Genomic DNA, 72,089 nt, shown 5'->3' on the forward strand with positions numbered 1-72,089 from the left:
TTTTTGATACACACCTAACAATGAACTAATACACATCTACAACTAAATTACTATATATTTTACCGAATTTAGTTTCACCAATACAGAGTATACAACTAATTGATACACACCTAGTAAAATATTCATCCAATATCCCAATACACATCTTTAGATAAAGCGATACACAGTTTTCAAAATATTGCATTCATCAGTACACAACACATCAGCAAATGATACATACTAGACAGTTTATTAATACATACTAGAAGCTTTTTGATATATACCTAGTAACGATCTAATACGTACCTACAGATAAATTAATACATAGTTAACTAAATTTAGTATTCACTAATACACAGTATATAGTTAGTTGATATACACCTAGCAAAATATTCATCCAACGTCCCAATACACACCTCTAGGTGAAATGATACCCAGTTTTCGTAAACGTTTAGATGCAAAGATTTTAGAAAAGAAGAGAAATTTGGAAAAGAAGAAAGAATCTCGAAGTGTGTATTAGGTCATTGTTGGATGTGTATCAAAAAAGCTTACAGTATGTATCAATAAACTATCTAGTGTGTATCATTTGCTCATATACTGTGTGCTGATAAATGCTATATTTTGAAAATAATGCATCACTTTATCTAGAGGTATATATTATGATTAGGGTTGTCAAAATAGGCTTGGCCCACATGGCCGGCCTAGCCCAGCTCTGTAAATGAGGTGGGCTGGGTTGCTATATTAGTAGCCCAAATAATAATCAGGCTTTTTGGCCTGACCCACATCGTCGTTGTCATAGGCCCACAGGATGACCACCTCCATCGGTTCCTCTCTCTTTCGCTTCCCAACTCTACAAATCCCCCCTCCTCATCGCTGGCGCCATCGCCTTCGGCCTCCTAGTCCGATCACGATACGCCCCCTCCTCCCTTCCGCTGATGAACGCCCCCACCCCTATCCAACCTCCGGGCGATCCCCCTCCTCCTCGACGCCGATGCCACCACCTCCAAGTCAGATCCGATCACAGTAAGTCAGATCCAATCATAAGAGGTACGCCGTATGCCCCCTCCTCCCTTCCGCCCATTGATCACCACATCCTCTGATCTCATCTCAATCTCATGCCCCCTCCAAGCTCCAGGCTCTCCAATCCGGCCGCAGCATTCACAACGACGCACTGACGCCAGATCTCTACCTCCCCTCGAGCTCTCTCGGTCTCTCTCCACTCTCCAGGATCGAGGCTCTCTCTCCTTCTCAAGCTCTCTCGGTCTCTCTCTAGGCTCCAAAGTCCAAATTTAATCAGCCATATGCTGTCTCATTTTTTTTTGTGGACCTAGCCCGGCCCGGCCTATCAAATTTTAGGCCTTTATGGGCTAGATCGGGCCGGCCAATTTTGATAGGTCTAATTGTGATGTTGGAGGAATATTTTGCTAGATGTATATCAACTAGTCATATATTATGTACTGGTAAATATTAAGTTCAATAAACTATATATCAATTTAGCTGCAAGTGTATATTGGATCATTACTGGATGTATATCCAAAAAGCTTACAGTATGTATCATCTAGTTATATATTTAATATCATATGGTCATATAGTATATATTGTTAAATACTGAAAATGAGAAAGAAAGAAAATACTTTAATCACGGGACTAATAACTCCATCAATAGAAAAAATTTTTAATTTTTAAATTTATACTTTAAAATTAGTATTAAAAGATACATGACATATTATGAAGTTCACCAATATGATCTTTTATAGTGCCTGCCCCATATGATTTTTGTTTAGTTTTGTAAGCTCGCCATTGACGTTTTCATATTCAGTTGGAGCAAAACGCACTAGAAGACCATTATAAAATCCATCCCAACTTTAGATTGCTGCCCTCCCATCAAGAAAACACCACCTCTATGCAAGGACAATATTGATCTCCAATGCAAGGATTATATTCATCTCCATGAAAACCATCACTTTGATTATTGGAGTTGGAGTTAACTGGATGAATATCATGATCATCACCATCATCATAATCATGATGACCAGGACAATTTATGTTGTTAATCGACCACATTACTGAACCAATTTGGCTATCATTTGCACTGACACTGATTGTTGCAATTTGTTACAAGAGAGCTCCAATTAACTTGGTCACATATTCTCTCAACGCAGCAATTTACCGACCAGTTGAACCAATTCGCACAATTGATTATCACATTCAGACGAATCCCCAGAAGCCATAGCATTACATTTTAGATTAGGAACGCCAAGTTCCCCCTTTTGCTTGCTCGTCAAGGTGATGCATAGGACCAGTTCTCTAACACCAAGGTGATAGGAACCAGACCTTTTTTTTTTTCTTTGGCCAAAGATAGGAACCAGTTTTCATCAATGATATTTTTACCTTAAAAATAGAAAAAAATAGAAGAAATATGACATGATGGATTTTGCATTTTATGTTCCTTTACTCCATATGGTGCTCCCATTATCAACCTGAAGAAACTTCTACATTATGAACCTAACTAGCTCAATAATCAGCCCGTAACCACAAATAAACCATAATCTAAACTGAGAAGCATTATTACGTCAATTATTACATCAACCCAAGTCATCAAAGTACAGTCACTAACTATAGTCATATACTTGCAATCCATTTCTACCGCATTATTTACAATCTACAAATCCTTATTCGATATATGACCTCATAAGGCTTCACGTTCGGAGCAGTTTGTTTCACTTTTTGCTACCATGGGAGGCCAAATCTGCTGCAACCTTGGCAGCTTTTGTGAGAGCATCAGAAATTAGTAGAGCTCCAGCAGAGAAATAGCTACTGCTGACAACAGAGTTCGCAACACTTCCAGCTGCTCTCCCGGTTGCAGACACAACTGTCTTGGTGGTCTCTGATACATGATACGTCTCATCCACTGATCGAACAGCATCAACACCAGCATTAATCTTATCTGTCAGTCCAATTCTCTTGCTCAAATCAGCAACCTTGGCTGCAGCAGTGGCTGAGACTTGATAGGATTCATCCAAAGCTTTGGCTTTGATCAAGGCATCTTTGCTTAGTGTATATCCCTTTGCCAGCATGGTTTTGACAACATCTTGTGCCATTGTCATGGCTTCCCTTGGAGTTGTGGTGCCATGGTTGGCGGGTGCAGCCTGTTCAGGTTAATAGCAGAAGATGTCAGAAATTTGTTGTGGTAATTCGATAAATGTGCAATGAAATCAAGTTCCTGCAGGAGGATTTGCAGAAGAGTTAACAAGAGAACGCTTGTTATTTCATCCAGTAATACAATGCAAGCATGCAAGAAAAACTGTCGGTCTGTCCAAATAAGAAAAGCCTTGTGATGTCATTTTAAGCTGCAAAAACTATTCAATCCTACAACCCAAGCATCTGTTATATGACTATAACTACCAACAAAATGTAACAATCATGCAAAAGAAACATAAAATCAGTGCTACAGGCGAAACTACAACAGAATGCACATGACATTGGCATGGTCTGATCAAAACTAGACAGCATGCACAATCTGACATAAAAGAAGAGTCACAAACACCATTAACAATTATTAGCCTTTTGGAAATGGGTAAATCATTTTCCTTCTTAAAGTATTTTTTGGACAATTCTTTCTCGAATAATATAAAGGGTAAATTAATTTGATAAAGAATATAACAAAGGGCTTCCTTATATAACCTAAGGTAAAGCTGGTAAAGCTAGTAAAGCAATCTCAACAATCCACATATACCTCGAAGCAAATAGGACCTTTGATGTGCATATAAGAATCACGTTTAAGAAAACTAATCAAGGTACCTTCAAATAACCAACCAATAGTCACCCACTAATATCTAAATTTTCAGATAAAACACCAGTTAAGTGGTCAGATTTAAGTTTTAGACAAAATCATTTATCTGTTTGCAACTTTTCTAGGTTCAAAACTGGTAATCTTGTCTTTATCTGAATCTTCATTTGAGTCTTTTAAGATATTTAATTCCATTCGGATTGATTTTGCTATTTCTAGACTCTAGACACTATAGGGTTGTCATTCAAAATTGGGATTGAGATATTTTATATGCGCTCAAGATAAGTCGTATATGTGCTTACACGAGAAGGTATATCAAAATAGGTGTTCTCACCTCTGTTATACCCATTGTCACTTCCCTGGTTTATATAGTTCAATTTCTGAAAGATAAAACCATCCCAGGCCTGTGTGACGACTTAGCTATCTCAGTCACGTTGAGGAAACCCTGATTATTTGTTTCCTCAACTATCTTATAATATGAATGGGAATATATTTAACCATCTCTTTGGCTCTCCAGTTACCGGCCAAGTGCAGAAGTTCATTAAGATAAGTTGGGTATCCAGAATGGTCCTACTGACAACATAGCTTTTGGTCGGACTGGAGGTTAGGATGGTTCACAGTGAAAGCTGTAGCACGCTGGTTCATTTGGAATCATAGAAACCAAAGGCTTTTTGATAGTGATTTAAGTCCTATTTTATTTTCTTGAAATGACAGGCCACAGCTTCTTCTATTCTATTGTCCTTCATTCCTTCAGCTTGTGGACTAACCTTTGTTCAATAAGATCAATTGATAGTCACAGAAGCATTTCCACTAAACTCTCTGATTTGTTTCTGTACCTGTGTTGTATCACCCTCTCTATTGTTTCTCCCACCTCTCTGTACATGTAACTCTCTTGTAACCAAGGACTCAAGTCTCAACAGGATATCCTTCCGGACACCATGATGGTTAACATCCTGAGTCTTGGGACAAGACCATCTTGCTATTATCTCAGCACCCCGATTGACATGTCTCGGGACATCCCTATCCCAAATGTTAGGATAGGGTCAGACAGTGGTGTATCCTATTCCATGAGAAAACCAAGACAGCCCCATCCCAAAAGATTTAAGACCATGCTTGTAACCATTTACTCCTAATAAAGTTTTGGGGGAAGTCTCCTAATTCCTTCACATTCCATCAAAAAAAAGTCCTATGTTGCATATTATCAAAGACAATGATTTTCTTTAAGGATAGGAGCAGTTTGTGCTCTTCAGCTATGGGTGCTAAGATCTCCCCTCTCTACCCTTGCTTAATGGCATGTAAGAGTTTCCTTCTCTCACTTTCGTCTCCTTTCGATCTTTCATTTTTCTTCTCTTCCTTTATCTTATGTGCATCTTCGCTTTCATTTCCTTAATGAAAGTGATTAGATTGTTGCCTACTCTTTCTCTCTCAAAAAAAGCAAAAAATTGTAAGTAGCAATCATCAGATAGCATGGTAATGATGATTACAAGGAACAGAGACACAATTTAAATCAAAAGTGAGAGGCACCTAGTGATGCAGTAATCATAGCAAAAATTACTTGGAGGAGGATCCATGCAAGAAGGGAAAGAATTGTTAGCATAGAAAATTGATTGGAGCATCATGCACAAGAGTCACAAAAGCTGTCATAATGTTCAATCTGCTGATCAAAATTGCTGTTATAGCCACATTCCGGAATCATTATTGAGAGCCTGACGATCTTGCCAATGACAGACTCCACCAAGACCAGCCTTTCAATTCCATTGTTTCAAGTGTCAACGGAAGCCCAGAAGTTGAAAGCACCATTTTAAAGAAATTTTTTCTTGATCTCATAGGCCAAACAAATCTGAGTTGCCTTAGAGTTTGAGTCATGTTCCACACAAAATTGTACCTTCTTATTTTGGTTTTTTTAAGCTGATTGAGTATTTTCCTATTTTTGGTCAATTTTAAAGGGTTTGTCTATATAAGGTTGCCCATGGTTGTGGACAAAATAGACTCTACTTCGAAAAATAAATAAGTAATATCTCCATGTAGTGATTTCTTCCACCTCTCCCTTCCATACTTGTGGTTCTTCCTTTTCTCTCAGTGCAGAGTCTCTGTCCAGATGCATCACTTTTCCAACAAGACCCAGGATCGATGCAAGGATTAAGAATCACTGTTATTACCTGATGTCTAAGACTCAGTATTTAGTCCTCTAAGGAACATTATATTCAAGCTTAGGCTAATTCACGTTTTGAACCATCAAAGAACTAAAGTAACAACATATAAAGATGCATACCGTGGACTGAGTATCATCTTCAAGCTTCCAGTAAGGCCTCTCCCAGAAATCACTAACTTCATCATCATGTCCCCAGCGTGCTATGCAAACACGTTGATCTACAATGGTAGCACCCTGAGAAAATCAAAAATGAATATTTTCCATTTTATGGAACAGAGCAATCACTGATTGAGCTGATAAAGCAACTGATTTTTATAAAGTTCATTGAATCAAATGAATTATTAAGAGATCAACAAGAAAAGACTATTCAGTTGGTGGGAAGGGCACATTCACAGGATTGGTGTGGAGAAACATGGAGAATCTGTCAAAAGTCCAGAAAGGATACAAAAAATTAAAAACTAAAAATAAAAACTATAAGACAGTGCCTGCAGAATTAACCACAGGGAGAGACAACATCAATGAACAATAGCAATAACACTACTGTTGAAAATAGACCATAGATAACAGTTTCAGTAAAGTAATGAACCAGTATTTCAAAGCTTTATGTATCATTGCAAACAACTCGTAAAATTTGTGAATTATCTGACATGGATGATGTAATTATTCAGAAACAGTAAGAGAAGCATACAACCAATGAAAAAATATTTAAAATCTTCAATAGTTCAGAGAAGATGGGAACTTTAGCCCAGATCCAAGGATCAAATGCAACATCTGAGCTAATGGAAAAAATCAAATACTTACGACAGTTGTAGGATCATAGAAGAATCAGGAAAGGAAACTTGAGTTTAAAACCTCACCTAAACTGACGTAAGAGCACACAGTCACAATGCCTAGTCATGTTAGAAACAAGAACCAGGTCATCCATAGAGTTCCACAAAGTGGTTGTGTACCACAATTAAACGAATCTGAGTCAAATGGATCATGAGTCACGAGACAAATCGATGATGGTGCTACTCTTTTGAGCAAAGATTATGGAGCTTCTGATATACAATATAACACTGCAGAAAAGTGGAAGAACAACCAAACCAAAAGGACTAGTACAAAAATGAACTAAATAGTAAATTGTTACATCATAATGACAAGCTTCCCATAGCTGGTGTTAGAAAAACTTACACTGAGCAATACGGCAGTTTCCAAGGAATGAGGATCCTTGAATGTTACATAAGCAGTGGAAGCATAATCTCCTGACCTGTTTACAGATGCATCAGATCAGGAACAACTTCAGATATGTTTCCATAAAGCTATTTAGTGCTTCTTAACAATGAAATTAGACCATGTAATAAGTCACACAAAGAAAAAAGGGAAACAGTTAGGAGTAGTACTAAAATTTCTCTCAGCAAAGAAAAGCACTGCTAAAATAATCTAAATAAAGATTATAAAAAAGACATTTTTGGAAGGCATGGAACAACTACTGCATGTCAGTGTATAATAAGCACCACACCTAGACAAGTAACACATGTATTTTAAACATTCTTGAGTAAAATATACAGATATTCCTAGAATCTTCTACTTTGGACTTGAAGCCTGCCTCCATTAAAAAATATAAAATTAACCCAATAAAAAATCATTAAAAATATAGATAATAAGCAGGTTTCCTATGTGAAGAAAAAATAACTACAATCTTTAATGAGTTCAGACTCTTGCATTATCACCTGATGATCTCAATGTGTTCAATTGCCCCGGAAAACGCAAAGAAATCATAAAGATCTTTTTCAGTTGCACTAGGGGACAGATTTGTAACTTCGACAGTATAGCCACTCATACTTGTGACCCTGCAACTCATAAACCACAGATAATTTATAATATTTTACCATATAAAATGCTGAAAATAAAAAAAATTAAAAAAAAAAAAAGAGAGAAAGGAATCAAGTTATCTAAAGTTAAAAGCTAATTGAAAGAACAGTAATTAATATGTGGAAAGACAAATTGTCAGTAGATCAGAACCTAAAGCCATTTAGATAATAGGAGGTCACAATGAAACTGCAAACAAGGGCTATTGAACAATCAGATGGAATAGATGGAGAAAAAAAAATCTGACAGTTAACTTTTGTTCATTACAAAAAAGAAAACATTAACAGAAATTCTGAAAGACCTTGTTAATTTCTCTTAAATAGAGAAACACAATGATTTGCATGTTCATGGCCAGAAAGGAATATTATACCATATTGACTCACTTGTTATTGTTTTTGGCATTACCAATCTAATCAGTCTCTACCAGATATTAGGAGGGTTCCATATGACATGTATAGTTTAACATCAGTTTGTATAATTGTCGACCACTTGATTTACTATCATATGTATCTCTGATTTTGGATATCATTACTCATACAAAACAAATCAGTTTGAACTAATATTTTCCTCTATCATTTGGAACCATACAATCTTCTTTTAATATAATTTCAAACAGAAGAGATGTCACTTGTAAACCCTAACAACCTTCACACCACATAACTTATGCATCGAAATGCACTTCACTGAGCATAATTCGGACTTACATACACCAAATTAGTTTTTGTTCAATTACCTGCCACCATGAATTCCAAAAGCACCCAATCATCACCCTTCTAAGAATAAGAAATAAACACCACACACTGCAGAAGGCAAATCAATAAAAAACCAAATAATTCCGCATAACCCGAAGAAAGAAATGCACCTCGCACATTTTTCCCATAAAACATGCACTCAAAAGTGCTTTAAGAAATCAATGATCACCCATTTCAATGTAGGAGATAAACAAATAAAATCTGTTAAAAAGATAAAATTAATACAAAAGCAAGCAACTTCCGATCATGTCATCTACTATTAGAATTCATATAGTAAAAATAAGCGGAACCACCAAGAAAGAATGAAATTTAGGAAATGAATTAGGGATTTTGTTGTACGCCTATTCCGGTTCCTATTCTGAGGGTATAAATTGGTGATATCTAACCAATAATCGAAGAAAAGCAGTATCAGAATCTTATTCTACAAAGAATCTAATGGTTTTAAAACGGCACCAACATGAACAACAGCAGACTTGAAGGGTTTAGAAAGGGGGCAAGATTGGTAGATAGCTTACCTCAGCTGGCTGGCTCTCACGGTTATCGAAAAGAGAGAGGGGCTTTTCTCTGGTAACGGCCGCTGGTTTTTATATCTTAGGAAATGACGTGGGAAAGTACAAAAATAACCTTCCACTTTGCCCCAAAAAGATAAGCAACCTAGAAGCTTCCCGCTTTGAATCTCTCTGCCGACTTTGGTCTAAAAGTAATTTTAGGGTTACAATATCCAGTGAGTCATCAAACATAATAACTATGATAGAAGGTGTAATGTTATTGTCAGAGTAATTTAAATCATCTAATTTATCAAAAAAAAAAAAAAAACTGTATAGATTTATAAATCTGTATCAATCCTCCATTCAATAAATTTTTTTTTTTAAGATCACGATATCGTGCACAAATGATATTAATGCAGACCTAGTATGCATCAAAGCCTATTATCTTGGTGAAGGTAAGATCCGACTTGATATAAATAAATTTAAATTTAAAATTTATTTTTTTGATAAATAGATCTAAAATATTTTTTTTAGATTAGTTACAGAATGCGTCTGACTTAAATTAAGTTAGAATCGTTCAGTTCCAACATTGCAAGAGCTTATTTTGAGATTTTGATGAGATGTAGGATGCAAATTTGAAATCCATGTTTGATTTATGCACCTTGATGTTATATTCATGTCCAAAGATAAAATTTATATTTTTTTTAATTATAATCCTGAATTTATAGAAGGGTCTAGCCATATTCCCCTTAAGTTCAAGATCTCGTATATTAATGCAGCGAAGATGGATTCCATCATCTGTTTGGCCAGTCAAGGATCCATTTATTTGTGAGTCCATGGGAGGATTTGTGGACCCTCCGGTTATTTCAAGAATTAAGAACGTTTATTATTTCTTTCCTGGGTAGCTGCAATAGATGTTATCTTTGTTGAGTCCAAATTTGTAATGTCTAAAATGTCATTTTGTAAAATATCATTTTGCTGTCTGGTTTTGCACAGATTAATTTGGATTTATCATCTCATCAGTCCACAAATTAGCGACCATGGGATGTTTTAGTTTTCTAAGGTCCCATGAGACCAACAAGATGGTTGGTCATACTTCCATTCCCTTCTGCAAATACATGTGCAAAAATAGATATTAAAAAATTATACTCCTTTTCATTGAGTTTTCTGAGCAGCCATCAATGATCGTTGTTGGAACTTTCTGTAAAAAGAGTAGATTTTCCTCTTCATCTCCATTTTATGTCTATTTCCTCAATAGGATATGTTATTCGCAAGAATGTAGAGATCTCTTGATTATTCAGGATTTTTCTATATACGGATATATATAGGAGTGGAATGGAGATCTTGTCCAGTTAGTAAGGCTAATAGATCCACTCATCACAAAATCCACTAATCGAATCAGGCCGACACTAATATTTGCTACATCACATGATTAAGATAGTAAGGACCAAAATATCCATACGATCATAGGTAATCATAGGTTCCTTAATTATTTATTCAGATGACAACTGAGCCGATATTTTATAATAAATCAGAATAAAGAATCGATCTATAATCAATAGGAACCATCTTATAAGAATTTCTAACACATATGAAAGTACGTATGTACCATTGCACAAGCAAACAAGCCTCTAAAATGAAAACATTATTTGCTTTTTTTTTTGAAATAACTAATAGTATACAATATTTTAGATTGATCCTGGTGCGGAAACGATCCCTAGAGGCCTTGTAAACAGTCTTAATTATGAGTGAAACTTTTATCCTCCAAATGCACCATAGGGATAAAAGTATATCATGTAATCTGCTGACTCAAGACATGTTGATGTCTCTAAGCATGAGATATAAACTAACAGGCCTCCACTATTTGCTAAGAAGAGTGGTGGATTAAATCTAGTTGCCAAGAGCCATTATTCCATCTATCTGCCATAGTGGTATCTTTACCCAAAGCAATTGCATTGTCATGAACAAGTCATTGAGAGTGAAATCACATAACCATTTATTACGCCAAAATTGGACCAACTCTTTCCATGAACCATCTCTGTCGTCAAACAACTTCCACCACCATTTACAAAACAATTCTCTTTTAAAGGATGAGATATCTAGCATTCCAAGGCCACCTTCCTCTCCTGTTCTACAAATCATAGTCAGTGGACAAGATGGAAAAATTTTAAGTGGTTTGTGCTTATAGTCTATTAATTGTCAAAATCTCTACAGACAAGGCCTTGTACTAGACTGAACCAGCTCAGTAATATTTTTCTTTTTCGTGGAGAAGTTATAATTGTTCTTCCCTTCTCTTTTATTTTCTTTTTTGATGCGGCATGTCAGACTGCTGCGTTATTTTTCAAGTGTTCATGCATGACTATTAATCTAGTACGTCCTTGGGATGTGTTAGGGTGTCTGTCGGATATCCAACAAATTTTCAAAGGATATTTTCCATTGATAAAGCGAAATATTTCCATGCATCTGATAAGATCAGTGAGTTGTCTTCCGTAGTGGAAATTTTGAAGTTGTTGGCTTGATTAATGAGATATTACTAACTGAGAAAATATTTGGTGCCATCAGCTATTTCTTAAATTCTAGAATTGTGAGAAAAATAGGCGTTATTTTTTTTTTTTTTTTTTTTTTTTTTTTGAGTATCCTACGAAATGTGAGCTGCTTGCCATTGTTTTGCCTTAAAAGGTATTTACATGCTAATAATCATATTTTTTTTCCCAAAGGAGTCTATTTCACTATATTGAATTATTTCAAAACAAATATCATTCATAAAGGAAGAAACAGTTCTATCTCGATCCCTCACTAATAGAACTTAATGACATGCTATTTTCTTCAAAAAAGGAAGGGAAAAAAAATATCAAAATGTTGTAATGCGTCGGTCAGAATATTTAATTGGTAGCTTGCTAGTTTTTTTGTAACCCTGATTTATCTTGCTACCTAATGGTCATTGAGAGATTGACCTAATCATTGACGATCACCACAAAGTCAGGTACATGTAATGCTGACTAATAAAGAGTTTCATTGATGCATAATAATAATAATAGTAGTAGTGATGATGATGATGGTAAGGTGTTTCTCTAAGAGCATCATGGATCAAAAGGAAGGCTTAATTCGCTCACAATTCCAATTTTTAAAATAGTGTGCTGGATGCTGCTACAATTTAAAAAGTGTTCTGTTGTGCACCGACTTTTAAACCATGAGATACTATGATCTAAATTATGCATGCATGTACTTGGGATGCTAAAGGAATCTCTATTATTTAGTTGGCAATGATAACCAAAACATGTCTAAACTGTTATCAAGGGATCCTTACGTCATTGTTGGGAGGGGACCCTGCAGTACAACTCTAACAGTCCATCCATGTTAAAAACCTCCACTTTTCTTAGAAAATTTGACACAGAGAAAACATATATTTATTGTTTCAATTTTAGAAATTCTAAGAACTGACTTATCCTACAAACGGGAAGTGCATCTGAGAGGAGAAAAAATAGTGGCAAGAGAGTGTAACATAATAACAAGCACCATGCTTCAAAAAAAAAAAAAAAACACATAATAACAAGCACTAGAGCAAAGATATCTGATCATCAAAGCTTGCTATTTAGGGCCTGTTTGGGATGACACTGCAGGATATGCCGGAGTGAGAGGGGATGTGGGATCCAAGGAAGGCTTCATGCCCGGCCCCACCTCTCATACTTGGATAATTTTTGACATGAGAAATAATAAATGGCCAATAAGAGAAAATTTGTCTCACTAATTATGTCTTTGATAGAACGTCATCTGATCACTCCACCTGCAAATATTAGACCTCTCAGAATAACGGAGCCAATTAATAAATCATTTCATACCAAGTATAAATACATCTTTACAAAAATGGTAGATATTAGTCACTTGATCAATCTGAGATTTTTCAGTTGGAGAGAAGGAATCTGCAACCGTGCTAGCAGCTGTTGGCCAAACATCAAAGAATTTAGAGATTTCATTGAAGAATTAAGGCCAACAGTCTTTTTTATTTCAAATTTAAGTTTAGGTGGAAGATAAAAACAAGAGATCAACCATAAGTGCTTGGATGACCATATCAAGTCATTAATCTACAAACAGAAGACTTCGAACAGTATTACCATAATTTGAACTAAACATTCCCTCATTGGATCTAGCTACAACCTAATGATCAGGAAAGAAAAAAAAAAAAAAGAGGAAAAAAAAAAAGGTGACCAACTAGGAGTGATGATTATTCAAGTACTACAAGAGTTCTATCACATAAGAAGACTTCTAATGATTGCAGCTTGATCGCTGGTTGTTTCGGTTGTGGCAAGTAATTCAGCAAGCCTTTCGCTTAAGTCATCCATTTCTTGATGCAAGCTCCTAATATAGTTGCATGTGTCTTGTAGGACCTTGGCTGCCGACTCCTGCACCAACAACAAACCCTAATTACCAGCTAAACCCTCTATATTACTCGAATTAAGATTCATGACATAGTTTTGCAGATCAACAGCCACACAATTATGACTACAAAGAATAGATGGCTCCAACTTACCCTCTCAGTGCTTCGACGGTGGGACTCAGGGAGTAAAGCCTGCAACTTGGAGACAAGATCGATAATCTGGTCATCTGTGATCCTTGAAGAGCTCGATCTCCTTGAACGAGATCTCCTAGTAGACATCTTATTCACTATGGAGTGTGTTTTTTGTTAACTGTAGGCTGTTTCCAAGTCTCAGGGATGAGAGAGAGTGAAACTAAAGGTATGGAAGAAGAGATAGAGGATAAAGATACATGGAGAAAGGTGGAATAAAAAGCAATGGAGTAACACAGGCACCAGTAGAGGCTTTGATGAGGAGGAAGAGGGGTCAATGCATGGGAGAAAAAAAAGGGGCTAGTGTTGCATTTAAATAGTCTCTTGAATGGACTTGGGAGGCGGGGGGATCACAGAGAGAGATAGAGAGAGAAAGAGACAGACCTCGGGATACGTGAACCGTGCGCTCCTGGGGTGGCCATGCTGGTGGTTAAAATTTTTAAGGGATGTGGAGGAGAAATGCTTGGTTTCTGAGTGGCCTCGTGGCAGTTTACAAACCCTAGGCCACGTTACATTGTCAACTAATACCAGAGGAGGGACTGGGGTTATCATCACCGCTTACCAAAATAAGAACTTTCATTATGATTTTAATGGTGATACAACCACATCTATAGTTACTACAGCGGGTTTTTCTAAGTGTTGCTGTTAATCTATTGATATGATAGCTAGTTCTACCAATAGCAAATTTTCGGCAACATAAGCCATAAAAAATTCCTACAGCTGAGATATATCGCAAAGTTTGATTAGGTCAAAAAAATATCTAATCTAGAAGAGAAAATTATTAAGTTTATGCTAAATATCAAATATAAGAAGTTTGTTTTGAATTTTATCCATGTTTATAGTTCATCATGTAGAACCAAAAAGTCTCATGTAATCTGGTTATTCACATACAATAGGTCTCAAATGCATCTACTTACCATACGTCACTTTTAATTTAACTCTCATTAATCTATTTCCTATCAAAGTCTCAAGTGGCCTCTTGGAAAAATCAGGACCGACAATATTTGTGTACATTATGTGATAAAGCTAAAAATTTTAGTGCAAATTTAGTTTGTGAATTCAAATTTGAAAATATTGTAGGACAAAATAATTACTTCTACTTGTAAGTTACTAATTTATTAGGCTACATTTAATAGGGAGAATAGGTAGGATGTTGTCCTCTCGAGTAGGCGGTTACCTTGCCAAACTCTCAAAAAGGATCATGAAATAGCATCTATTCAGATAAGTTCCAAAAATAGATTTATTCAGATAATTCTACTCTGTCAAAATAGTGGAATGAAATTATTTCACAGAGTAGGAGAACTTATCCCTCTAAATTACAATCTTATTCCTACTTCCTCTTTTAATACACTAGAACAGGAAAGAATAATTTGGTTTGTGATAAGATTCAAACAATCATAGAAACCGATGAACTGAGTTACTCCTCCATTTTATCCCTCAAATCAAACATTAAAAAAAATATATTTCATAAAATAGACGACCCAATCTACAGTGGAGAAGATAACCATCCAAAAATTATCCCGTCTTAGATGCAGCCATTTAAAATTAAACTTAGAAAGCATTCATCTGAGTGGTGAAAATTTGGAGGAAGGTATTCTCACCGCAAGAGAATCATGAACCTCGAAGCTTGCATTATAGTATGCGCCTTCCCCTACGTGAGAAGAGTTCGCATTCCGCCGTAATTGGTCAAACTGCTCGATCGCCTCTCCAACCCACGCATGTGACACGGTAGCAGCTCCACGTACCGATACTTTTGGACATATTAGTTTCTTCTTTTCTTGATAAAGAGAGACATTATTATATTAATACAGACTTTGAGTGAACAAAATTATAAGATACTTAAAACATGACAACGACCAACAGCAAGTTGCACCTAACAAGCTCCAGAGCATCTTCTCTCAAATGCCTTTCTTTATTTTTTTAACAAAAGATTAAGAACTCATCTCAGTTACGAAAAGAATTTTTTTTTTCACTAAAATATTCTTTCTAAAAAGCTGGTGGTGCCTGAGTATATGATACCCAACAAAATAATTTTTATATAGTTTATTGACTATAGAAAAAGATACATTCTGTAGCAACTTATATTTAGTTTAATATCTATTTTTATTGAAAAATTATAAAAAATATATGTTATATCCATGGCAAAAGAAAAGATCTTACACCATCCAACCCGAAAGTTTTAATATACTTTGGAATATATATATATATATCCTAATTTCCAATCGATAAGGATTAAATGTTTTTTATCCCATATGAATTTTTTTTCTTATAAAATATTGAAATCTTATTCTCATATAAATTTTTTTTCCATCTCTTTTTTGAAGATTTCAATTAGATATAAAATATATTTTTTTTTTTCATTCTTTCTGCAAATCAAACCGATCCTAGTATGTAGCCTTTCTTTGTCTTGGTGCCATGGTAGCAAGGCGTAGAAAGTAAACAGTTTTATGATGGGCTACATGATATTGGAGGTGGGTTCTTTTTTTTTTTCTCTTTTGGTTGTTATTGCACCGCTCGCTGCCAATAGGAAAGATTCTGCACGTAACTAACAACACTATTAAATTTGACAGCCACATGCCCTCATTTCAAGCCCCCTCGTGACCCATACGCCATAAGTGTCATAAAGGAGGGCCCGCCCATGATACTCCCACCCTCTCAAAACTTGGAAACCAATCATTCATCTCACGTGCATCCTACGTGCTCCACGATTCGGAGCATCCATACGTCTAATTAATTAATCATGTCCTATCATACGATCTCTCTGTTTTACTAACTTTCCTCGCGTCCTTTGGTCGGTGAGGGGCTTCGAAAGGAGAGCTTTGGAGCAGTCCTCATCTAACCGTTCTTGCACCGACCACAACCAAATGATTAATGAAATCCAAGCGGATCTTGCGAGCTTCAAAGTTTGAAAGCCTTCTTTCTTTTCTTTTCTTTTCTTTTCTTTTTTTTTTTTTTTTTGATACAGTACAAAGTTTGAATGCTTTAATTTAAGATCCATCCTACAATATTAGGAAAAGAAAATCTCGGATGAAAGAAAGAAGTGATAGTTGAGTCGAATACGAATCGAATTCATATAAATTAGATAAAAAAAATAATAATTTAAATTTAATCTATTAATTAAGTCGATCAAAAATTTAAATCTGAATTCAATCTATTTATTAAATAAATAATTCGATCTGATCTACTTAATTTATTTATTAAATGGATCGAATTAGGTTAAATGAATTAAACAAGTTAAACAAAATGGATTAAATGGATCAAAAATATGTTAAGCAGATTTTAAATAGATTAAACATATGTTAAATGAATTAAACAAGTTAAATAGATTAAATAGGTTATCTGACTCAATCTGATCGAAATATTAAATAAATTAAGTAGGTAAGATATCTAAAATTCAAATTCAATCCAAATATTAGACGAATTAAACTGATCGATCTATTTATAATCCAAACTTATTTAGTCTAAATTTAAATTTATTTATGACGGATCGAACATGAATTGAATTGATGAGTCGGATCATATTTTGTTGGTCCTAAAAAAAAAGCATTGATGTGTGGAATTATGGGTTTCATTGCATGTATATGTTAAAAGCCAAAAAAAATAGGCCAAAATAGGATAGAGCATTGAGAAAGTACATGTTATTGCTCTTATTGTCGCCAAAAGTGGGATCATATTCCACCTCTTGTTTATTTGTCACAAGATGCTTTCCAAAGATTTAGGTTGATTTAGTTGGGTATGCATAGATGGAACCTTAGGCTATCCAGCTTGATTAGAATCAGATGGGCAAACATATTTTCACCTTTGGACCAGCTACAAAATAGCATAAAATGCGAAAGCGTAACCAAACGAAAAAAATAAAAGATAAAATATCGATTTAGATATGGTGCAATTTCAAAATCCATAATACAGTAATATTTATAGTGGATGATCTTATCTTATAAAAATATAAAAGCTTATGAGCTAACTGTGGGTCTAATAAACAGTTATTATGCTGGGTATGATAAGGTGAGCAACTAATCGCTAGCACAAAGGTATGGAACGCTCGCAATCTGCTCATGGCCACAAAGGTATGGGACTCCGACAACTCAATTCTAGCCGTTAGTCCAAAAGATCATCAGCACCACTTTGGCCAATTAAAGTATCTTTAGATTAGTGTTCGATGGCAGCAAAATCTACAATATCAAAAGTCAAATTATGTACCTAAACTTTCTAAAAGCATACCTTCCGCACATAATATTTGATCTATGTGCTCTTTTATTGAAATTAGGTAACTTTTTGAGATGTATCTATCCTAAAGAATTGACTCACACAATGTTTGGGGGAATAATATCATGTTTAAGCCTCCAAATAGGTTGGTCAAAGTGAAGCTTCCTTGATAGGAAAAATCTTGACCAAGTAATTATTCTCATTGAAAGACTCAGACTGAGTAGGTTGAATGAAAAGATTCCTCTCCCCAATTGATTGAACCATGGAGGCATGGACCATCAATGACTAATCAAGTGTTGGTTATAAAAGATGCATGTAAGTGGAGATTGTTGAAGAAAATGGGGCATGGTGGCGAGAAGTCGACGAAGAACTATCTTGATTTCTAGATTCATTAAGCACCACAAATGCCAATTCGATTTCATTGTCTACATGCTGTTGAAAAAGGGTAACATCCCAGCTTTCGGATTCATGGGGGACAAAGGTTACTAGTCTGTAGGTATCATGGAGGACCATGCCTGGGCTGCATTTTAAATTTGGGTTTGGAATGTTAGGTTGGGTAGGGCTAAGCCACTTAGATTTTAGTTGTTTAGTTGGTTGTGCCCTTTCATGTTCTTGGACTTTTTGAGGTATTTGAACTCTCCTGTACTTATTTTCTTTTCCTTCCTCCCTCTTTATTTTTATCAAATCTATTTTGTGTCCATTTTTATATTTAATGAAACCTCACGCTTTTTGCTCAAAATATGATAAGATGACTAAGCCCTAAGATTCAACGTACAACTTTGATAGTAAAATCAAATTCATTTGTTCCACAGCTTTTTCTCTCTTACTGCAAGTAATTAGAAGCATGTCTTCACATTGGAAGTACTTCAAAGGTCTTCAGTTATTGCCAGAATAGTGCGCTATGTGAACCAATCAAATAATCCGAAAAGTTTATACCGATAAAGAAAGAGTCAACAATGTATATATGGGATCACTTAAACATATGAGCTTTGAAACCATATTAATTAATTAAATGGTCCCAAAAGCTTAAGTTGATAGCGCAAGAGTCAATAATATATATAACATGCTCAACATTCCACACATGCAATGCTCATCACCTTATATATATAAACCAAGAATAAGATTAAGAAAAAGACAATTACTATAAAAATGCCACAATTTTTCGAAAGAGTAAAAAAATACATGTGATACAACTCTACCTGGGTGTTTTAAAAGAAAAGTGGGAAAAAAAATTAAAGTGGAGTCCACTGAATAGGTGAAGTTCAACCCTCAAATATTGGCATTATAACTAGAGAGGTAATGTAGAACACAGAAAATAAAAAGCACAGCGGCATCGTTTAAACCTTGAAAGCAGATCCTGATTTGATTGAGTGATTTCTTCAAGCCCCTGGCAGCCCATATGCAGCTAAACCTTAATTAAAAGAAAAGGGGAGAGCTCGGTGTATTATAGATCTCATTAAGTATTGGAAGGATTAAATTTAATTAGAAAAAATATCTAATTAAAGGATCAGGAATTTATTCCGTAGCATATTCTTGGTTATTCTTTGGCATATTCTTGTTATTCCCTATCTGTATTTGGGTCTACATATTTGTATTTATAGGTCTTTGTACACACTTTTGATTAAGAAAGAAGAAATAATATCTCCTTCGCTTTTTCATCATGGTATCAGAGCATCCGGGTTCTGATCCATTCTTTCTTCCTTCTCCTTCTTAAAAAAAAAAAAAAAAAAAAAAAAAAATCTTTTTCCCTCCGCCCACCTCTGCCCTCTTCTTCATTATTTTTTTCCTCTCTTCACAGCAAAATTCCGGCCGAAAGTCACCATTCTTCCCGGTCGCCACCGCAGCCATCGCAGTCCTCCGTCTCACCGGCCGCCTCCGTCGAGCCACTTCTTCCCGTCGAAGCCCCTTCTTCCCGGTCGAAGCCCTCCGCCTCCGTCGAGCCACTTCTTCCCGTCGAGCCCCTTCTTCCCGGTCGAAGCCCTCTTTTTCTTCCCGGCCGAAACCCCTTCGCCGGCATCCACCGAGTCCATCCGAGCCTCTTCTTCCCGGTCGAAATCCTTTCAAACCTTCCGCATCCACCGAGTCCATCCGCAGCCATCGCCACTGCAAACCTCTTCTTCCCGGCCGAAACCCCTTCCTCCACCTCCCGGCCAACCTCTTCCTCTTCCTCCTCCTCGTCTCCCACCTCTGCTTTGGCGTGCCCGACCCCCTTCCTTCCCGGCCGAAACCCCTTCTCTGGTATCAAACCCGGCGTTGGCGACCTCTGCTTTGGTATCAAACCCTTCTCTGCTTTGGCGACCTCTGCTGCTTCCAAACCCGGCGTTGTGCATTCCTCTTCTTCCTCCTCCAGCCCCCGAAGGCATCGCCGGTGACGGCAGCAATCCCGTGCTTCACGGGATACATAATCGGTAAAAGCCACATTTACCACAGCTTCCTTTTTTAACCCTTTATTCTATTTCATTTACAAAAAAAAAAAAAAAAAAATGGAGAACTTTTATGCCTAGATACTTAAGAAGCCTGTATCTACAGTATGTCCGGTGATTCGTGTGTCTGGTGATTCATTGATAGTGTGTCAGTGAGGTTATTATTTTTGTTTGTATGGCCAATCCGATTACTATGCAAGATCTTGAAGGTCTGCTGGATCGGCTTATTACAGTTGCCACTCGATCAGGGGGTTCGTCAAGAGATAGTGGATTGCTGAATGCTCTTCAAGTGGCTGTAAAACTTGATGGCCCAACGACATATTTACAATGGGAGAGGAGCACTCGTCTACTTGTACAAGGGCGAGGCTTGGAGGGATATCTCACCGGCACAAAGAAGAAACCTGTTAATAATGAGCAGGATATGGCCCAATGGAGAATGGAGAACTCTGTTGTTCTAGCATTTCTTCTAAATACCATGACATCAAATGTGGCAAGAAGTGTGCAACTGCTGGAGACTGCACAGGAAGTCTGGGAGACGGTGGCCCAAATGTTCTCACAGAAACAGAATTCTGCTCAAGCATTTGAGATCCGTTCTCAATTACGTCAGCTTCGTCAGGGAGATTTATCTATTACTGAATATGCCACCGAGTTGAAACGTCTTTGGTCCGAAGCTGATCATTATAGAACTTTTGCTCCACAATGCTCCATCGATGTTGATGGATTTCAGAAATATTTAGAAGAAGAACGGGTCCAGGACTTTCTATATGGTCTGAATCCGAAATATGAATCTGTCAGAGTTCAGCTCCTCGCCAGAGATATTTTACCTAGTTTAGGTCAAGTTTTCTCTACTGTTTTAAGCGAGGAGACACGGCGACGAGTGACTTCTGACTCCAATAGTTCTATAAGATCAGCCCTTACCGTACAGCCACAGCAAGTAGGTGAGAAGGTATGTTTTCATTGTAAAAAGCCTGGGCACACTAAGGCATTTTGCTGGGATCTCCATGGCCGCCCAAATCAGCCTGGGCGTGGTAGTCGAGGCCGTGGTGGTCGTCGTAGTGGTGGAAGAACTGGAGGACAGAATCATGTTCGTGGATCTGCCCAAGCCAATCTCTCTGAAGAGACCGAGGGTGCTATACACAGCTTATCTACAGAGGAGTATTAGACCTTCCGACGAATGATGGAAAAGTATGAATCATCTTCTAACACCACACCTTCTACTCTGGAACAGTCTAGCCACCAGGACGAATATCGTGATTCTTCCCTTTTTGCACACTCAGGTACTTCATATAAGTCACATGCATTTACTTGTGAGACATCCAACTCCTGGGTAATAGACTCAGGAGCATCCAGTCACATGACAGGGGTACCTAATAGTTTTATTTCATATTCACCATGTTCAGGACATGACAAGGTCAGAATAGCTGATGGATCTTTTACCTCTATTTCAGGAAAAGGATCCATTGACTGTACTCCTAACTTAAGATTATCATCAGTATTGCATGTTCCATCCTTTCCTACAAATTTACTCTCTATCAGCTCTGTTACTAGAGATTTGAATTGCTCTGTCACTTTTTGGCCTTCACATTGTCTATTTCAGGAGCAGAAAATGGGGAAGATACTTGGGGGTGGTAGAATGCACAATGGACTCTATTATCTATCAACTGATGAGAAAAGTATGAGCTCTTCTTTGACGGGGTATGCATTGTCTGCTGAAGGTGCCACTTCAAAACTTATGTTACATCATCGTAGGCTAGGTCACATTCCTTTTTCTATTCTTAGTCGTTTATTTCCATCTTTATCAACTAAATGCAATAAAATTTTGTTAGTTTGTGATCATTGTGAATTGGCTAAACACACCAGAGCAGTATTTCCTATATCTGAAATTAGAAGTTCTCAACCTTTTGCTTTAATTCACTCTGATGTATGGGGACCATGTAGTATCAATACTCTCAAGGGCCATAGGTGGTTTGTTACCTTCATTGATTGTTTTAGTCGAGTAACTTGGGTCTATTTATTGAAGGACAAAACGGGAGTTTTAAACTGTTTTAAAGAGTTTCATAAATTTGTAGGGACTCAGTTTGGTGTTGAAATTAAAATTTTACGTTCTGACAATGGCACAGAATACATTAATCAGGAGTTCCGTGCGTATCTTCAAACTCACGGAATTCTTCATCAAACCACTTGTGTTGATACTCCTGCTCAAAATGGAGTTGCCGAAAGAAAAAATCGGCACCTATTGGAAGTAGCCCGATCCTTACTTTTTACCATGCAAGTTCCTAAATTCTTGTGGGGTGAGGCTGTCTTGACCGCGGCTTACTTGATCAATCGTATGCCTCTAAGAACTCTCGGGTTTAAGTCCCCCATACAATGTTTGAAAGGGTCTACTGATTATGTAGTCATTCCTAGGGTCTTTGGATGTGTTTGTTTTGCTCGTGATCATAGACCTTCAGTAGGAAAACTAGATCCACGAGCATTAAAATGTGTCTTTGTCGGTTACCCTGCTACTCAAAAGGGATACAAGTGCTATTATCCTCCTGAGCGACGAATGCTTGTTACTATGGATGTTACTTTTCGAGAAACTGAAGCTTATTATGGAAGTCGTCTATCTGATAATAAGACACCAGAATTATTTCTTCCGGGTGACTTTCTATACACACCAAATTCTGGTGCCCAGGGGGAGTATCCTAGTATTGAGAATGATGTTCAGAGGGAGCCTAGTATTGAAGAGTCCAGTGTGCATTCACCACCAATTGCCCAGGTATCTCCACCGCTTGAAGCTTCTTCTCTAGAGTCTCCTAATGGTAACAATATTTCTACTACTTCTTCCATTTCTAATCTTGATATTCCTATTGCAAAACGGAAGGGTACTCGCTCAATTGTTCCTCCCGCTCGTTACCGTTATGATATCACTAATTATGTTTCATATAAGAATGTGTCTCCATCTTATCAAAGCTTTATAGCTGCATTAGACTCTGTCTGTATTCCTAGTACCTGGCAAAAGGCTATGGCAGAACCTAAGTGGAAGGAAGCAATGTTAGAAGAGATGACTGCTTTATCCAAAAATCAGACGTGGGATCTGGTCACTCTGCCAGCTGGGAAGCATCCTGTAGGGTGTAAATGGGTGTACACTATAAAGCAGACTCCAGAAGGCAAGGTGGAAAGATACAAAGCTCGGCTAGTAGCAAAGGGATACACTCAAATATATGGTGTAGACTATGATGAAACCTTTGCTCCAGTGGCCAAGATGAACTCTGTTCGAACACTTATATCATGTGCTGCTAATTTTGGTTGGGAATTACATCAGTTAGATGTAAAGAATGCATTTCTTCATGGAAATCTTCAGGAGGAAGTATACATGCAGATACCACCAGGATTTGAGACTAGAGCAACAGTTGGAAAAGTCTGTAAGCTAAAGCGCTCACTTTATGGTCTTAAACAGTCTCCTCGAACCTGGTTTGATCGATTCAGTCGGACTGTAAAAGGAATGGGATATAGACAGAGTAATGCAGATGATACTCTATTCTATAGACATCTCAAGGGAAAGAAAACTATACTGTTGGTTTATGTTGATGATATTGTAATAACAGGAGATGACCATCATGAGATTAAACAACTCAAAGGAAAACTAAAGCAAGCATTTGAAGTAAAAGATCTGGGTCCACTAAGATATTTTTTGGGCATAGAAGTTGGACGATCATCCAAAGGTATTTTTCTGTCACAACGAAAGTATGTACTAGATTTGCTTTCTGAGACTGGGATGTTGGGGTGTAAACCTGCTACTACTCCAATAAATCAGAATCATCGAACAGTGACAGATGGTGGAACTCCTGTTGATCGAGAAAGGTATCAACGGTTAGTTGGAAGGCTGATATATCTTTCACATACAAGACCCGACATAGCCTATGCTGTCAGTGTCATCAGTCAATACATGCATGATCCACGAGAATCACACATGGAGAGAGCTTTCAGAGTATTACGCTATCTGAAAGGATGTCCTGGTCGTGGTTTGTTGTTCTCCCAACACAACACATTCCAGGTTGAGGGATTTACTGATGCAGATTGGGCTGGATCATTGGATGATAGGCGATCTACTTCGGGGTATTGTACATATGTAGGGGATAATTTAGTTACCTGGAGAAGCAAGAAACAGTCAGTGGTGGCTAGATCATCAGCAGAAGCTGAATATAGAGCAATGGCTCTAGGCATATGTGAACTTCTTTGGCTTCAGAAACTGCTTCAGGAATTACAATTTCTAAACAAATTTTCTCTTCGGTTATATTGTGACAACAAAGCAGCGATTGAGATTGTAAGCAATCCGATACAGCATGATCGTACCAAACACATCGAGATTGACCGTCATTTTATCAAAGAAAAGATTAATCAGGGCCAGATCTGCATTACCTATATTCGGTCCTCTGATCAGGTGGCAGACATTCTAACCAAAGGGCTTAGCTCATTGTCCTTTTCTGGATTGACTGACAAGATGGGGCTTCGAGATATCTTCGCCTCATCTTGAGGGGGAGTATTGAAAGGATTAAGCTTAATTGGAAAAAATATCTAATTAAAGGACCAGGGATTTATTCCGTAGCATATTCTTGGTTATTCTTTGGCATATTCTTGTTATTCCCTATCTGTATTTGGGTTTACATATTTGTATTTATAGGTCTTTGTACACACTTTTGATTAAGAAAGAAGAAATAATATCTCCTTCTCTTTTTCATCATTAAGTCTGATAATGAGATGAGGTTGATGTATCATTGAAAGTTAACAGCTCACAGAAGTTTAATTGCTGGATCTATCAAATAGATTTAGCCTATCTTTTAGTGCTTCTTGAACTCGAATGCCCATTTCAGATGCTATATGTTGTGGCCAAGAGCTCATGACTTAGCACATAATATATTGTCCGCTCTGATTTATGAGCCTCATGATTTATCTTTCATAAAGCACCTTATGTAGTTCCTTTCTATATAAGACAGAGTTTCTCTTGACTCACAACTAATATGGAACTGATAATGCACTCCCTTCTACACTATAACATAACCTTCCAGTCAAGGAGTGTATATGGACAGGAGGTTCTCTTCTCATTTTTACCACAGACTGTGTACGGACGGGAGAAGCTCCATAGTTGTGGAACGGTCCCCTACCTGACGCATCACTATTGCAGCCAAAGATTCATGACTTGATATATGAGATATTGTCTGCTCTAACCCATGGGCCTCACAATTTTGCCCTTTAAAAAGCATTTCACATGGAAAGGATGGTCTCTTCCTATATGAGCTAAAGTCCTCTTTGATTTACAACTAACGTAAAACTAATGATGCCTTCCCTTCTACACCACAATACTATATGAGATTAATATACATTTGTTCCTGCTTTTAAGCTAGATGCATGTTGTGCCGGTGAAGTTAGGAGAATAAGCATAGGAGAATGACTTGTGGCCGTTGCTTTCGAGAAATGACTTAAGAGAATCAAACGTGCTACACAGTCCACCATCCAGGGTATCAAATCCCTCCTTTATCTCTCAATTTCACTATCAAGAAACCAATGTATTCCCCAAGTTTGCATGGAAGGTCATATCAAAAATATTCTCATAGGGAGTTCACATATGCATTGTCCTAAATATAAGAATATCATGAACCCAGGCAATATGGTGCAGGTAGGTCTCTCTTCCTTTCTCTAAAAAAAAAAAAAGACTCACATTTTACATAGTTCATAATTATTTTCGATCAATGATTAGTGTTTCATACATGAATATTCTTGTTTCTGAAGACACACAAGTATGCATGTCCTAAACACAGTTTTGCCAGCCAGAGACTAAAACCAATCAGACCATCAAAATCAAGGGCTGGGAAAAGAATTTTTGTCATTGCATCCTAAGTTCTAATTCTTATACTTAGAAGTGGCGACAACAAATTTCTTGACGATCAGTGTAGATCATATGTATAAGTAATCTGTCCTCGGTAGCATGTTGTGTTCTTGATCAATGACAACCTGCTGCATTATTAACATAGCATACTATAATACAGCTGTAGTATTCTTGTTGCTTTGATTAAAATAAAATGGCAGTAAAAATTAATTCTAATCTTTTGAGAGGTAATATTGCACACTGATTTTGATTTGTGAAGAGATGTATACCATATTCTAGAGTAAGTCCTAAAATGAATAGTCATAAGTTTTTGGACTGTCAAACAGACAACAACTTGGACGCTACTCCTGGAGAGAATTATCATATTGCTCGTTTATTGTATTGCAAGACCAGAACTAAGAAAGTTTGAACTCAAAGAACACAGATTTTTTAACAGTATTCCTTCTAGGATCGTAGAGAATTCGCCGATACAATTTAAGATTTTAGTCCAATTGAAATCTGATGTGATAACTAGGCATTAACAATATTCTTCTATCGTCAAGGATGAAATCATGTTGGTACACTTGCAAATCCTAGTATACAAACTTCCATCCCACAAACGGAGAAATAACTTCATTATAATTCTGAGCAAGCACCATCAGCTCTCAAGCATGCATTGTCTGACTTCAGTTAGAAAAATTATCGACTTGTAAATGGACCATTTCTACTTCAGTTAGAGAAGTTCATATTGGGAAGGGGGTCATATAACTCTTCATGCACTACTCCAAGCATTAACTGCATTCAGATGTCCAGATTGAGGGATGCTGGAGCCTGTTTGATTGATTGCTTCAGTCCAATTCCAAGTACAAAGTTCTGAAGGAATGACAGAGCAACTCAAGTTACATTTGGAACACCTGCTGAGTCCCACACATATATTTCGATGACTCAAGGCTGATTTCCTTCTTCTTCTTCTTCTTTTTTGTTCTGATACTATTCGACCGTCCCAAGTCAGAGAAAACAGTTTAAATTAAGTCCATACGAGAATTATGATAACAACAATATCCAGCGCTCACCCCTCCCTTCTCTGGAGATAGGAGGAGTGCAGAGTCAAGTTAAATACCAAGACAAGATAGAAGCTTAACCCCTCACCCATATCTACAACCACAAATCTTCAAAATAACACCCAAAAAACCAGATGTCAAATTATCTGCCATGAGGGTAGGGAGGCCCAACTGGAGGAGGGTGCAGAGTGGTGTCATTCCATCAGACATGATGATGCTGCAGCTCCATTCTGTCAGACATGATGGTGCTGCAGCTGCAAAAGCCGGGAGTATGCCCCATCAGCCCGGGCCACCAGCTCCGAGTGGCTCCCTTGCTCCACAATACGCCCATCCTGCACCACTGCAATGGAGTCCACCCCTCGAATTGTGGAGAGGCGGTGCGCCACGAGGATGGTCGTCCGCCCCCTCATCAACCGCTCCAAAGCCTCCTGCAGAACACATTCTGATTCCGCATCCAATGCGCTCGTTGCCTCATCCAAAAGCAGCACCGCTGGATCCTTGAGAACTGCCCTTGCGATAGCAATCCTCTGCTTCTGGCCGCCTGATAGCTGCACCCCTCTCTCACCCACTGCTGTCTTGTACCCCTCAGGCAGTGCACTCACAAATCCATGCACATTGGCAGCCCGTGCCGCCTCAATCACCTCCTCCTCAGTCGCCCCATCCTTTCCATAGGCAATGTTCTCAAAAATGCTCGCAGCAAAGAGCGCAGGCTCCTGCTGCACAAGTCCAATTTTGAGTCTCAAGGACTTCAAGTTCAGCCTCCGGATGTCTTTGCCATCTATCATGACCTTCCCTGCAGTGGGATCATAGAACCGCTCGATGAGGCCAATGACAGTACTCTTCCCAGATCCGCTAGCCCCAACAAGAGCTTGGCTCTGGCCAGCACGGATTCTTAGGTTGAAGTCTTTGAAAATGGGCACATCAGGCCGAGATGGATAAGCAAAATCAACATGCCTCAGCTCAATCTCACCACGAATGGATTCAACGGGCTCAGCTTCAGGATCATCAGGGTCAATGCGGGTTGCCCGGTTGAGGATAGAGAAGACAGAGCGAATGGACTCACCACCTCGGATGATCTCTGGTGCAAGGCTGACTGTCTCAGCGACGGAGTTGGCAGTGATGACAAGGACAACAAAGACCTTGATGACCTTGGAGAAGGTGGAAGCACCAGTGCGGACAAGATGAGCACCATACCAGAGGATGAGAGCCTCTGAGGAATAGAGGGAAAGCTGGGACACACCGAAGAGAAGGCCAGATGTCTGGCTCCGACGGAGACTGCGACGCTGGGGAACTCGAAGCTCATGGTGAAAGAGTGAGAGGATCTTATCTTGTGCGTTGAAGGCTGCCACAGTGCGGATGTTGCTCACACCCTCCCCAGCAATCATGCTTGTCTTTGCATGGGCTTTTGCCGTGTCCCCTGCAAACCCCTTCAGTGAGAGTTGCTGGCAAAATCAAGAGAAATAACTGTCAGGATCCATAGAGGATGCAAGCAATGGCACAACCTCATCCTTCTGTAATAATTCAATTGGGAGAAAATAAATGTAATTCAGGAGAAAAAAATGTGGCCACATTGCAGAACTTTGGGAAAAACAAAGATAATTAATCATGTTTTGAGTTCCAAAATTAATCTTGAATTAAAAACCAAACAGCAGTGAACACTGGCACTACGACAACAATAGATAATTATTACCACGTAACTATAGGTGTCTCACGAGTAAGGAACAACTCATAAACAACATCAACAATGTGAGAATTACGAAATAATTTGCAACTAATTTGATTTTAGCATTGGAGTATCATTTAGCTAATAAAGAGTAGGACAATATTTATTTTAGCATTGGAATATCATTTAGCTAATAAAGAGTAGGACAATATTTGGAGAATTCTACAACAATATAGTTTGAATACCAAATGCTGAAGCCTAGCTTGGGGATTAATCTCAAAAATGCTCAGTGATAATTAAATATCACTTGGGGGAAGTGTCTCACTTCCTCCATTTTCACTCAATAAGAAAAAAAGAGAAAAAAATATCAAACAAGATTTTAATGCATCTGCATCTATATTTAAGCCAAAACATGTAGATCGTATTTCTAATAATCCAATGGACAATTAAGATATTTCTGAACTTCCCAGCATGGCATATTTCATAAAGAGGCCATCTGCACGAAGAACAGATGCATCATTTTTTTTTTTTGTACGAAGTGTTGCAGTCTTCCATGCAAGGTTGGTGGAAGGAATCTGTTTTTCTTTTTTTAACCTTCGAATAAAGAGCATTAAAGGAAGCAACGGCGCAAAAAAGCAACCAAGGGCTCCAGCATTTATCTTCCATACACAGGGAATGGGGTGACTCAAGATGATCAAATGACGAAAAACTAAGGGGCTTAAGCTCACCAGTGGGGGTACGGAATCACTCTCCCCGTGAGAATCCAAAGGAGGCAGAAAAGTTTTTTAAAAAGGCGAAGTTCAGAAAGCATCACGAGCAAGAGCATCTCTCCATATCAGCATGCGTTTTTTTATGCGGTAAGGAAAGGTTCAGAGCAGGCTAACTTTTGGATCAGAAAACAGTGAGTACTTCCTACTTTTTCTATAACTTTTTACCACTCTCAAACAAAACGATTGAAGGATGGCAGAGCACTGCTATCGAGTGGCTCCAAATTTCCTGCAACTGCAAGCAGACATGTGTACAAAGAACCTCGAGATATACATGTACAGCATATATGAAAACAGGTTAATAAATGCTGGGGAGCTTTCTACGCACTCTTGTATTTATTATATCATTTTTATATATAAGTCAAAGAGAGCAGCTTCTTGCCATAAATTAAAGAAGAGCTAACAGCAGCTGCCAGGAAGCACATGCGCTACGGTATCTTTTGGCAGTATCAACTGTACAATGTGTCGATGCTTTCTTTATTATTTCACCAATAACTCCCTTGTCTTCTGCTCTTTAAAATAGTGAGGGTTATTGGATTCCGGGAAAGGGCACAGATTGCCAGTATCCAACCCACGAGATTGAATACAAGCATATCAAACGAGAATGATCTGTAAGCCTATCTCCAACTCATTTACAATATTCCCATAAAGACAGCATGTATATATCTCAGTAAAGAAAATGAACCACCTCGAGGTTCCCTATGAAATTCCCAAACCAATAGGTCAGTCAAATAAGCATACTTTAGGCATTTCAAATTATTTCGGCTATAGTTTCCAGCTAGGAAGGTGTATCAGTAGTCATTAGAAAAATAGAGAAGAGAGTAGACTACCTGCGCAAAGTTAGCAAGGACGAGAAGAGGAAAGGTGGCAAGAATAAGAAGAGCAACCCGCCATTCAACAATGAAGCCAACTATAAAGGATGTAAGGAGAGAAGTCATGTTCTGCAGGATAACTGAGATCCTCTCGGCGATTGCAGATTTCACATCAGCTGCATCTGTAGCCAGGCGGGCGGCAAGAAGGCTGGAATTGTTCTCATCCTCGTCAAACCAGCCCACTTCATTCCTTAGAATTGCTGCATAAAAAATGTAGTACTTCGATCATGTTTTACCTTGGTAATCAACTCGAGAAGAAAGCAGAATCAAAATCCAGCCTACCAGCAAGCATCATCCTCCTCACCCTGGTGGTGAGATTTTCCCCCATGATGCTGAAGAAGTAATGCTGTACCAGATAAGCAACGACAGCATAAAGCCCTGTGCCGATGTATATGAACACATACTCTCTTGTCTTCCTCTCCATTGCATTTGGGTCCCTATAGTAGAACACTTCAATCATATTGCTCATCACAATTGCAAAAGTTGGGCCTATGAACCCAGACAGTACAGATCCAACGGCACCCAAGATACTGTAAGGCCACTCTGGTGCATTTAGCTTCAGGAGCTTAAAAAAGTAACCTCGTGGTGCCGGATACTTGCGATCATTATCTGCATTAGAAACCATCTCTATTCGGCCATCCGCTCCAGTGCTGTACTGATAGCTCAAGTTTCTCAAACTCCCAGACCGAAGGCTTAGAGATTTAGTGGAAAGTGAATGGCTCAGGCGTGAAGACCGGGATCTGCGAGTGGATGGAGCACCAAAGTCCCTGTTTCTTGCCATCTCCTGGAACCGAATAAGAGAGGCATAGGCTCCTGAGCTGCCCTTCGCAAGAAGCTCTTCATGAGTCCCCGTCTCAACAACTTGACCTTGCTGTATCACAGCTATCATATCAACATTCTTTATAGTGGAGAGCCGGTGTGCAACAACTACAGTTGTTCTCCCAACCATGAGGCGGTCTAGGGCTTCTTGAACAATGCTCTCAGAACCAGCATCCAGGGCACTGGTGGCTTCATCAAGGAGGAGGATCTTCGGGTTCTTTAGCATGGCACGAGCAATAGCAATTCGCTGTTTCTGGCCACCAGATAGCTGTACTCCTCGTTCTCCTGCCTGGATTTGATATAAATTTGTATTTAGATGGGAAAAATGAAAAAAATGTCTCTCTTCAAATTACAAAGAAAGATAGCACAAGAAATTTAACAACCAGCAATGATTCTAAAGGAAATAGCTGCAAATTATTTGAATGCTAAGAATTCGGTTTGACAATGATTTCAAAATATGGTTTATGTTGTACTTCCAACACACTGTTGCATTGTCCTGTATAGAAAATAAAAATTCCTAATGGCTTTGCAAGGAAGTTACTCATCGATCTTGTGGAAATTAAAAGGGCAAACAGCTTTTACCAAAGTAGATGCTTGCAAGGTTCCCTTCGTTCCACTTGTCAGATGGACATAAATTTTGCAGCAATGGCAAGTGAACATAACACAAAATACTGACAGGGATCATCTTGCAATCTGAGCTTTCGGATCAAGACCAACTTAAATTATTAAAAAACATGATAATAGGATTAGGTCTCATGCACAAAAAAAAAAAAGGAGAGAGAGAGAGAGAGAGAGAGAAGCAAAACCTATATGAAGCATATGATCAGGATCTATAATACACTTCATGCAAAAGGAGTTTAAGCAAAGATAAAAGTTAGCAAAGTGCAAAATCAATGAACATTAGTTTCAGGTAGTGGTTTTGGATAGACTACTATGGCAGAAAAAAATACACGTTGGCAAACAACTCTAGGCATAGGATCCTTACTTACAGTTATTATCCTTATAGTCATTATACTAAGTAGCTAATCTTGATAAAGAGCACCAACTCACCTGGGTGTCGTACCCATTCGGAAGAAGAGAAATGAAGCTATGAGCATTAGCTGCCGATGCAGCAGCTTCAACTTCAGCAATTGTGGCATCAGGCTTTCCATATAGTATGTTCTCAAGTATGGTTGTTGCAAAAAGTGCAGGTTCTTGGTTCACCAAACCAATTTGCTCTCTCAGCCATTTCAGTTGTAATGTCTTTATATCCACATTATCTAGCAGAACCTGCCCTGCAACAGCAATGCAAGGAAAGAATTACTTCAAGGCAGGCTAACATAAGTGACTAATTCCATATAGATGCCTGGTGATTAAGGTCTAAATTACCCTGGTTAGGATCATAAAACCTTTCAATCAGAGCCACAACAGTACTCTTCCCAGACCCACTACCTCCGACAACTGCAGCTGTCTTCCCAGCAGGAAAGAAAAGAGAGAAATCTCGGAAAATAATGACATCAGGTCTTGATGGGTAGCTAAAAGTAACATCTTTGAACTCTATGTTTCCATGGACCTCAGCCAAACATTTCCCATCGGAGGAGTCTTGAGTAATAGATGGTTTTTGCCTAATGATCTCCATCAGCTTGTATCCAGCAATCTTCCCTTTGCTAAAGGCTCCAAGATTTGAAAATGCTTGGCCTAGACTCCTGCATAAACATACATGCAAAACGAAACGACATGCATTAGTTTTGTATGATGACATAATTAATACCAACAAAATTCTGTTAGTGATACTTGCTGGTAATGCTCAACAAATGAACCTAGCAAACTATGAAACATATAACTAATAAGTAACCAAATTGATGATAGTGAAATCCCGCAATTCTCTTCCTTCAACTATGAATCGCTGCCCATAGCAATGATGCTATGAAAGTGAAATAAATTCTATACACAATTTAATCATAAAAAGCTGACAATTAAAGTGTAGGAACTCACATCCCACCAACAATCGCAGAAAATATGGCTGTAAAAGCTTTTCCACCATCAGTCTGTCCATTTCTGATGAAAACGCCAGCATACCAGAACACCAAGGCCCATGACATGCATGCAATCCCATATGTGCACCCAATTCCCAAACCTTTTGCCATCCCTGCTTTGTACCCAAGCTTCAGCGTGTTCTGAATTGCTTCTGAGTAGGAAGTGAGGGCTTTGCTCTCTCCAACAAATGAATATACAGTTCTCACTTGCGCAATTGCCTAAGCAAAGTTGTCAAAAGAAGGATTCAAAACAACAATGTGATAAAATCCAGAACTCAGATGCCACCTAAAATTATTAGCAACCAAAAAGCAGAAAGGCACATCGGATAACAACAATATGCATGACAATCATAAACAACATGAATGTGGCATCTAAACAACAGGTGCTAGGCTCCTAGCTAATTAGAACTTCTAAACTAGTACAATTTCTGACTCCATCAATTATAATCCAACATAAATAATTCCTTGGGACGGGAAAAAAATTATTTAAGAGGTGAGTCATGTCCAGAATAAGCAAGAAAATGCTTTTAGTTTGACATACAATTTACTCATCATGAGGATACACTGTTCCCTTCTATGAGAGAAGAGTGTCTACTGTTCCTTAACGAAGTTATACCATTTAAAGAGCAAACAGGTATGGGATCCTACAATTCTGACACTACTTTAATATTGCACTGTGACACAACAGTTAGGCAATCTGCAAAGCATTGTACAAGAAAATGTTTAAGCACGCAGCATGTTATTTTTCCCTATTTTCTGGTTCTTTTTTTATATTTCGAACTAATTACATTGTCTAATGTCGTATTCAAGAGCCATCATGGACTAGTTAGATATCTATCATAATGATGGCTAACAACTGAACAAATTAGACCATTCATCCAAAAAGATAGCTACCAATTCGACGACCCATACATCATGCATTTGCGCAGCGACTACATGATCACAAGCAGACAACCACAAAGCAGCCGTAACCTCAGGGCAATCCACCACCCTCCACATAGATCAGCCAAAATGCACCTAACCCACCTCTCGCCGCAAGGGGCCCACGACCTTCATGCGTCGACTGAAGGTGACCATACATAGAATAACATGACAGACCCACTCTAATCAACACTGGGACATGGGGCCATTGCCGGGCAGAATCAACGGCTAGATTCAGAAAAGATGTTTGCTACCAGAATCATAGCGATTAAATACAATTTAAGCATCAATGGAAGTGGGGATGGAGGTACGTACAGTCCAGCATTATCTTTTTGGACTTCATAAGATATGAATAATTTTGGTTTCAACTATAGTACCAATCGGAGAAGCAACAAAAGAAACAATCGCTATCAAGTGTTAACGCCATCAAGAAAAGGCCTTGTAGCATTGATACACACGTCTACATCCACGAGGCCACGACAACGACCCGCCCTGCCTCTCCTAATTCGGCCACTGTATCTTATAAAGCCCATCAAATATTTCCCAATTTTTAAAGCATGGTAAAAGTTAGAAGCTTTTGGATATATGGTCACCACGTGGTGATTGTTAGTTGATTACCTGCTCTGCGATGATCCCGGCATTGGCATAGGATTCCCGGCCCTTGGAGGTGAGGCCGGTGAGAGTATAGGCGTAGAGGCCGCCGGCGAAGGCGATGCCAGGGATCACAGCCACGCTGAGGAGCGCTAGCCTCCAGGCGGAGATGAAACCCACCACGAGCCCCGCCAGGAACGTCGAGAGGTAGTGGATAAAGTTACCGACCTGTTACAGTCACCACATAGCCTCAGTTTAGCTGACGAGTATGAGAGTGTGCTAACGTGAGCCGGGGGAGGTGAGTGCAGTCGAAGGGGTGAGGTTACCTTCTCACTGATGGCGTCCTGGACCAGCAGGGTGTCGGTGGAGACGCTGAAGACTATGTCCCCCGTCCGGGCGTCGGTGTCGAAGAATCCGACGTCTTGTTTCAGAACTGCTTCCAGGTACCGCCGTCGAAGCGTACCCACCTGCCTTTCTCCGGTGTACATCCAGCAGGCGATCTCTGTTCGTTGAATAAACAAAACACAGTGAGCTCACTGGAGAGTGATCGGATCTCCCAGCGAAGCCTAAAGCCAAACGGCGACAGACGTCATCGAGAAATCCTAAACGATGACCGTGTGGTAAGTTTAACGGCGGTCAAGGATCAAAGGCCGAATAAATCGGGATTAATTAGGGAATAAAACTGCGCGACGTTTTGGTTCCCAGGCCAGGAAGTAAGGTGACAGCGACTGCGGAAAGAGACGGGAGGAAAAGAGAGGAGGACGCTACCATCCGGACGGGCGTATACAAATTTCTATGCGGGCGCATAAGCCGGGAAGGTCCACTTCGTCCGCTGGCAACCTGAGAAGCGACGCGCTCACGTGGGGCGTCGCTGGACCGCCGAGATCGTTGTCCGCAAAGAAATTTGTATGCGGTCAAGCCGGAAGACAACGTCCATAGCAGTTGACGGACGGCCGGAGAAGGGAAGACTTGAGGGGGGGAAAAAAAAAAGCAGCCCTTTCCACGTCTTACCCCACTGCCGGTGTACCGATCCAAATCAATAATAACCGTAATAATAATTTAAAATAATTTAGGAGGGAAATAAAAAGAGAGGCAAAAAAAAAAAAACTCACCGGCATACGAGGACAAGCACACAACGAGCCCGAGATAGACAAAGTAGAGAGCATACTGAAAAATAATAGCAATAAATCATTTTTGAAATAATAAACAAAATAGAGAAAATATGGAGAGATCTAAAGAGGAAGGAGGGGGCAGAGAGAGAGAGAGAGAGGCAGGCGGTGACCGGACCTTGGAGACCTCGTTGGTCATCTTGCCGAGATCCGCCTGGTTCTTGCCGAAGCCATTGACGAGATCGCCAAATAGTAGGAAGAAAACCGGCATCGCCGATCCGTGGACCACCGCACCAAGACTTCCCGCCGCCATGAGAGCCAGATCGTAGCGGTCCGCGAAAGTGAACAGCTCGTAGAACGCCACGCTCTGCTCCTGCCTCTTCTTCTCCCCCTCCCCCATCCCCGTTTTCCCCTCCCCCGCCTCCGCCATTCCCTCCCCCCTCCCCCAACCCAACCGCAGATCCCACGGGAACCCTCCCCAACGCGCAGCAGTCGCCCTCTACGCTGCAAAAGCCCGGATCGGAGCGCCACCTTCCGCCATGAGAGCAAGGTCCCAAGCTTTCTTCCTCTAAACTCTCTCACTTTCTCTCTCCAGAATGCTATTTAGACTAGTAAATGTGTCGGCTTTTCAGTAGGAGAGTCCGAGACGAGACTTCGCTTTGAATGAAAGAAGACCAGAGTGGGCGAGAGGACTGAGATATAGGGGCTTGAGGTATCCCATCACTCGAGGTGAGAGTATCTCCGACATAACGGGAGTTGTTAGCTGCCGGGGTGACGAAGGAACGGGGACAGTGTGGAGGGTGGTGACGGTTTGGTCTTGTGACGGAGGTGATAGGAAGCGAGAGACGGTGGAATTGAAATAGGGTAGGGGAAACTAACCGGGGTTTGACGGAATCTACTTGGGCTCGGAAATGGAAATGACGGAAATGGGAAAGTGCGGAGAAGGTTTTCCGGAGTAGTTTCGTAAATGGAAATCCGGTTCGCGAACTCAGGAAGTGGACCCAGTTGTGCACCCTCGAAGTGGACCTGCTTGGGTGGAAATAATGACCCTTCTTATTCGGTCAAATTTTTGACTGGAAATTCTTGAGGGAAAAATACGGGATGCTGCTTGAAGATGTATGCAGCCGAAAGTTCATGCGGTGATGAAAAGCATTTGTAACTGAAGACCAGTCACGATAAAGGTAGAACTTTTGATATCATTTGGTCATGCAGTGACATAAAGTAAAGTATATATTGATAATTTTTAAGAACTTTTTATTTTATATCTACGGCCTTTAAGCTTAAAGTTCATGTTAACGATTGTTGTAACAAGTTTTCATATAAAGATGATTATTATTGGTCAATAGTTTATTACGTAGCTTCGGTGCTTAATAATAACCATAATTTTATATGTTTTAATGTTTATCAGTAATTTAAGTTCAAACTGTTATCCTAGCTAAAAACAAATATTGTCGGACCCCCAAAAAAAAAATTTTGATGGGCAGAAATATGAGAAAATAATGCTTTTTTGAGATTTTTCTTTTTGACAATTATGATAATATCATAAAGTTTAGTATTTTATCCTAAAATAATCCAAGTACATATCAAAAATAAGTAAATAATAGTTTTTCTTAAAAGAAATCCAGTATATAGCAATAAGTATTAATCATTAGCGCATGCCAAAGATTGAGATTGAAATGCTTGATGAATATTTGCGTTGTATAATATAAAAATTTTATTATATATTATAGATATAGTAAATATATGGTCAATGTAGTAGATGTACACCTTTTTTTTCCTAAAATATGGTATTTATAAGTAATAATCAATTACGCAAACAAAAGAGTTACTTCTTAAATATAGAAAATATGTAATACATACAATAAATGTACTTTTTTCTTTAGTAGTATTTAAATGTAATCTTCGATGGCGCATATTTCATTATGTATTTTAGATATAGTAGACATATCATGGAATTCATAAATATCTTCAAATGAAAAATATAATAAACCCTAAAAAAAGATTTGAACTTCTAATCTTATCATCAAATATGGAATAAAGAGAGACCAAGGAAGGAAAAACAAGCAATAAGAACATGTTTGGTTGATGGAAAATGGAGGAAAGAAGAAGCAATTTCTGAAAAGTAAAGAGGGGGCTTTTTGTTTGATTGAAATTTTAAGAGGAGATAATGGAAAAAGCTTTTCTTATAAGAAGTCGGTTATCAGATCTAATAAAAAGTGAAAACTTATGAGGAATGTGGATTTTGGCACTTTTTATGAGATGAAAAATGATAGTACTTTTTTTTTTCCAAAATATTCTGTTGAGATCAACGATCAAGATTTTTCAAAATATCAATGAATGATTAAAATGAAATATTGAATAGTGATATAATATTATATTAGTATTATCCTAATATTTATTTGAATATAATATTAATATCAATATCAATATTATAACATTTATTATATTTTAATATTTATACTTATAATATATTTATTAATATTAATATGATATTTATATTAATATATTGATATTTATATTAATATAATATTATATTTATATCTATATTAATAAATTTATTGTATTAAATATTAATATTATATTAATATAATATTAATATATATTAGTATTATATTAATGTAATAAATTATTATAATTTTATATTATATTATATTATATTATATTTATATTAATATTATATTTATATAAAATTTAGGAGTAAAAATGTATGATTTTATATCTATTAAGGATATAATAGATATTTTATATAGCATTCTCAAGAAAATAGATGCTCAACCAAATATAAACTATTTTATAATAAATTATTTTTTCATGATCAATTAAATATATTAAAATTTTATTTTTTAAAAATAATTTTTTTAAAAAAAATTACAAATCAAATGAGTTTTAGGAGAAAAGATCGGGAAAAGATGTATAATTATATCTGCCTTACACGTCGCAGAAGATCATGACATACACCAAGGATATACAGTATAAGTGGATGTGGTGGACATTTAGGCCATGACAGGGGCAATCTATAAAGGTGCAGGAAGACGGTGTACATTATTTAGGTCTGGCTACCATTAAAGAATATATTGCCCCTCGGAACTCGAGGGACCCGAGAAAGCTTTTCACGAGGCAATTCCAGGAGACGCGGCGACTTATTTATTCGGACGGCCCACGGGAACCAAATTTTGGGACCAACAAGTGGCCGGTCAGAGCAATTAGGTATCATGAGATATATTTTCTGAACAATTTGGAGAAATGACTGGGACCCACGAGTTGGACGGTTGGCAGGGATGGGACCAGATCAGGGGCGCGAGTATCTCAGCTGTCCTCTGCGATAGAAACTGAGACAGCATCATCGAGGGTATATGGGCGAGGAACTTACATGATACTTTCATTGGTTGTGGCAGTCCCGTGAACTTAATTTTTTTTATTTAATAAATTATTTTTTAGATAATGATAATGATAATTATAATGGAAAGAATTTATTTTGAAGATAACTACCATAATTTTTTTAATACGAATTTATCTAATAAAATGGAAACTAGATATCCTCGACCTAGAAGATAATAGAATATCAAGTGATGAGTTATGATAGCCTTGTGAACATAATTTTTTATTCAATAAATTAATTATTTTTTATATTTTCATAATGACAATGATAATTATAATGGAAATGATTTATTTTGAGATATTTATCATAATTTTTTTTAATGTAAAGTTATCTAAAAAAATAGAAAACTAGATATTTTCAATCCAGAAGAGAATAGAATGCCAAATGGTAAGTTATGATAGTCTCATATACTTAATCTTTTATTCAATAAATCAATTATTTTTTTGCCTTCTATAATGATGGCAATTATAATGGGAATGATTTATTTTAGAGATACCTATCATAAATTTTTTTTGAGACAAATGTATGTAATAAATTTAGAAACTAGATATTCTCAACCTAGAAGAGAATAGAACACAAAGTGGTAAGTTGTGATAGCCTCATAAGCTTAATTTTCATTCAATAAACCAATTATGTTATTTTTTATACTTTTATAATGATAATGGCAATTATAATGGAAAGAATTTATATTTTTTGAGAATATCTATCAATTTTTTGAGGGCAAACATATCTAATAAAATGATAGCTTCGTGAACTTAATTCTTCATTCAATAAATCAATTATGTTTATTTAATTTTATAATGACCATAGAAATTATAATAGAAAGGGTTTATTTAAGAGATATCTATCACAATCTTTTTTTTTTTAGTACAATCTTATCCTACACAATAGAAAACTAGAAATCCCAAACATACAAGAGATTAGCAAGTCACATATGCCGTTGTCTAACTCTCTAATAACTAGTTCCAAAAGAAAAAACAAAATGGCAAGAAACATGTGTAACAAATATATATGGCCCATCATCCTATCCTTTCCTACTCATTTACGAAATTTTTTATTTTTAAAAAATCAACATAATATAAACATAAAATTTGACCTTTTCAACAAACATTGCATATAGCATTGCAAAACATTACCAAGCATATACAGCAAAAATCTACAATTTATTCAACAAAAAATATTTAAAATAAAGCCATCTATTAATCTTTTACTAGAAAATTTTATGTATGAGTATCTCAAAAAAAATAAGAAATCTCAAATACATTCATCTTTTGCACCGTATAGATTGAGAATATTTCTATTCAGAGTAATAAATAGAAGTTTAATTGAAAAACTTCTAAAAATTTATATGATATAATATAAAGTTGATCTTCTTATTAGGAATCCTTTTAGAATTGCCATGTGTTATAGGCTGTCATCCATTCAATAAAATATTCTAATAAAAATTACACATGTTAATCTTCTATTACAAAAACACCCCATATCAATAGATTAAAGACTAATAAGAAGCTCCAATTTTTATCTTTTACGATTTTCTCTTTTGCAAAATTTTTATTGCACTGCACATGGTGCAGAATGAGCTACATCGTGCATAGAGCCTTCCCTTCTACACCGCGCATGGAGCCCCCCAATCTCCTTTTTTTTTAAATTCTAACCTCCCTCCCCCATGTGATCCAATCACCGCACGCGGTGCACAAAGAATTGCTCTCTCTTTTTATCTTCCATGCCACTTAGATTGCCTATTTATTTGGAGTACTAAATAGAATTTTTATATTAATGATAAAAAAAGAATATTAAGGAAGTAGAATATAAAAAAGCTATCATAGTCATGGAAAGAGAACAAAAATCAAATTGGGTGGGCATTAGAGAAAAAATTATAGGATTGGCTTCCTATTTCGCTATATCACTCTTAATATCAATCTTAAAAAAGAAATCTAAAAATTAAAGATTTTTTATTAATGAAGTCATTAATTCCATGCTTAAACAAAAGAATGGTGTTATTTTTCTTCGTCATTTTCAGAATATACATTTCTCGATACGTATTATATAATCAAATAATATATACCAAATAAATTAATAATTGAGTAAGTCAATATACACTTCTAGATAAATCGATACATAATTTTTAAAATATAAAGTTCACCAATATATAGTACATGATCATATGATTATATTTAACAAATTAGTCATCTAGTAATCTAATACATATTTTCAAGTAAATTTATCATAATTTTTTATTAGGACCGTGGCCCCTAACTAAGCTTCTAAAAAAAAAATCTCTAATAAAAAATAAAATTTATTAGCTTTTATCCACCAGGCATAGAACCCTGCATCTATAGATGCTGTGGGTGGGCCTGAAGGGCTTTGCACTGAAGTCTACTTGCTTCAAGCTAAATCGACCCCGGTGATTCGCGAAGCAGTCAGTCTCCCTTTAATTCTCTAATCCAGAGACGAGCTGACCCCTTCATAAGGGATCGATCCTTCAAAAATTATTACCACATCATCAGCCACATAAATCCCATATGGGACCCTGAAAAGTGTGTGCTGGAATATAGCCAATAATCCTTCTCCCAACGATTATCCGAGAGGACGAACGAGATTTGAACCTACAACCTTGCTCTAATACCTCCACCTTCTAAAAGAAAATTTTTTAATAGAAAATGAGATTTATTAGCCTTTATCTACTAAACACAGAACCCCACATCTATACGTGTTGCAAATGGATCTGAGGGGCTTCATAGCTTCAAGCTAGATTGATTCCATGGCGGATGGAGCAAACAGTCTCCTTTTAATCTTCCAATCCGGAGATAAGCCGACCTCCTTCATAAGGAATCGATCCTTCAAATATTGTTGCTACATCACCAGCCACATAAATCTTATGTGAGACTCTGAAGAGTATATGCTAGAATATAGCCAATATTTTTAATACTTCATATTCACCAATACACGCTATATTGTTGAATGTTATACTCTTACCAACTTTTTGATATATGTTGTAAATTTTTTTAATACGCACTCAACAATGATTGAATACATATCTTTAGGTAAAAAATATATTCCAAAAACTGTATTAATTTATCCGAAGATATATATTGGATCATTACTAGGTGTATATCATAAAAGTTTATTATAAGTATCAGAAAATTGATGAATATGCATCACTAAGCCATATAGTATATATGAATATAATATTCCAAAAACTATGTATTAATTTATCCAGATATATGAATATAATATTTCAAAAACTATGTATTAATTTATCCAGATATGTGTATTAGATTTTTAGATAACTAAGTTACCAAGTATGTACCACTTAGCTATATACTATACATTAGTGAGTTTCATGTTCTGAAAATTGTATATTGATTTATTTAGAGGAGTGTATTGATTTATTTGATAATTAATTTTTTTGATGTATATATCATTTGACCATATGATATGCACCGATGAAAAACATAATTTGAAAATAAAGAAGAAAGAAAATACTATACTTTTTTATCATAAAACTTTTGATTCCATTAGTAGAAAAAAAATCTTTGACTTTGAGGTTTCATCTTTGAGATTGGATTTAAGGGAGACATGGTCAAAAAGAAAGCCTGCTCCATATTTTTTTTCCTAGTACCTGCCCTATATGATTTTTGTTCAAAGGAAGGGTTCTACCTCTTCAAAATCTATATAGCCCTCGTGCAGTATATAAATCAATAATTAATAATATATGTAACATCTAACAAATTATGTACACTACTTATTTGTAATAAAAAATTATTCTCTTGTAACTCAATTAAAATTTATCAATCACTATAAACTTTGTGTATGCATATCAAATCCCATGCAATGCACAGTTCTACTATCATTATAATACATGGATTAATAACCAATATAAAAGTCAAAGGATGAGAGACAACCAATAATAATTGCAGGCAGCCCTTAAAAGTAAGATTAAGCTGGCCCTTGAATTTCTAAAAATCCATCTAGTATTAATTGATTTTTTTATATTTTCAAAATCAAAAGAAAAAAAATTGGACTATTCAAGATATGCGATGAAACTTTTCTTCTTTAAATTGTTTGCAAGTGAATAGATCTTCAAATATCAAATATTATTCGCTTTAATGCAAGAAATAGTAAAAATGTCATATAAACACTATCTTCTACTGTCTAATTTATAAAAAAATAAAACTATAAAATAAATAAAATAAATTTTAAATTATTAAAATATTTCTTTCAATTTAAAAAGTTAAGATGAAATATCTAAGCAATCTTTCGATAAAACCTAATTAGCAAGGTGTCAATCATAAATCTAATATATATATTAGAAAGTACAAAGTAAGAGAAAATTGATTTGCAAATAAAGCTATCTACGTAAGTAGCTCATTTTTTTCTATGCATGCCATGTGGACTCTTCTATCTCAAAGCATTAAATGCATATGTTCTATTCTTAATGAATAAAATTAAAAGTCATTTATATCCATTAACTGGTGTTATTAAGATTTTCAGTTATGAACATCAAAGATATGAATGGATATGTTATTCATAAATATTTTTTACAAAAATATTAAAATTTATTTATATCTATTAACTGATTTTATTAAAATCTACATGAATATTAAGGATATGAATGGACATGTTATTAAATTTTTTTGTAAATATAATCACTTATATGAATATGATTTATAAATCTACGTGCAATGAGCAGGCTTAAAAATTAGTTATTAAATATAATGAGGACATTGCAATAAGTCACATCATTCAAGACTTGAGATATCATCAAATAATTTTTAAGAACGTCTGAGAGCAATTAGTTCACAAGCGGCATCTAGATAGTTACTCATTTTGCAATATGCTCTAGAGCAATTACTTTAGATGTCCAAATAGTGCTTGACCATTATAAATTATAGGCATGTATAGACAAGCTTTAAAAAAGTAAATTTTAGAAAAAAAATATCCATCTCAAAATAAATCTAAAAGATCTGATTATTTTTTAGAAGAATTACAGTTTCATTCTTTGAAGGTTAAACGATTGCTACACATAACCTCACATCTTTAAAAATTGTCAAAGACCCCTTTCAAGTTTTTAAAGTATTCGAAAGTAGTCAAGTAGTTCATCAACCAACCAATACCACTAGCTTAACATTTTAAATAATATAAATGCCCTCACCTTCTTTCATGATCTTTGAACAAAATCAAGAGATTATAATTCAACAAAAGTCATTCTTAATGCAAACTAAATTTGAAAGAAAAAAGAGAACAAAGTTTAAGAAATTTCCACCAAAGAAGAAGAAGAAGAAGAAGAACAAAAGGAAGAAAAAATGGAGAAGAGAACAAAAGGAGGATAAAGGTCGGTATGAAGCCACACTGACAAATTTGCTCAAGGAAGAAGATGAGGACCTAGTAGAGAGCTTGGGATTGGAGACGGTGTCATTCTCGTTGGAGGTGAGACTCCTTAAAGATGATTATGTTGTGCGAGATTTTGCTGATACTAAATAATGACTGGACTATAAAATCTACATGTTAGAGATAGTCAAATGTCACCAGGCTTTACTTGGGGGACAACCTTGCTACCATGCCATCCCCAACCTACTACTGAAGGAGTAGCTGCATCCCAAGCAAAGTATGACCACTGACGGAGAAGAGAAGGTGGGGGCTTAGAGGGCACCAAGAGGATGAGGAGATAAGGAATTAATAGTTTTGACTAATGGTGATCGTGGTGGCTTGGCCATGGGCAATGGTGGGGCTATGATAAGGTAGCACAAAGTGATAGAGAGAGCCGGGAAGGGAGAAGGAGGAAGGTTTGGTGGCTACTCGTGGTTGACATTTCAATCGAAAGTCTATAATTTTTTTCTGTCACTTGACAACACAATAGAAGGAAGAGGTGGATTAGGAAACAGGGACCAGCTCCTCTTTTTCTAAAAAAAAAACAGAGAAGGTCCTTCTCCTTGGAGGCAAGGATTGTTATAGCAGCATCATCAACTGTGGTCGATGGTGGAAGGAACGAGAGGGATAAACAAATAGTTGCTCTTTTACAAAATTAATTCCAAACATCAAAATCATAAAAGGATAATTGATAGCCCATTATCCTTTATTGGATCACTAGCGGTTTATAGAGTAAAAATCTGGGACCACATCTAGATCCCTTTGACTACCTAGAGAAAGAAAGAGAGAATGATGAGAGAGAAAGAGAGGAGGGGTGGAATCATGAACCATGAGGAAAGAGGAGAGCTAAATGCAAGAGTGACAACTAGAAGATGGTGTCCCACGGTGGCAGTGGCTAAAGGATGGTGTCCCATGGCAATAAGATCCACAATAGTAGCTAGCGATATTGCTCGGCCAGAGAAAGAATAGAGAGATGACTCGATGCACAACCTACTACGACAACCATTGATGAACTAGATATCATCGACTAGAAAACGGGACTCTGATAAGGACTGTGGCACCAATATTATCGGCTAGGTTTATTAGCGGAAGGAATGAGAGGAAGAAATAAAGGATAAGGCTGAATAAGACAGACAGTGTATGATTAAATCCAATGATGAATTAGTTACAATTTAGTCTACAGTGGAAGCCTTAGGACCATTAAAAAAAGGAGAAAAAAGATCATAGGCTCTTACGTTGACTCTCGCGAGGTATTGATGATAGCTTATGAAGTCTTTCAATGAAAATTTAAGAAGAATCTCGACCAAAAACTCTTGATTGAGGAAGGATTTTATGTTGGATTGCTTAGAAGAGGGATAGGGATCTTCTTTTATATATAAATTTAGAACTAAAAAGAAGAGAGGCAACCTTAGTTTCCTTCACTCGATGGAATCGGAGAAGAAGATCGACTCCCATCGGGTGTCCTATTTTCTCTTACCTCACATATGAGGCATGTGAGCGCTAGTCAAAATCGGTTTAAACCAGATTATTACACCCCTCCTCCAAGACTTTTGCACGTGAGGGTTAGCTAAAGCCAGTTTGAATTAGATTGTTCCACCCCTCCTCTAAGACACTAATATTTTTATAATTTCTTCTTTCCTTACTAGGTTACAACCATATGCACCTCTCACAGACAAAATCTTTCTCTTTGCTAGCCATAATACTCGATCTCCTCCCCATCTTTTGCCCACCACCTCCTCCTCCCCTTCGCTTCTTGATAAAGAGGTGGATGGGATGGAGGGTAATATATCACCCAAAAATTAGGTCGCATATGCTTATATCAATTTTTTTGGTAGGTAATTGATCGGTGGAAGAGAAAGATGTACCCATGAAAAGGTAAGTATGTATCACTATATATTATATCTATGTCTTCTGTTAAAAGATATAAATCAATGTAGATAGTTTGTATATATTTGTTGGTACGTATATTAATGCATACGACATATCCTTTAAAATTTATCATACTCTATATTTCTTCTTCCTCTATCCCAACCATTACCACATATGCCTCTTGTAGACATTGCCTTCCTCTTTGTTGGTTTTAGCATCTTCTCCATCTACCAATGCCCCCGCTCCTCATCTCCTTCCTTGCCCACCACTCCATCCATCTCCTCCTACCTTTGTTTTTATTGAGATCAACCTTCCTTCACGTTACAAGAATACTACTTAATTACCCCTCTTCTCTACTTCTACTATTTAATGACATTCCTCTATAATCTTTTCGTACAAAATTGATTATGAACCGATTTTTTTTTTTTTTTTGCAAAATGAATTTTAGATAAAGAAACCATAAAAGTTATGTGCTATAATACATCATTAGTTACGTAGGTGAAAACCAAAGCTAAAAGTATCAAATTACACAGGATATTGCATGTTCTTGCTAGCAACCTTAAGCATTCTATGTCAAGCACTTTGTTCCTCAAGCTTTTAGAAAATTGATTCGAATAAAATCTTGAAGTCATGGAGCACTATTCGGCATGAGATATTTAATCATTCCTGTCCATCTATTTGGCATGGAACCTATTAAGCCTACCATGTGCTAGAGGCCTTTACAGGGCAAAGTGAAGCAATATATATGTTACTTTTCCAACTATCCATAATCAATAGTCCATCACATTCCCATAACAGCAATGCAATATAAATGGATATGCTATTATTTTTCATAAAAGATACATGACTCATTTAAGCAGACCATGCATAAATTTTGTATGAGATATCAAAATAAGGATCGAAGCCCTTAAAAATAACCTTATCCAAGTTTTTAACCATTCATTGACTCCTAAAATTTGACATCACAGATATCAAGTATTTATAGTAATCTACTAAAGGTACAAGCTTTCAACTTAAGGTACAAGCTTTCAACCGCTCACACTTTTCTTTTCAGCAGCTTAAAGTTAGGCTTTTACCAAAACAAAAAACAGCTTAATGAAAGAGGCTAACAATTACCAAAGTGTCAAAGCACCATCTCACTGCCTAAAAGCTGGTCCTCTCCATGGACATCAGGTGTCAAGGAATATTCAAGTCTTTAAGTCCAAGGTTCTTAAAAAGTATATATATTACATCCAAGTACTTATAGCCAAGGACTTTTTCCTTTGGAATTTATAATTTTAAGTCATTGGTTGAATGATTAGACATTGTGGGGAGCAAGATCCCGAGAATAAACAAAGCTGAATTACTTTTGCAAAGCTGGCTAACTTCATGCATGCTCAAGTGCTCAAGTAATTAAAAGCTCAACCACTTCACAATACAGAAAAAAAGGGTCCAATGTAAATCTCTAGGTACACATGCCCCCCATATAAAAAATTGTACCTTAATCCCTTGGTTATTAAATATTAACCAAGAGAGTATTTTGGGGAGACTTAACCCTATGATATGACCTAATACCATCATGTTTGGTCTGTGCATTTAATATTACAGCCTAACCACTAGACTCTTAATTATCAACTCAGGAGCTCTTCAAGGAGAGCTAATTCTAAGTCAAAGCACCAAGTGATGTCAAGTTGAAAACTTGGGGCCTGGACTAGTTAAAATTCCAAGCATCATCAGGTATAATTATCAATTCTCATGGGAAATCCACCTATGCCAATTGACAATATAGTCCATTCCTTCTCAGCCTCTAAATTAGAAAAATAGTGCAAAAAATATTTCATTTTCCAGGGCTTCTTAGGGGCTTCCATAAACACAGCTTTCAATTTCCAGGCTTATATCATGGTCCCTCCCCATCAATTAGACATTTATTGCTTAGTTACATTTTTAATGAGCAGCAATATCCTTGTTGCTCCAGGAGGAAACACAATTGACATGTAAATGTAGCACATCCGAGCAAAGGACAACAAGCCATCCAAGGGCCAATGACATGAATCCAAACCTCAAAGCTCGGCCAGATCCAAAGCCAACCTATTTTAATGTGCCATGGAACCTAATCAAAGCGTCATGTCTCCATTTGGTGGATTTGGTCCTCTTTGGCTGTGGATCCACCACCTCAAAATCATCCAAGTTGTTGCACACGTGTGGCTCCACCAACAGGGAGACCCCTAAACAACTCATTTCCGAGGCCATGGGTGTCCCCAAAAACGCTTACAAACCGTCCCTTGCCTAAGAGCTCTTACCCTTAATTAAGGGGCTAGGCCATTTTAGTATGTTGTGATTGGATACTTTTCTCGGCTCATATATGATATCCCCTCCCCACCCACCCAACACATGGATGACAGAGTGACAAAACAAAGTACAATTGTTTTGCTGTCTGGTCTCCCGACAACTTTCTTCTTCTAGGAATGGAATCCATCCCTTCACCAACCACTATCAATATCTAATCTTCTTCTATCAATACGTATCTCTAGCTCATTGATTTCTGCAATTCCTCTGTCATCAGAAAAGTTTGTTGGTGATCAGGGCTTTGATATTCCTTTAAAGGCATATATGATGTACGATAAGATGCGGTAGATTTAGTTTACAAATGACCAAAGATCAAGCTTATATATTGCTAAGAATGGTGGAATCTTATGGAATTCTATGAGGCTACAATGCTAGATGTACAAAGTGATTATCTAATTGTTGAGAAGTGACCCCAGTGTTTGGTTTTGTATTAGATGTTCCTAGGTTGAACAGTCTCTTGAAAGGATGATAGAAGAAAGAAAGCATTACGAAAAATGAGTTTGATTAGGTAAGGCATGGTAGTTAGAGTGCTTTCTTTGAATTATAGATATAGATGGATTTGTAAAAATCCTATCTTCAGAGCACAATGTCTAATATCTTTCAGATTTCTGAGTTGCATGCCCAAGGAATCTTCGAAATCAAAATAATCAACCAAAATTAGAAAGAGCAAGAATTATATGAAAACAAAAAGAGATACGCAAATGTAATTTTTTAATGTTGAATAGTCAAAAGGAGCAATTACATTTATCCACTTGGAATCAAAATTATTAAAAAGTATAAAACTTCAATTTTTAAGGTCTTGCTGTTCGAAGTTTCGTACCTTTTCAATTTATTTTAATTTTATTTTTTATATGTTGAAGCTATTTTTGACCATTGGTCAAAAGGAGAGATAAGAAGCCATGCAAACCACGGGAACCATCTTGGTTCCAACCAAAACTTCTAAAACCGGCAACCAGCCGTTGAAACCAACCGTATGCTAACTCCAACTATGTTAAAAAATTTGACCATATCTTTTTACTAAAAATATTTCACTTACTTTTAAATAAAAATAAAAAAATCAAAATATATAATGGTGAAATAAAATATTAAAGAATAGAATTTGGATAACATATAGTGCATATTCATAAGTGAACGATGCTTGAATCCATAATTTGAACACAATTCAATAATTCTAAATGATACTTTTCAAAGATGATGATGATGATAATAATAACAACAACAACAACTTTGAATGGTTGGGAGGATTAAAGGTTGAATTTAAAATATTAAAAATTAAATAAATTTATTTTATATATAAATATTAATTTTTTTAATAAAAAATAGATCATTTATATAATTTTTATATGAATAGATCGTGAAAAATAAAAAATAAAATATCTTTTAGGATAAATCTCGTATTCATCCAAAGAATATCTCTAAAGTGTTCCACTATAAATACTGCCACTCAATTTTTTATTTTATTCATCTTCCAAAAAAATACGCCTGATGATTAGGGCTATGTACCCAACGAACAGAACTGCGATATCCTGAAAAAAGAGATGGGCAATGGCCCAACTCATACACTCTCGAAGTCAGATCACCGCTGTCATAGAGTCACCCACAACTCTAGTTGAGCAAGCGGAATAGAATTTTATGGGAAATCTACAAAAAGAGATGCGTCTCTTGTACTTGCAAAGGCAAATTTATTAGGAGTTTTCAGCAAGCACATGTCACTTCACAAAAAGTGATGAGTTTTATTAATGGCAAATGTTCGGCCAATCTGTTGCAGAATTTAAATATATTTAATTAGATTTGAATTTTTTTGATAAAATAAATCATTTATATAATATATATATAAAAAAAATTAAAAAAATATCATTAAAAGATATCGATAAAATAAAAATATTAAATCAACTATCCACTTTAGAATGGTCAGCCACATAACTCACCATTCAATTGGCTACACTATTCGCCTTTCAGTATACATATTTGATCTCAATAGGGATGCATCCTACAAATGGTGCCAGATATCGTGAAGGAACGAGATAGAGACTGTACTCTTCTTTCACCTTCAAATTCAACTAACCATCGTAGTCGAGTCTTCCTCCACCACCAATCGATCAGCTCGAAGTCACAACCTCATATAGGATATGCCTTTCTATGCGGCTTGTAACTCAATGGTCGGAACTATAGTCTCAAACAGATGGCTTCCATCCGCTGCAATAAATTCAAAATCCAAGCTCCTAATAACGAAGCTAGTACTATCACGTCCATCAGTCACACTGCCATCAAAGTTGATCTAAAGAAAAGTCGGAGATGGAAGCTTCCAAGTAATAAACATCCTACGAGATGCTGTAAGAGTAGAGAGGAAGTCCCAGATGTTCCGACTCCTCAGGATCGGTCTGGACAGCGATAACTCCAGAATCTTAGCAAATTGGGAAGAGACCCTCTCAAACACAAATCTCACCAACATCCATCTAATCTCAAATAGACCACTGTTCTGAGCCAGCCAGATCCAATAAGCTATACAAGATATTCTGATGCCCTCGAGCCTCATACTCTGAATTTGAGTACTCTGCCATATGGCTTTCAAGAAGGCATGATCAAATCACTTACCAAAGGTAACTATAGGAAGAAATCTAGCAAGCTACCACATCTAGACCGCTCGAGACACTAAATAAATAGATGGTTGTCCTGACTATTTCAAGGACAAATAGTCATTTACGATACAACCTACTTGTTTGGATTTTTTGGATATTTTCTAGCCAAATTTTCCTCAAATTCTAAAATTCTTAATTTATAAAATAATTTTATAAAATGATATCTTATTTCAGAGTGTGCTTTAGCTAGAATATCCTTTTATTGATTGGTATAATAGTCCTATGTCACTCCATATCTTATATATCTTTTGACTGGATCATGCTTTTGATAAAGGATCAAGCATTTGGTCAGAGGCAAATATTCAATATTTTCTTCAGAAGTTTTCTCCCATAATTATACCTCGTAGCAATATATTTACTAATTTATCAATAAGTTTCTTACTATTAAAAAGCAGTTTGATTGTCATAATACATAATGACTGCATTATTAGACATATCAATAAAGATAATATCTCATAAGAAATGTCTTATCCATGATAATACCTTACTAACAAAAGACACTGCAATATAACCGGAAGGAAGATAAAGCAATCCATGATTATTTCTCGAAAGATCAAGCAACCATACCTCCAACAGAGAATAAATAGCCACTAGTACATTTAAAAAAACTAGATTTATCATAAGCCAGGCCGGCATAACAATAAAATTATAAAACAAGTGAAATACAATATTTATACTAGGACCTTTTGTAAACCTGCAAATATATACTTTTATTTTAGCTCAAACCATGTTCTTTTTCTAGAATATATGCCATGATGGCTGATATAAATGGTTAACACTGCTAATAGTCTATTTTGCAGAAATAATGTCAATGAGTGGATTAACAACACATAGTTTAAAAGACCTAAACAATTTTGAACAATCATAGCTAGGCTTGACAAAAGATATTACATTTTATCAATGTGCCTAACGAATCAGGAATTGTTCGGTAGTGCTTGGCCCTCTCACATTGATTTATTGAAACATTTTGACCAAGTTATAGTGACCCATCTATTTTATAAGCTATAGTGACCCATCATTTTTTAGATACAACTGCAGTAAAACAAATCTTTTTCTTGTAATAAAATCCAACCCATTGAGTTTTCTTACTATTACTAAGTGTTATTGTTGTAACAAAATAAACAAGTAATTTGGTTCATTTCAAATTACGATCTTTCTTTAGTACTCGAGATTGGTCCATCATATATCCCTTTTCAAAGCATAAAAACATAAAAACAATTAACAAATTTTTTAATGATCTTCCATGAATCTCAATAATATTCTTCGTCAAAAATGGTAATTTGTAACTTGAATAGCTATCTTTTTGGTGGTGAAAAGCAGGGTCTTGTGTACATTTGCTTGTAGTAAGAATTTCATGCCTAATTTAAATTGTAGATCAGAACGATCGTAACATTTTTAGCCGGACAAAAGTCATTCAAAAGTTTAGCTTTGTGGACATGTGATAACCTCTAATCCATGATGAGCCCCTTTTTTTTTTTTTTTTTTTCTTTGGTACAAATGATGAGCCTTTTTGTTCGAGGGAAACGATACCGGCAAACCACCCCACATTCCGTTGAATCAATGTAAATAATTTACAATAAGCACTTAATTTATACAACTTTGTATGATGATACAGCTCTCATGGGGTGACCAAGGATATCATTGCATGATGGTATGGGGAATGGAGAATTATAGCACCATAAGATTACACCCTGTGATGGCTTTAGCAAAAGTATGCAACATTATAAGCATCATTACATTGTGAACCAATTAGGTCCAAAATGAGACCCGAACTTGTTCCATTATTATAAAAGTGGTCCTCATTTCCAGGCTCAGGTGGGTCAAGATAGCCTAGATTTGACCGAGTTCCAGCTCATTTTGGACCCATCTTGAAAAAAAGACCATGAGAACATGGATTGAAATTATTTTAGGAAGACTACACATTTGAAATTATTTTAGGTACACTAGAGCCATCATTTCACATGTAAATCGGGCATTAACTACGTTAGCATGTTCATGTATGGTTGGATGCATGTAATTGCACGTCCATGCTCCAACATGCATATAACTTCGATGCAAATGGCACCGCTCAAATTTGATCTGAAGGCCAATCCATAATATATCTTAAAACCGTAGTGGATATGGGAAGCTATGGTATTAGATGACAACGGATTGGATACCTCGGGGCAAATAGAGTTTTGGAGTGGGGCAGAGCAAGCAGAGTTGGACAGAATAGTTGAAAGAATTGGATCGAATAAAGCTGTAAAAAACTTTTTTTTTTGTGCATATAAATCTCCTTTTGGCCTTTGAGAGGGGATGTGTGAAAAGTTATATGTTTCGGTATCATTTCTTGCGGGTGATTTTTTGGTGCATCATTTCCAACGTATCCTATATGGAAATTATTTACAATCATGGGCTGCCATATGGGAGAGATATGGGCATCTCCATGCATCTTCTAAATTGGCTATATATGTAGTAGGAACTAGTTCTTTAGGGCGAAGGCTTCATACAAGCTATGATTAACCGGTCTATCACATCAATTATGTCCCACTCTGAGGTATATGAGCTGCTATAGGAATCAATCAAAATTAGAATCAATAATTTTCGACATAATCCATTGATACGGATGCGGCACGATATATACAGTTCAGATCATAAACAAATTGATCCATTTATGACACGATAAATTTGTATCTTAAACAGATTAACCTACATAACCTATTTTTATCGATTTAACTAAATGAATTAAAATAAATTAACGGATTACACAATACGTTTAAACATATTTAACATGTTTCTTTTAAGATTACTCGAGGACAAATAAAGTAAATTAAAAACTTATAATCCTAATCTAAAACAAACAATAATAAAATTCAGAGTTATGAATTAGCATAGCAGGTAACTAAATTATTTTTATATTATTTTTATTTTTGATTAAATTTTTATTATTTTAATTAAATTTTGTAAATAAATCAAATAGTTATGCAGATCATTAGGCAGCTCGTGTATCCATTTGACCCGTCAATACGATTATTAATCATATCAGACAGATCATGTTGTGTCAATCCATGTATATTCGTATTCCACATATCGATTCGTTTAATTAAACGGATCGTATTCGAATTGAGCTAATCTGTATTACACCTTTAGATCGATACGATTTATTTATGACTCGTGAATACGAATTACTAGCCCTAATCAGAATTGCTTTCCATTTTAAGGTTTAGAGTTTGATCTCAATTTAACTGTCATTAAGTAAAATATTGTTGGGCATAAAAATTATTTTAAAATAATATAACTTTTAAAGAAAAACAAGGGATTGTAATTAATTATCTCACATAAAATCAACTTTTATAGCACGGAAGCAAGACGTGTGAATCTATAAACTTCTATCTGCACAAACCAGTAATAGTTCTTCATTTTGAGAATTAGGGCTTGTAAAATGACTCAAAACTGCTTTAGTGCTCTCCTACTTCTTATTTATTTATTTTTTATTATTATTGTAGATTTGTATCTTGACCTCGACTGAAACATCCATGATTTTGATCGAGCAATAGGAGATGGACGACTCAATACGAATGCAGATGTGACAAGAAGTTAGATATCCTATCAGAAGTGCATCTCGATTCTTCGGTCTCAGACGATCTATTTTAGGTCATCCTCGGCAAACCTATCTCAGATCATTCAGAGATCAACGTTTATATCACAGATCTCCATGACCTCGATTTTGGATGACTTGATATAGCTCGTATCCGACTGATCTATCTTTATCTGCAAGAAGACAAGTATTCGCTTCATAAACTCTGGTATCTCGATCATGATGATTTATTGAAGGTCGACTTGGACGACTTATCCTAAATCGACGGTGGCCAAGCTATTTCTTCCACCAACAGATCCATCCTTCCTCCAAATTAGAAAAGTCCAGATGAGATAAAGCTTCTCCATGATCAAATCGCTCACAACAGAAAAATTCTTCTCCGAATCAATCTGTACGATAAATTTGAAAATTATCAAGATTTCGAGACTGATATGACTCAAACTTCTTTTTTATAATTTAAGACTCCGAGATCTTTCAAGGTATGCAATCAATCAACTTCTCATTCTCTTCTTTCATTGTTCTCCATCTTTTGATTTGAATATTGAAAAATTTTTATCGAAAAATATTATTTTCGATAAAATTTATTTTATAAATATTTTAATAAAATTTTATTTTTATTTTTATCTTGATCACGTCAATCTCGATGAACGATCTCAGATTGAAAGATCGGCAGACCAACAATTGTACTTTGGGGTAGATACATTCATGTTCCAAATGCCGCAGAAATAGGATTCCGCAAACTCTCGAAGTTGGTGACGCACGGCCGTGTCCTCAAGTCAAACCAAGAAGTAATAGGCGTGTGACGTATGGCTCAAAGCTGCCACAATCTAGCGTTCGCCCTGGGAGCCGAGCAAAATGACGGGGAGCTCAGAGATGGCAGAAACGCGCACATGTGATGACTTCCCCCTCCTGAAGATGTGCAGAGGTGGCAGTCCAGGTCATCAGGTTCTCTTTTTTTTTTTTTTTTTTGGGTGAGAACTGGTCATCAGGTACCTGAAAGGAAAAGTCCCCCTGGGATGAAATATTTTTAATTAGAAAAAGGCAGACTTTATGATTTGCTTGAGGCAATGTCCCGAATTTGTGAATTTGTGTATGTACAACAATAGTTTTATGAACACAAATTCTATGGCGTATGTTCTCCAATTTATGCCACCATCCTATTGGAAATGAAGTGTTTCCATTTGTTGTAATTGCCATTCATGGATTTTATGGTGCATGCTTATAAATATAAACGTTTTTATTTAACATGTGCTTCATACTTGTTCCGTAACAATTGTCCATTTTAGCAGTATCATTTACCAATAGCATCAAGTTTCCCCAATTTTTTCACTTATTATCTATATAAAAATAGCCGATCAAAATGATTAATTTAACTAATTTCTTAGGTTTAATTACAATAGATTGGGTTCCAGTTGAACCTGTGATATAATATTGGATCTAGATAAAAGCTCGACAAATAAGCAGGGGAGAAGAGTTCTAGAATCTTCAGATTCTTTCTAGCATCTTCAGATATCCTATCTCCACTTTAGAGATGGCAATTTATTTAGTCCCATCCAGTGCCCAATCCAATCTGATTCTAATAGGATGAGTTTTATCCAACTCATAATAGGTTCAGAGCAGAAACAGATCCCATCTCCTTCCATCTTATCTTGAATTTATATCTACTAGGGATTACAAATCATTTATTCAGCTATCTTTTTTTCCAGACTAGCTTAAAGTATTGGCCTAATCAACTCAAACCAATAAAAGCTCAAGTTTCTAGCTTTCAACATTTTTCTGCTTCGGTGCAGCAAACTGTGAGTATGACGGCATAAGGAAAAAGCTGGACGCTACAAGTGACCGCTACTTGGTTGCAAACTTACAATTGGATGGACCAATGTAGGATTTGACCCAAATCCAACTCAATGCGAACCCAAATACGGACCTATGGGTTGAGCCTGGAGTCAAATTGAAACTGATCATGATTTAGGCTCAGAACTTCCGTGCCATTCGAATCCACTTATTGGATGGTTCTGATGAACCGGACGGGCAAATCTTCTTGGATGGAGTGAACGGAGCGGCAAACTGCTCAGTCCACGTGAACACCAGATGGGTGTATCAGGGCAGCTGGATGTGACAGAGCCCACGGGGCCCACTGCTTGATACGCCCCATCCATCAATCACGTGATTACACCTGTCCCCCGCAGGCGTGTCTCACGTCCGAGTCCCATTGCACGGCAAGCGATGCACCTCGCCCCTGACACCCCTAGATACGATTGCCGTGTCTCGCTGTCTGCCTGGATGGATGATATGCAGAGCTGTTTTTCAGAATAATATTAAAAAAAAAATTAAATATTAAAATATATTAAAATTAAATTTATTTATCAAACTAATGTAAAAGAAAAAAATATCATTTTGAATAGTATTTTTTTTCCTTTCACGTCACCCTGCTTTTCCACGATGGCATCATCTCAAAAAAAAAAAAAAAAAAAACGAAATGGCGTCTTTAAAAACGCCATTTTGAATGACGTTTTCAATTTTTTTCATAAAAAAAAAGAAAAAATCTTGAAATAATGAAAATTTTTTTTAATTTAAAATTAATAAATAAATTAAAATTTTAATTTTGATTGAAATTTAAAATATAAAGATTTGAATTTGTAATTTATTAAAAAAATAAATTTAGATTTTTTATTTCAATTTTTTTTAAAAAAAATGTCAAAAAGAATGTTAAGAAATATAAAAAAAATTATCATAAAAAATGAAAAAAAAAGAGAAAGAAATATGAAAGAAATAAAAAATTGAAATTTAATTGAAAAACATCATTCGAAATACTTGTCCTAAAAATTCTTAAAAAAATTTTAAAATTTAAAATTTTTAAATAATCAAAAAAAAGAATTATAATTTAAAATTTAAAAAAAATAAAAATTTAAAGATTAATTGAAATAAAAATATTATTTCAAATTACTTTCTCAATTTAAAATTAATTTATTTTAAAAAGATTCAAAAAAAATTTAAAAATAGGCTAAAAAAATTTTATAAAAACATAAAGAATTGAAAAAAAATATAAATTATATTTGTAATTGAAGAACAAAGTTTATAATTTTTAATTTTAAGAAATAAGAATTATAATTGTAATTGAAATTAAAAATTATATTTTAAATAACTAAATTAATTTAAATATAAATTTTTAAGAAATATTTTAAATTAAAGAAAAAAAATACGTAATAGAATATCAAAAAGATAAAAATGGAAGAAAACTAAAATGAAAATTTAAAATTATAAAAATTATAAATTAGATTAGAAAAAATATATCATAAAAGAATAAAATTAAATTAAATTAATTACAATTTATTTTTTAGGGTATTTTATAAATGTGACTTAAAAAAATTTAATTTGAATTAAATTTTGATAAAAAAAGTAATACATTAAAAAGTTAAAAAATGAGGAAAAGTTAAAAAGTGAAAAAGTTAAAATTTTTAAAAAATATTTAAAAAATATTATTATTTAAAAAATATTTTAAATAAAGAAAAAAATACGTAATAGAATGTCAAAAAGATAAAAATAGAAGAAAATTAAAATTAAAAATTAAAATTATAAAAATTATAAAAAAATATTTCATAAAAGAATAAAATGAAATTAAATTAATTACAATTTCTTTTTTAGGATATTTTATAAATATGATTTAAAAATTTTAATTTGAATTAAATTTTGATCAAAAAATAAATATATTAAAAAGTTAAAAAATAAGAAAAAATATGAAAAAAAATATGTAAATTGAACTTTAGAAAAAATAATATTTTTTTAACTAAAAGAAAAGAATACGTAATAAAATGCTAAAAAGATAAGAATGGAAGAAAACTGAAATTATAATTTCAAATGATAAAAATTTTAAAATAAATTTAAAAAAAAGTATCATAAAAAAAATTAAAAAATAATAATAAAATAGGAATTATAATTATAAATTTTAAAAAAAATTAATTTAAAAATTATCATTTAAATTATCATTTTTATTATTTAATTAAATTTATTAATTAAAAGATTACAAATAGGTAATTAAAGAAATTTAAAAAAAAAAAGAGAAAACGCCATAGAGAATGGCGTTTTCCCCTCCCCAAACCTCTTTTTCCCCTCCTTCTTCCTTCTCCCTTCTCCTTCTCCCTTCTCCCTTCTCCCTTCTTGATCTTCTCCGGCGGCACAGCGGCACGACGGCGAGGTCTCGACGGTGGTGAGCTCTTCCCGCCTCTCTCTCCCTCTTCCTCTTTCTCTCTCCCTCTTCCCCTCTCTCTCTTTTTCTCTTAGTCTCATGCCGGCGGCGGGCCGTGTGTCCCGGCGGCGGGCCGCACGTCCCGGCAGTGGGTCCCGCATCCCGGCGGTGGCCCCCGGCCCCCTCCTCTCTCTCTTCCTCTCTCTCTCTCTCCCTTCTCCTTGGCCGCCGGCCACAGACGGCCGGCAGCGGGCCGCGCGTCCCGGCGGTGGGCCGCGCGCCCCGGCGGCGGGACCCGCGTCCGGGCGGTGGCCCTCGGCCCCCTCCTCTCTCTCTTCCTCTCTCTCTTCCTCTCTCTCTCTCTCTTCCTCTCTCTCTCCCTTCTCCTTGGCCGCCGGCCACAAACGGCCGGCGGCGGGCCACGCGTCCCGACGGCGGGTCCCGCATCCCGACGGTGGCTCCCGGCCCCCTCCTCTCTCTCTTCCTCTCTCTCTCTCCCTTCTCCTTGGCCACCGGCCACAGACGGCCGACGGCGGGCCGCGCGTCCCGACGGTGGGTCCCGCGTCCCGGCGGTGGCCCCCGACCCCCTCCTCTCTCTCTCTCTTCCTCTCTCTCTCCCTTCTCCTTGGCCGTTGGCCACAGACGGCCGGCGGCGGGCCCCGCGTCCCGACGGTGGCCCCCGGCCCCCTCCTCTCTCTGTTCCTCTCTCTCTCTCTCTTCCTCTCTCTCTCCCTTCTCCTTGGCCGCCGGCCACAGACGGCCGGCGGCGGGCCGCGCGTCCCGACGGCGGGTCCCGCATCCCGACGGTGGCCCCCGACCCCCTCCTCTCTCTCTTCCTCTCTCTCTCCCTTCTCCTTGGCCGCCGGCCACAAACGGACGTTGGTCTTATTACTGCTTTGCTTGAGAGATGGCGTCCAGAGACACACACATTTCATCTTCCATTTGGTGAGGCGACTATCAGTTTACAGGATGTCAGCATCCTTACTGGACTACCAGTTGATGGAGATCCAGTTCTCGGAGTTGATCCCACACTTACCGTTCCGGAGTGGCAGGCTTTGTGCTTGCGATTGTTAGGGTTTCAGCCCGACGCATATTTTTTCGATCATTCACGACTCAGGATTGAATGTTTGGGTGATCGTTATCGTCATTTTCATATTGCGGATGATGCACCAGAGGAGATGGTGCAGTAGTATGTTAGGGGTCAGGTACTGCGGTTGTTAGGTGGTGTCCTGTTACCTGATACTTCATCGAATAAGATGAAGTTGATGTTTTTGCCATTATTAGAGGATTTAGACTTCGCTCGTCGACTCAGTTGGGGCAGTGCAGTACTAGCTTGTCTATACCGAGCTATGTGTCGGGGTCCTATGCTGATCAGAGCGAGATTGGCGGTTATCTTGTATTATTACAGGTATGTGAATTAAAATTTTTTATTTTTAATATTTAATTATATTTTACATTGGATATATCATTTATTTAATTTTTAAAATTTGCAGATTTGGGTATGGGAGCGTATGCCGACTATCAGTCCATTACGACGACAGTTGCTCGAGATGCCATCAGAGCAGCAGGATCCTGATGTTCCATTCAGATTAGACAGACCATTAGGATACAGGTATCAAAATATTATTTTTTTTATTTAAATTTTATTATTTTAAATTTATTTAATATTAGTACATTGTGAAACAGATAGAACGTTGCATTCAACGTTCATCACGTATCGACAAGAGTGGCACGGGTTTATAGGTGCCAGTTGGATACATTAGTTGATACATCTAGACGGGTAAATTTTAAATTTTTTACAAATATCAATTTACAGTATTCATAATCTATTAGAATTTTTTACTAATTTTTTTATTTCAATTATATTATATCAGTTTTTGTGGGAGCCATATACAGATTGGATATTGGCTATACTGCCGCAGATGTGTACAGTTGGACACGACATATGGACTGCTAAGGTTCCACTTATTTGTTTTGATGTGGTAGAGTGGCATCTTCCCGATCGTGTCCTGCGGCAGTTTGGTCAGACTCAGGGTATCCCAGAGCAGTTTGATACCAGTCAGGGACTTCATCGTATTGATCGACGAGGGAGAGCTCGTATTGACTGGCGTATCAGACATGCACAATACATCGATATTTGGGATGCACGTCGAGATCACATTGTTCATGGTGATCCTATTTTGAGAGGCCGTTCATATACTGATGACTACATGGCTTGATTTTTTAGCATTACGGTGCGAGTCATTGGACAGTCTCAGTATGCAGTTTCTGGATATGAGGACGAGAGTTCTACTGTACGTCTTTTGGTAAGATTACGAAAATTACTTCATGTTATTTGTGTTATATTTTTGTTTTATATTTTACACTATACTGACTGTTTTATGCTAACTGTTCTATTTTTATTTTATAGACTGATTCTATGTCGGATCTCGTGTTGGACGCTCGTCGTGCTTTATCTACGACTGATGAGGACGAGCGGATTCAGATACTGCGGGAGATGGAGAGAACAAGTTCCGGAACATTGGTGGTGATTGGTGTTGATCCACATACCTGTGCGCTTTGGTATGGAGCAGTTCGGGTGCCAGATATGAGTTATACGTCGTCACCATATGTTTCACATATGCCATCACCGCATATTCCGCATATGTCATCATTCGATGCTGCACAGATGCCACCGCCTTTTCATCCACAGATGACAACGTCTTCTTCTTCCTACATCCCCCAGATGCCATCACCGGGTACCAGTTGGCCACATGAGTATGATACTTTTTTTCAGGTCCATCCGTGTATCCAGATGAGAGAGTTGAACGGGTCTCTCAGTCCGTAGATGATCCGACAGCATCAGTTATTCCTGAGCAGCATGATCAGCAGATCTCCTCCACTGATATAGGGGAGGAGCCATCACAGCAGGAGCAGCCGGTGAGGATCTTCCTGAGAAGGTCCAAGCGACCACGGGCGCCGCGACGTCCTTGTGGGACTTAGTCTTTGTTATATTTGTATTTAGTATTTTTACATTTTTGTTGTACTATTTTTTTTTGTACGTTTGACATTTTTATTCTATTGAATAATATTAAATGTTGATTTTATTTTATATTATTTAATTTTAAATGATTGGATATTATGATTTGTGCATATGGATACACATACTCGAACGTGTCTCAGAATATTAGGAGAGAAAACGTTATGCTGAAAGGACTATAAAAATTATAACGTAAATAATAATATATCGAATGTTGTTCTTTGAATTGATTTTGATGGTTACAAAGCATTTGAAGGGATTACTAATGATTTTGGTTTGAAAAAAAATTTATTATATTTCAGGGATAAAATCATAATTTTATCAGATATGATTCTGAAGTCTCAAAAGCAAGAACAAAAGATGTGTAATCTATTGGAGGCAATTTCAACATTTTTGGAAGCATATTTTGTAAGAAAAATAGGTTTATATTTTTGAGTCGACCCCATGAATTGACTCATGGCTAAAAGAGCTTAACGGCACGTAAAATTTTTGGCTGCTACACTCTGTGAGTCGACCCCTTGGCTTTCTTTCTGATAATTTTTATTTTTTAAATTTTTTAAAAAGAGGGAGAGAGAGGAAGAGGGAGAGAGAGGAGGCAGCTCACCGCCGTGCTGTCGGAAAGACGTCGAAGAAGGGAGAAGAGGGAGAAAGGAGAAGAGGGAGAAGGAGAGAAGAAGGGGGAAAAGGAGAAAACGTCGTTTCCTTCGGCATTTTTTTATTCTTTCTTTTTTTTTAAATTTTTTTTTAAATTTTTTTCATAATTTGTTTAATTATTTTTTTCTATTTTTTTTAATTTATTAAATTTTTTAATGAGGATAGTAATTTGAATGATAATTTTTAATTTAAATTAAAGTTAATTTTTTTTATTTATAATTATAATTTCTATTTTATTACCATTTTTTCTCTTTTATTTACTTTTTTTATGATATATTTTTTTAATTTAATTTATAATTTTTATAATTTAAAAATATAATTTTAGTTTTCTTCCATTTTTATCTTTTTGACATTCTAGTACGTAATTCTTTCTCTTTATTTAAAATATTTTTTAAATATTTATATTTTAATTTATTTAGTTATTTAAAATATTTTTTTATTTCAATTAAAATTATAATTTTTATTTCTTAAAATTAAAAATTATAAAATTTGTTCTTAAATTACAATTATAATTTCTATTCTTTTTCAATTCTATTTTTTCCTTTTTTTTCTTTTTTAGGATATTTTTATTTATTTACAATATTTTTTTCTTTTTCTTGAGATTATTTTTTAAAAAGTATTTTGAAATGGACAACGTAATTTGAAAATATATTTTTTATTTGAATTATAATTAAAATTCTTATTTTTTTGGAAATTTAATTTACAAATTTCTTTTTTTCAAACTTTTTCCTCATTTTTATTTTTAAAATTTTTTTTTACACATTCTTTTAAAATAAAATTTGAAAAAAATATTTTTTATTAAATTTTAAAACTTTATATTTTAAATTTTAATCAAAATTAAAATTAAAATTTATTTATTAATTTATAATTATAATTTTTATTTTATTATTATTAATTTATTTACTTATTTATTATTTTTTTATAATTTATTTTAAAATTTTTATTATTTAAAATTATAATTTCAGTTTTCTTCCATTTTTATCTTTTTAGCATTCTATTACGTATTCTTTTCCTTTACCTAAATTTGTAAAGGAAGAAGGAGAAGATCGAGAAGGGAGAAGGGAGAAGGAGAAGGGAGAAGGAAGAAGGAGGGGAAAAAGGGGTTTGGGGAGGGAAAAACATCATTCTCTATGGCGTTTTCTCTTTTTTTTTTTAATTTCTTTAATTACCTATTTGTAATCTTTTAATAAATTTATTTAATTAAATAATAAAAATAATAATTTAAAGGATAATTTTTAATTTAAATTAAAATTAAATTTTTTTAAAATTTATAATTATAATTTTTATTTTATTATTATTTTATTATTTTTTTTATGATACTTTTTTTAAATTTATTTTAAAATTTTTATCATTTGAAATTATAATTTCAGTTTTCTTCTATTCTTATCTTTTTAGCATTCTATTACGTATTCTTTTCTTTTAGTTAAAAAAATATTATTTTTTCTAAAGTTCAATTTATAAATTTTTTTTTCACATTTTTTTTCATTTTTTAACTTTTTAATGTATTTATTTTTTGATCAAAATTTAATTCAAATTAAAATTTTTAAGTCACATTTATAAAATATCCTAAAAAAGAAATTGTAATTAATTTAATTTCATTTTATTCTTTTATGAAATATTTTTTTTATAATTTTTATAATTTTAATTTTTAATTTTAATTTTCATCCATTTTTATCTTTTTGACATTCTATTACGTATTTTTTTTCTTTATTTAAAATATTTTTTAAATAATAATATTTTTTAAATATTTTTTAAAAATTTTAACTTTTTCACTTTTTAACTTTTCCTCATTTTTTAACTTCTTAATGTATTACCTTTTTTATCAAAATTTAATTCAAATTAAATTTTTTTAAGTCACATTTATAAAATACCCTAAAAAATAAATTATAATTAATTTAATTTAATTTTATTCTTTTATGATATATTTTTTCTAATCTAATTTATAATTTTTATAATTTTAAATTTTCATTTATTTTTTTCCATTTTTATCTTTTTGATATTCTATTACGTATTTTTTTCTTTAATTTAAAATATTTCTTAAAAATTTATATTTAAATTAATTTAGTTATTTAAAATGTAATATTTAATTTCAATTTCAATTATAATTCTTATTTCTTAAAATTAAAAATTATAAACTTTGTTCTTCAATTACAAATATAATTTCTATTTTTTTTCAATTCTTTATATTTTTATAAAAAAATTTTAGCCTATTTTTAAATTTTTTTGAATCTTTTTAAAATAAATTAATTTTAAATTGAGAAAATAATTTGAAATAATATTTTTATTTCAATTAATATTTAAAATTTTATTTTTTTAATTTTAAATTATAATTCTTTTTTTTGATTATTTAAAAATTTTAAATTTTAAAATTTTTTTAAGAATTTTTAGGACAAGTATTTCGAATGATGTTTTTCAATTAAATTTCAATTTTTTATTTCTTTCATATTTCTTTCTCTTTTTTTTTTCATTTTTTATGATAATTTTTTTATATTTCTTAACATTCTTTTTGATATTTTTTTAAAAAAATTTAAAATAAAAAATCTAAATTTATTTTTTTAATGAATTACAAATTCAAATCTTTATATTTTAAATTTCAATCAAAATTAAAATTTTAATTTATTTATTAGTTTCATATATTAAAAAAAAAATTATTATTTCATGATTTTTTTTCTTTTTTTTTTGTGGGAAAAATTGAAAACGCCATTTTGAATGGCGTTTTTAAAAATGCCATTCACAATGGCATTTTTAAAGACGCCATTCCAATTGGTGTTTCTTTTTTTTTTTTTTTTTTTTTTGGGGATGATGCCATCGTGGAAAAGCAGGGTGACGTGGAAGGGGAAAAAACGTCATTCAAAATGACGTTTTTCTCTTTTACATTAGTTTGATAAATAAATTTGATTTTGATATATTTTAATATTTAAGTTTTTTTTTATATTATTCTGAAAAACAGCTCTGATATGTAGCAAAGGGCCCTCCTCGTGGTCTCCATGGACTCGTTATTTTTATGGATGATATGTAACGGTTTCTAAAATTGTGATTCGTGTGCATAATAGCGATGGAAAGTGGAGAAAATATACGGAGAACTGACACATCGGTCCATTGCTTCATTTCCCTTCTCAGCCCTCCATGATACTTCTTGTAATCGCCGTACATTTTCCGAGGGCCAAATGTTGGACAAGAATATTAATATTTTTTTTTTTATAAGAATATATTAATGTTAGCATGAAAGACATGCTAAAAATATGTATTATTACTCGTATATGAATTGAATAGTTATCCATCAATATTAGAGGAAACCTTCTGATACGAGAGTTATATCAAATAAATTTTTTTTTAAATAATAGTTTTGATAAACGTCAGATTTATCTAAATTATATGATGAAGATAAGAATTTTAAAATGATTTATCAAGAGTCTCATTAGATTAGCACATAAATTCTAAAATACAGAAATAGATTAAAAAAAAAAATCAAAAATGCATGATCACTATCCTAAGATAAACTTCTGGCCCTCATATTGGTGCCCAGGTATAAAGAGTGTATTGTCCATAAACGGATTTCTCTATTGTTGAGGGTGTAACGTAGTGAGGAGGCTTGCATGTAAGATATGCATAAAATCTTTCAAGCTAATGTATATTGCCTCAATTTATGATGGCTTGGGTTAGAGCCAATCATGGGCCGGGGCCTTGAGCCGAAACTCTATTTATGCTTAGTTCGATTTAAGATGATCAGCTTTAGCTTGGATGAGTGATGGAAGTATGGATGGTAGTTAGCTAGCTGTACTATGATTAGAAGACTACAATAACACCTCCTTGGAGCCTAAAGTACATGCAAATGTGGATATCCAACAATATTATCAGTATAATGTTGCCGTCCAAAATATGCCTAATTTGCTTCCCATGAACAAGTTGTAGAGGCACAACAATGATCTATAACTTTATGAATGTGCACAACTCATTTTGATTCACTTTTTGAAATGTTTAACCATGCATTCGAGCATGGGCTAACCAGACACAAAGCCACGTGCACAATACTCATACAATGGTGGGAATTGAAAGGATTAAACAAGTTTATTATTCTTACAAAAAAAAAAAAAGTTTATTATAACTTAACCTTTCCTATTTTCAAAATAATAATTGGAGTACTTTTAATTAATTATAATTATTTAGATAACACCTTTGTGCTGGGCAACAAACCGATGGGCTCATTACTCAGATGGTGCATCTCAAATAAATAAATAAAATGGTGCAGGTGGGTATCTCTCTCTCTCTTTCAAAAATACCAGAAAGACGACACTACTAAGTACTGAACTCGTAGAGTGGACCGCTGCAATACCAGACCAGAGCCTAGTTCGCACTGAACTTAGCTAGATGGTCACCGTGTAGAAACCTTGAGCACTGATCTACTGAGCCAAAAGGTTTAAGGCTTCAGTTTCAAGCCCAGCAAACCAGATCTGGCCAACCAAACTAAGCATGAGATTGGTAGCTTACAAAGTCTGAGCCATGAGCATTAGACAGCATTTCTATGACTGGTTCGAAATGAAAACTACCGACTTTACATCAAGGAAACATTACAATGGTGCAGGCTCTGGTAGAGGCGTGGACCAAGTTGATCAATTGCCTGCAACTCCACCTACTAATGGAGCAGTGGTGGTTCCAGTAGTTGTCATAAGGTTGCAGGCTTTGGCAGTACAGTGGATAGGGTCAGGCATGGGCCAAGTTGAGAGAATAAGACTATTGAATGAGCTATGGTAGCAAGGCCAAAAGTTGGGCATGGTTTAGATCTACTGTACAATGGAAACAAAAAGCATTTGTTGGAATGTGCTGCCGTTCATGGTAGGCCTTCAGATCCATGCATCAATTTGAGATCCATGTTGATGTTATCATCATCCCTTGGTTGAACCCTTTATGTTGATACACAGTGGGCCTAAAGTGCACCTAAAAGTGTTTTCGTCCCACTGTGTGACTCACCTACTGTACCATTTTGAATTGGCACACCAGTTGTCAATGTCAACAGAAGCAGGAAAGGAACAAGCAAGATATGGTGCTTTTCTCCCCTCTTTTCCTTTTTTTTGAGTAAAAGGTGATTTACTTTGTATTAAATAGATTCGAGCACGTGCTGAAAAGCAAGATGATTATTGCAATATCAAAATTAATTTTTTAAAAAAATAATAACTAATTAGGCTTTGCCAATATCTTCTCGGCAAAGTGTCTAAAGCAATGTTAGACCACACTCATTATATGCACATAAATAATGTTTCTGACATGTGGCAAAATGATATTGCTGTAATTCTATAATTTGTTATGAAACATAGCAAGTCAGTATATTATGGAGTTGCTAAAATATCTAGACCGATCAACCTTCGACTTGCCAGAATATCGAGATCAGTAAATTTTTCTATGCATATCATGGGCACCACAAACCTGATCTCTTCTCAACGGTCGAAAAATATTTGGTAATAGTTGTATTTTTACTTTCAACCAATACAATTGTCTTGTTCCTTTTTCAAATAAATGAAAGAGGAATTGCTGATTTTATGACCCCATGTAAGTTATACTGCTGTTTCGATCTACTAAGTGTCCCTATTTTAAAGTTCTTCCCTTTGTTTCTTTTTGTAGTATTTTGCTCCAGCTTTGGGCTGGGGAAGCTTTAGTTTTTTGCATCTTTGTTTAGGTTTTCAATCTAAAACTTAATTATTTAAGGCATACTTAGTGCTGATGTTATTTTTTTATTTTTATTTCCTCATAAGTAAGTGAAATAACACATAAAGGCTGATGTTATTGATAGCATTTATGAGGAGCTTCTGCAATTCCTTTTTTTTATTTTTTAAAATTAATAATCTTTCCAACCAAAAATTCCAAAGGTTTCGGAAATAATTTAAAAATAAAAAGACTTGATCATGCATGTCTGTTTAGTCCGGTTCAATTTTCTTGTTGAAATTAGAAAAAACAAAGTTCAATGTTCTTCTTTGAATTTAAAAACAAAAATAGGAAATAAAATAACACCAAAAATGATCTTAGTTACTAGTTATTGAACCTCCAAACCTTGTTTTTGGTAACATTTGAAACAAGATATCTAGTATAATTGTAACGAGAATTTAAATTGGTAAACAAGCACTTCCAAACTTGAAAAAAGGAAAAAGAAAAAAAAAAAAAGTGCCACAAGCTAGAAGACTGAACTTTGTTACTCAGGATCTCTTGCATTCAGGTCCAGGCAAACAACAAAAAAGATATTCGATCACATCTCAACCCTTGGTTTGACTGCTATTTAGTAATTAGTCTCTGTTCATGCTGATTTTAAAACCATTCTCCCCAATGTATTATATATATTCATGCTTGGCTTTTGTATGGACTTGGCATTATTTTACACATACTTGAACCTGTTTTATATACACGTTGTCTTGTCTTATATGCAGGCTAGAGATAAGGTAAATGGTTATTAAAAGAAGATATCGAGAAGCAAATTTTGGTCGACAAGTCTTAGGAGGATAACTTTTGGAGTGTCATCCCCTCTGTTGTATAGGATAGTTTATTTTATGGAATAAATTACTTTTTGATATTTGATTGGAGGGATAAATGGAGGAATGAGAAAGTGCATCAGTTTTTGCAATTATTTGGATTTTATCAGAAGGATAAAATTACCCTGATGATTCTCTCTATTCCATAGAATAATTTTATTCCATCATTTTGGCAGAATCTAATTATCTGAATAAATGATGTTTCTGCAAAAATCAGAATTAACTGAAAAAATCTCCCCATAATTACTTTTGATAAAGCCAAACTTAAAACAGAGCCGAGCCCGACTCTTGACTCGATTAAGTAGACAATCCAAGTTTCAATCAGATAGCTACACCGGTCAGCGAGAACCATATCACATTATTAATTCTCTGCACCTTTTTTTTTTTTTACAACAATATCCGATTTCGAAATCATTTCAAGGTGTCATCAATCTGAGCCAAGAATGGGTCTAAGCCTGAGCTTGGTCCAATACAATTTGCATCATGGTCATGGGCCCAACCCCAGAAATTTTCAGACCAGATCTTTATGCTAATTGGGTGAGCCCGGTGGCAATGACAGTCCACTCTTGTTTCTCACCAAAAAAAATAAAAGGATTTATGGACTATAGATACACAGATATATAAGTAGTGTGTGTATATATTGTTGGGAGAATTCCTCACAAATGCAGAATATGGATCCTCGCCCCAAATCATAACATCGGTAATAATGCCAATACCACAAGAAAAAGGATGAAGAAAGATGCAAAAAATATAATCAAATAACGTGGATCGACTCAAGACTTATATTCGTGAGTATGTGTCACGCCCCGAACTCAACACCCGGATCGGATACGTGATGGCCGCACACTCCTAAGAGCAAGCCCTAAAGAATATGCAAGGCCAAATTAAATCATTACAACCTTATCAACCATAATATTTAATTTCAATAATAATTAATAAAACTTACATAATTACAATTAACATTCCTTCAATCCTCTGATCAGGTATCAATGGTACTCTATCTATGCATCCGCTCACTCACAAATCCATACCATAGCCAACCATGGACATCTTGTAACTCTGAGAAGAAAAGGAAATGAAGGGGTGTGAGCTTTACAGCCCAGTAAGAATTTCCATATCACACCAATATAATAATATAATCTGAAAATAATGATAGGCAATATCACATAAAAGTCGATGTTCACTGTCCAGAATACTACAAACATTTATAGATTATCTGTTTTATCAAAAGAGATGCATCATCATATGTTAAATAAGTGAAACAATTTTATTCAACGATTGTTTCATGTCTTATCTTTCTATTTTCTTCTATTATCACATCATCTTTAATCCTTTCTTTTTGGCTTAAGCTTAAGCTTTGGCTTTGGCTTTGGACTAGCAGGATCATGCGACGATCTTTTATTCGGATCGATTTCTGTGATCTTTCTCGGATCGAAATATTCATGATCTTTTTCGGATCAAAGTGGCCATGATCTTTTTCGGATCAAATCATTCATGATCTTTCTCGGATCAGATTCTTCATGATCTTTCTCGGATCATATTCTTCCACATATAAGCCTGTGGGGGCTGTCCCAGGCATAAGCTCCTGGCAGATTATTCCACATGACAAGGCCAGTCCAAACCATATTTCTCTTTCTTTTCATTTTCATAAAATTATGATATTTAACTTCATTAATCAATTCATCTTTTGCAGTAAAATAAATATGTCATACACATAATCATGCCATCAATCGCTGATACATATGTATTGATATAGCATACTCATGCTCAAAATCACATAAATAAATAACAATATCTCAGATATAATAAATTCATCGATCTCAAATCCAACGATGCAAAATCAAGGAGATAAAATCAACGGTAAAATAACATATATAATGATGATCATGTACAAAGATTCTTACATTTACGGTGACTGATCCAAGCACAGAAATCAATGTTCTTCTTTGATTTATAAATTTCTCTAACAAGATATTTCACTCGATATCTTATGCAGACAATCGTGTCTCTTCATGACCCTGATCAATATAAAAATCACATATAAAAAAATTATCGATAATCGATCCTAATAACACAGATCGAGGACCTCTCTTAGGATTAACCAAAATTAGGACTTGTCTATGTATCAGGATCCTCCACTGATCCATAAGACTTCTAGAGAGAAAAAAATTCATGAAAGAGAGAAAATTTTAGAGAGAGAAAGTAAAGAGAGAAATCTTCGTATCCTTCCGATGAGGCATTCATGATCGAGATCATCAGAGGTCCTATCAGGGTGACTCAATATGAATCAAGTGTTACAAATTTCAATAGAATCAGACTGGGATCAGATCTACTGCATGAATTTCGGAGCAATCTCAATTCATCATATTTTTATTTCAAATATATTCTAGGGTCTGTGATGTAATCAGAGAGAGGGTAGAAAGATTCTAGAGAGATAAAATCCACAAAAAGAGAGAAAGATCTAGAGAGAGAAAATAGAGAGAGAATCTAGAGAGAGAAATTAGAGAGAGAAGGTAGAGAGAGGAGAGAGAGAAAAATTTTCTCTCTTATTCTTTTTTTTATTTTATTTTATTTTTTTATTTTTCTCTTTCTCTTTTTCTTTTTTTTTTCTTTTTCTTTTTCCTTTTTCTTTTCTTTTTCTTTTTCCTTTTTCTTTTCTTTTCTTTTCTTCTTCTTCTTCTTCCTTCTTCT

General features: G+C 35.5%; 4 protein-coding genes across 5 annotated transcripts; 1 reads left to right on the forward strand and 3 right to left on the reverse strand.

The window, feature by feature from the left end:
- Nucleotides 1-2,508: 2,508 nt before the first annotated feature.
- On the reverse strand, nt 2,509-9,135 carry LOC105056546 (binding partner of ACD11 1). 2 transcript variants are annotated; one of them, XM_010938768.4, is made up of 5 exons: nt 9,040-9,135; nt 7,634-7,753; nt 7,095-7,170; nt 6,042-6,155; nt 2,509-3,128 (listed from the first exon to the last, which is right to left on the reverse strand). In XM_010938768.4, exons 2-5 carry the CDS (start codon nt 7,741-7,743, stop codon nt 2,700-2,702), a joined length of 729 nt encoding a protein of 242 aa, XP_010937070.1. In that variant the 5' UTR covers nt 7,744-7,753; nt 9,040-9,135; the 3' UTR covers nt 2,509-2,699. The 2 variants fall into 2 exon arrangements, with proteins under 2 accessions (XP_010937070.1, XP_073103895.1); XM_073247794.1 differs by lacking the exon at nt 9,040-9,135 and adding an exon at nt 8,982-9,004.
- Nucleotides 9,136-12,973: 3,838 nt separating this feature from the next.
- Nucleotides 12,974-13,873, reverse strand: LOC105056547 (transcription factor ILI6). Its single transcript, XM_010938769.4, has 2 exons — nt 13,541-13,873; nt 12,974-13,412 (listed from the first exon to the last, which is right to left on the reverse strand). Exons 1-2 carry the CDS (start codon nt 13,664-13,666, stop codon nt 13,260-13,262), a joined length of 279 nt encoding a protein of 92 aa, XP_010937071.1. The 5' UTR covers nt 13,667-13,873; the 3' UTR covers nt 12,974-13,259.
- A 6,807-nt stretch (nt 13,874-20,680) lies between these two features.
- Nucleotides 20,681-21,367, forward strand: LOC140853078 (uncharacterized). The gene has a single exon (XM_073247182.1). It carries the CDS (start codon nt 20,681-20,683, stop codon nt 21,365-21,367), a length of 687 nt encoding a protein of 228 aa, XP_073103283.1.
- Nucleotides 21,368-27,061: 5,694 nt separating this feature from the next.
- LOC105056548 (ABC transporter B family member 19) lies at nt 27,062-36,497 on the reverse strand. The gene is made up of 10 exons (XM_010938770.4): nt 36,047-36,497; nt 35,872-35,926; nt 35,086-35,261; nt 34,787-34,987; nt 33,207-33,466; nt 32,601-32,917; nt 32,283-32,506; nt 30,696-31,521; nt 30,372-30,613; nt 27,062-28,553 (listed from the first exon to the last, which is right to left on the reverse strand). The coding sequence occupies exons 1-10, from the start codon at nt 36,296-36,298 to the stop codon at nt 27,345-27,347; spliced, it is 3,762 nt and encodes a 1,253-aa protein (XP_010937072.1). The 5' UTR covers nt 36,299-36,497; the 3' UTR covers nt 27,062-27,344.
- Nucleotides 36,498-72,089: the final 35,592 nt, after the last annotated feature.

This window comes from Elaeis guineensis, chromosome 13 (assembly GCF_000442705.2).
Source record: "Elaeis guineensis isolate ETL-2024a chromosome 13, EG11, whole genome shotgun sequence".
Taxonomy (NCBI): Eukaryota; Viridiplantae; Streptophyta; class Magnoliopsida; order Arecales; family Arecaceae; genus Elaeis; species Elaeis guineensis.

Bases quoted from the DNA above. Each gene is read 5' to 3' on its own strand.
- LOC105056546 (XM_073247794.1), bottom strand. The intron at 6,156-7,094 runs GTAAGTTTTTCT...TGATTTTCTCAG, and splicing joins AAACTGCCGTATTGCTCAGT to GGTGCTACCATTGTAGATCA. The intron at 3,129-6,041 runs GTATGCATCTTT...TAACCTGAACAG, and splicing joins AAGATGATACTCAGTCCACG to GCTGCACCCGCCAACCATGG.
- LOC105056548 (XM_010938770.4), bottom strand. From the start codon at position 36,298: ATGGCGGAGGCGGGGGAGGGGAAAACGGGGATGGGGGAGGGGGAGAAG. The intron at 33,467-34,786 runs GTAATCAACTAA...AACTTTGCTTAG, and splicing joins CCGGGATCATCGCAGAGCAG to GCAATTGCGCAAGTGAGAAC. The intron at 31,522-32,282 runs GTGAGTTGGTGC...TATCAAATCCAG, and splicing joins CGAATGGGTACGACACCCAG to GCAGGAGAACGAGGAGTACA.
- LOC140853078 (XM_073247182.1), top strand. From the start codon at position 20,681: ATGACATCAAATGTGGCAAGAAGTGTGCAACTGCTGGAGACTGCACAG.
- LOC105056547 (XM_010938769.4), bottom strand. From the start codon at position 13,666: ATGTCTACTAGGAGATCTCGTTCAAGGAGATCGAGCTCTTCAAGGATC. The intron at 13,413-13,540 runs GTAAGTTGGAGC...TTGTTGGTGCAG, and splicing joins ACCGTCGAAGCACTGAGAGG to GAGTCGGCAGCCAAGGTCCT.